The sequence below is a fragment of the Gossypium arboreum genome, chromosome 10, assembly GCF_025698485.1.
Source record: "Gossypium arboreum isolate Shixiya-1 chromosome 10, ASM2569848v2, whole genome shotgun sequence".
In the NCBI taxonomy this organism is placed as follows: Eukaryota; Viridiplantae; Streptophyta; class Magnoliopsida; order Malvales; family Malvaceae; genus Gossypium; species Gossypium arboreum.
The window spans coordinates 36,133,084-36,205,172 of record NC_069079.1 but is presented as its reverse complement, the minus strand read 5'-3'; the positions used below and the strand labels follow the sequence as shown (position 1 = coordinate 36,205,172).

Genomic DNA, 72,089 nt, shown 5'->3' with positions numbered 1-72,089 from the left:
ATGAGTCTATTTTCAGGAGAAATCATTGGAAATATTATCCGAGTTTTGTACTGTGCGATAATTAATTTTTAGTGAAGAAGGGTCGAAACTGTTAGACAGTAGAATAGAGGTGAATTTAAAGAATAAACTGTATTTAATGGCTAAACAAAAAATTCTGAAAATTTTATGGTAAGAATACTTGTGAGTCTAGTTTCAGGAGAAACTAGCGGATCTTAATTTAGAATTCTGTAACTTAAGATACAAATTAGTAATGTATTAATGATTATGAATTGTATTAATTTCGTAGTCAATGTGGTACTGGAAATCTTAGCTAAGAAAGGACAAGACAAAGTCAACAGGAGTTAGCTCGGAAATTACGGTTTGTATTTCTATAATCCGAACTTAATACTTAAATTTTTGGATTTATTATTTAATATATATATATGTAGTAGGTGTTTTGAGATGATTATATGAATTGGATTGAATATTGATTATATTGAATTGATTTATGAATATATGTGAATTGTTATTGAATTGAAATTGAAATTGAAATTAAAATGTAAATTGATTGGAAAAGTGAAACAAATAAAATACATGAGAAGTTAATATTGGATGATATGGAATTGAACCAAATTGAATTGAATGTGATTATTTGAAATGTATATTGATTGAAAAGAAATTAGTGATTTTAAATTTGATTGGACAATAAATAAATAAAAAATATGAATTGAATATAAATAAAATAAATTATGAATATGTGTAAATATGTGAATTGTGTATTGATTGAAAAGTGGTTAGAATTGAACCAAGTATGATTATATGTGAATATCTGAAATATGTATTAGTATTGAATTGTATCTTGATTAGAAAGTGGAAAAGTGAATTTGAATTAAATTGAATTGAATTGAATTGAATTGAATGGAATGAAATTATGATTAATTGAAATGTGTATTGGTTGGATATTGAAATATGAGAAATTGTGATTAAATTGAAAACGAATTTGAAATAGAAAATGATTTGAATACCCTATTAACTAGTCGGATGAGTCGGATATAGTTGGCATGCCATAGGATTTGAAGTGTTCAGAACCTTGAGTGCCATATTGGTGTGTTTGGTTGGAATCCGTATATCCGCCAAAGTCCGAGTCTTGTTAATAGGGGTAACTATGAAAATTAAGTAAAATTGGAATATGAATTAAATTTCCTATTAACTTGTCGGGCTAGTCGGATATAATTGGCATGCCATAGGATTAGAAGAGTACGGGATTTATCGACTTTACCGATCGGGCACTTTATGTGCCGTATTTTAGGCACTTATGTGCTAGTTACTGTTACCGATTCGGCACTTTGTGTGTCGAATATTGTTATTATATATCATCGATTCGGCACTTTGTGTGTCTAATATTATTCTTATTCACCGTTCGATTTGGCACTTTGTGTGTCGAATATTATTATTATATCATTCGATTCAGCACTTTGTGTGTTGAATATTGTTCTTTATTATTGTTTGAATTTGTTCCGATGAGGTACTCGTGTACCATCATCGCTCATCGTTATTCTATCGTTTCGGCTTTGGCCGATGAGGCACTATTTGCCGTACTAGTGTATTGGTTGGATCCGTATCCATCTCGAGTCCGAGTCATGTTAATAGGGTAAATAAAGGTATAAAATAATGATTATTCTTGAATAATTGATCGTCACCGGATAATTGATCATTCTTGGATATCGACTATTCTTGAATAATCGAATATTCTTGAATAATTGATATTCTTGAATAATCGATTGTCCTTGAATGAATGATCGCTCATGAATAACTTAATTGTTACTGAATATCTGATTTTACTGAATAATTGACTATTACTGGATAACCGATCAATTGATCGATATTGAATAACTGGTTATTATGGAATAATTGATTGTTACCGAATAACTGACTGTTACTGAATAAATAATTATTCTGAGTGTTAATGAACATTACTGATTGATTAATTGCTATTGAAAAATAATAAATGATTTGAAATTTAAAGTAGACCAAAACATTGGCTGGAAAGTGAATGTTTGAATTATCATTGAGTTTGAATAGTTCAATATATATAAATTAATATGTTTTATAATTGTTTAAGTGTCCAGATTATAGAAATACCACTGAGTGTATACTCAGCATACGGTTTATTTTCGTGCCAGGTTAAGTTAAGGCTAGACCGTTGAATCAGCATCCCAGGCCGATCCCGAATTCAATGAGGTAAAGTATGTTGAGTATTGGTAATGGCATGTACCTAGGATGTTTTATGAGAGTCATTTAGGTTGTAGAAGTATTGATGAAATGAGTAAATTATGATTGGCAACGGTATATAATATGAATTTTGAAATTTACTAAAAATTCGTAGTGATTCTAAATTAGTCCTGAATTGAATTTACTGTTCATATTGGACCGCGAGGGCCTATTAAAGGGACGACATCTCAAAACTAGGATGAGTGTGAATATTTATTTTAATTAATGACCAGTATTGGACTGTATTGACTGGTAATGTCTCGTAACCCTGTTTTGGCGACGGTATAGGGTTAGGAGACGTTACAAGCACTTTCAGACTTATCACGCTTCAACCTTTCTTCCTGTTGCACATAATGAGAAATGAGCTCATTTAGGGTCCATTTCTCCTTTTGACAGTTATAACTAATTTTAAATTGATTAAACTGTGCAGGAAGTGATACCAAAACCATAAGAACAAGCATTTCCTCAGAAAGCTCAATCTTAAGTACCTTGATTCTTGAAGCAATATAGAACATCTCCACAATGTACTCCCTTACGTTTTCTTGACCCTTATACTTCATAGACATCAAAGAAGTCAGAAGTGATGTCATATCAACCTTATCATTTTTAGCAAAAAAAAATTTCAATTTCATCAACGAAACCTTTGGCCTGAGTAATCTCTTCAGATTCTGTGCCCTTAAAGGCTTCTGGAATGTTGTGTTTCATGATCATTAGACTCATGCGAATTGAACGATCCCACCTCTCAAAATCCCTCTTAACATCAGGGGTGCTTTCTACAGTGAGAGGTGCAGGTTGTTCTTCCCTTAGTGCAAGATCTATGTCCATACAGTCAAGCACTATAAGTAAGTGCCTTTTCCATTCTTTAAAATTAGCCCCATTAAGCTTGGGTATAGAATTTATATTAGCAGATATTATGGTAGCAGAAGATGAATTAGCTGAATATAGAACAAAAACAAGCTTAAATCAATATTCATAAATAAACAGTAAATTCAAGATAATGGCTAATCTCATCTCACGATACCAAACACAACATTAATATCAAGTTTTTGGACAGTAATATTAACAGTAAGCAATACTCTTGTTGTAGCAATCAAGCATTGACAATAAATTATGTCAAACAATGAATTAATCTTTGGACTAACTTATTGCTCACATAAAATACCTTATAATTGTCACATATTTATCACCACAAAAGTCGTTGAAATTCTGCCAAATATTAACTTACCTTTGGGTCAATTAATAAACGCATGAATCACAAAAACATATAATCATCTTAATATTTCAAATAAGCAAATCTACATAAAAGAGGTCACTTTGGTGGCATTTTGTTTTAACTAATTTATTTAAAATATTAGACATCCTTAATTAAAAGCCAAAATTTGAATTTATTTGTTTCAAAATATTTACCTTAATTTCATCTTTCAATCAAATTAAAAGATAATCATATATATTTATATAATTTTCCAAAACTAACATGCATTAAACCAATCAAAGCATGTATATATTATATATTTATATATAATAAAATATATATTAAAGAATTAAGCTATGCGTATATGTTAAACTTTTTTAACATCAAAATAAATTTCTTATACCATTAAAAAAATAATGCTTTCAAAGAAAAGGCACAAAGTGACAGAAACATGATTTTGTAAATACAGTAGCACAAATCATGAAGAATGAAAACAATTGAATAGCAAGAAAAAGATTAAAATGCAAAAACTTTTGTAATTGAATTCATCAATTCGAAAATCACTCAAATTAAAAAATTAAAACAAAACCCTAAAATTTTAAGATGAATTCAAGATAATCAAGATCTTAAAAAAATTACTTTAATATAAACCTTCAAGGATTAATATATAAACCCATGAAATTTCATGAATCAATTATTCAAAAGAAGAACCTTAATCAATTCTCAATGATTCGATATGACGAGGCTCGGATGCCACTTGTTAGATTTGGAAAATAAATCTAAAATAAAATTGAATAAACCAGGATCTATCATGTCAAATCATGAAGAACAAAACTAGATACGGAAGCATACCTGAATCCATGAATTCCTTATAGTTTTACCGGATCTTGGGGATTTGATCTTCCAAATTAGCACACAAGAAATTCAAAGAATATCTGCACTCTCTTTCCTAATGATGGGATATTAGAAAAGATATCTTGTGTATAATTTGGGGACCATAACCCTAATATTTATAACCTTGGCATATAAGTTCTAATCAATTTCTAATTAGCCCGTCATTAATTAGAATTTGATTAGAACTCAATTACTAGAGTATCTACACATATTTGACCCATACTTTATTTAATAATTAAAGCCCAACAAAATTCTAACCAAATTTGATCACTTTTAATTTAGACTAACCTATCATGATAGTAAATAATAACATGTAATTACCCTTATTATTACAATTGTGATGTCCATATTTTCCAACAAAACAGACCCATTTCGAATGAAGCAACCTTGATAAAAAGAAGATAATTATATACTTTGATAAGACTGGAAAGCTAAATTTTTAGGGTTTTTTCAAAATGCAGACTTAGTAAGGACGACGATCGACCAACAAAGATGACGAGGCAGAGATGAGGAGGTGAGGCCAACGAACAGAGATGAAGAGGTGAGGCGGAGGTTGATGGGCAAAGAGGAAGGGAGAACCACTGTGATGAGAGTGAAGAGAATGGAAAATGTCTTACATGAATAAAATCGGTAAGACGTTTTCCTTAAGAAAGCATTTGGTTCACCCGTGTTTTGGAGAATTTTTTTCTATAAGAATTCATTTTCCACCAAACAAACACTGTAAAATAAGGAAAATATTTTACGAAAAATGTTTTATTGGCAAACAAACGGTGCCTTAATTTCGTGTTTTAATAAATGTTTAACATGCTTTTATCCGATTTTTTAGACCCAAGTTGGCCAATTGCACCATTGGGACTTTAAAGGTTGGTTGAGTGTTGTAGAGAGTCAAAAACAGTTAGAACATGGACGAAAAAATCACTGAGAATAGGGTATTGTGATATCGACGTGTGGAAGTCATGATATCCCTGAATGTGCTGAAATGAAGAGAATGGAGACCACTTATAATGGTATCGCGGTACATAACATCCAAAGGAACTCCCCATTATGAAACTACCATGGATATCGTGGTGCCAAATGTAACACCCCTAACCCAACCTAGGAGTTTCGGCTAAGTCGAAGGGATTACATTGATCATCGAAGTTATATTGTAAAGCCATTCTTTTTACTTTAGTTGATTTGTATGAAAATCTTTTTTTTTTTTAGGAAAAACATTCATTAATTAAATCGACTTTATTTAGCAATCCAATTACAATATTATTATTGTGAAGATTTGAAAAATGATTTAAGGTTTTTAAGAAAAGACTTATCAAAACTTTAACACTACGTTTGGTTGGGGTGAATGGAATAGGGTTGTAATGGAATAAAGTTGTAATTAGTAATTCAATTGTTTAGTTCAATGGAAAGGAATAAAGTTGTAATAGTATAATTGTGTTTGGTTGAATGGAATAATTGTTGTAATAGCATAAGGAAAAAATTTAAATGAACAAAGTACCATTAACAAAAAAATTTAGGTAGATGATTTTTCTTATTGTTATTAAATGTTAATAAGATTATTATGAAATGTTAGTGAGATTATTATGAAATATAATTTAATAAAAATAAAATAAATAATTTAATTATATTTTAACATAATTTTATTAAATACAATTTTATAAAATAATATACAATTTAATAACATTCTTAATATAATTATTATTAAAATATGAATTAATAAAATCATAATATATAATATTATAAAATAATATTTAACCTACTTTGTTATTTTTAAACTAAAATGCATATTTAATGTGCTAAAATATTATTAGCGAAACAAATAATTTAATTATATTTTAAACTAAAAAGTAAAATATTAGAACTAATAAATAGCTTAAGAATTACCTTTTACATCCAAACATAATGTTCATACATTAACAAAAACTTACATGATGTCATTAGCTTATATGTCATAATCTATAAGTTAAATTTTATAACACCAAAAAGTTACAACAGTTTGTGGCATTCTACTAATGGCATCTTACCATCCAAATATTACATATACAAAAAGTTACCAAAACTCACTAACATAACCATGGTTTTTAATGGTTAGAAAGAAATCTTCCCACCCATTCCAACCGCACTGAAGAAGGTAGACTGAAGAAAATGAGCATTTGCATTGGATGGTAAGGAATTTTGCTCAACACACGATAGCATTCATCCTCAGTTAATCCTTCTACTTTGTATAAAGTCAGATATAATTTTTTAGCACTTTCTTTTATCACTTTCTCGGAGGCAATGCTTTTACTTAGTTCAAGACCAACAGTCCGTATGTTTTCCCCCAATAGCATGGCAGCATCATTAATTGAAGTAGAAACTTGTTCACTTCCATCATAAACATTTTTTTTTCTTCTTTGAAGATATGAAACCATCTTGGTTTGACTTCCATGGTTTGAATTGTGTAGCTGAAACATCCATCTCATCCAAGGAAACATCCTCTTCACATCCATGGTAATTGTTTCCTTCTTCAAGATTATTTACAGTAGCTACATCCTCAGCATCTATTTCTTCAACAATATCTACAGTTGTTTGAGCATATTTCCTAGTGGCTCGATCTTTTACATATATAGAAGTAAGTTGGATATAATAAGGGAAACTGCGATGTCTAAATTGACTGGCTGCTTTATGACTTTAAAAAAAAGAAGAAATCCACATTAGATATAAGTTTGGTCAAAATAAGATAATAAAGACAAGAAATAATTCTTACACTTATATATGAGTTCCACACAGCATCTTCAACAACAATCATCTACCTATGCTCGTCCCAACCAAAGCCGCTATTTTCTTTTCCATTGAGCATGTTGTAAACGATTGCTCGATCCCTTTTCAATGTCCTAATTCTCAATTCAAGATTAGGTTTAGCCTTCAACATAGCATGAGGTAAAACTTTTTCTAACATTCTTTCTAGGTCATTCAAATAATCGGCCTTGAATCTCGTATCTGTGTTTAAGGTTCCAATATTGTACAGGTTGACCATACAAGCAACCAACACAAAGTCTTCTTTTGGAACCTATTTCCTTTTGGTTTCTCGAGAATTTTAGAAGAAACACTTGATTGTGAAAAGCCTAACAAAACTATCTTAAGAAAAAACGCAAAATAAAATTAAAAAGTTGACACTTTATAAAATTATAGCACATGACAAATCAAAAGAAAATAAATTAAAGTTGTAATTCAACAAGTCCAGTACAATAAATAAAGAAAATTCAAACAACACCAAAGTTTCGTAAACTAGATACATGAAATAACATAAACAAATTAACCTTCTACTATGTTTTAATAAACCTAACTAATTTATAGATGTTTGCCATTCATAGAACATTTGATTGGCTAGTTTCATCCTCCAAGTAACCCATGTATTCGATGGATGAATATTTACGATATTTGATTCATCGTCATCTATCACATTACTAGGTAAGCTTTCTCTCAACTCCGCTTTAATAGGATCAAGACTCATATAGGTTCGAATAAAATTATAGAACAAACAACATGCAATAATGATTCTATTATGCACCTTCACAAGATAGAATGATAGACTTCTAAGTATTCCCCATCTAAGTTTTAATAACCAAAGCATCTTTTAATAACATTACACATTGAAGCATATTTCATATTGAAAAATTCTTCTAGAATACTTGGCTGGTAACCTTGATGCCACTCATTCAAATGATATCTTTGTCCTCTAAAAGGTGCAAAAAATCCCTCACAGTTTTTGTAACCAGCATCAACTAAATAATAACAACCTATAAAAAAATAAAAAAAACTATTTATCATCATTAACTTTCTCAAAAAAGTTTGATCTTAAAAATTAATTCAAATTCCTCCAATTTTGCTTTTACCATGATGAACTTTTAGTTTATATCTCCTACTAATGACATCTCGAAGAACCATTCCATCAGCAATAGAACATTCCCAACCAAGAAGAACATAAAGAAAATGCATATCAGTTGTACAAACACCTAACATATTTGTTGTTATGTCACATTTTCTCATTCAATATCTAGGTTTATCAACTTTTAGAACCCTCATCTTGATGTGGGTTCCATCTAGAACACCTAAGCAATTCTACATCATATGTATAAAACCTTGAGTTAGGATACTATATTTAAATCTAAATCAACTAATTATGTACGAGCTATATATGGAACTTATTCTAATACCTTGAACCATTTCCACCTTGGGTCTATAGAATTAGTTGTAATTGGCTCTGCCTTTTTAAATAGCATATTTTGTAAGCATATGACAACTTTTAAAACATTATGAAATGATCTACTAACATTTTCCCCGAATCTATTAAAGTGATGCTTGATAACTCAGTTCTTAAGGTGATTAGAAATTATATGTAAAAACATTGTCACTTGCTCATCAACAAGTATGTTTTGTAATGCCCCCAAAAATTAAATTTTTGTTTTTACGAATGAGTGGCATAAATATCTGTTTGCTTCAGTGGTTATGTGTTCTGGGTGTGTGTGGGAGGTCCCAAGTTCAAGCCATGACTTGGGCAAATTTTAGTATATTTATGAATAAAGCCCAATCTTTGGTTGATAGGCTATTAATTAAAAGATGGTAAGTAATTATCAAAATGGGCCTACTGGTCTGGTGGTTAAGTGGAGTGTAAGTATGCTGAGGGTCTTGTGTTCAAATCCCTGCGTAAGCGAGGGAGTTTATTTTTTCTCATTTGGCCAAGAGAGTTTCGGTCAAACTAAAAGTCTAAGAAGTGGATTAGTGGGAGAAAAACATGGGATTTGGGAGTTATTTCAAATTAATTTTGATTTCTTTTCCCAAATTTTCTCTCTTTTCCAAAAAAAAATTGACGTTAGTTTCTCTGCTCCCTTTCTTTTAAATTTCATGCTATTCCCAATTTTACCGATTTTGCTGTGGAGTTCCTGTGTTCTTAAGTTTTCGTTATCCATCGTTTTAGTAAGTGAATTTTTGATACTCTGTAAGTTGGGATGTTTAAAATTTTGACTGGGGTTATATTGACGTTATTGATAGCAACACATTGCGAGGATTAAGGCTCTCTTCGTACTGTTTCGTAGCTAATCGATTCGAAGCTTTGCGGTAAGTGTTCATTGCTTTAGGGATGAGTATTTTGGTTTCAGGATTTTGATTAATCGTAAAGTAAGACTAATTGTGGTGTTGGATTGGTTAATATTTAGGTTCTGGAGTGCTCGGAGTTTGATTTAGCTTCAAACGAAACCAGGTGTGTACCCGAAAATGTAAAAAATAAGGTTTCGACAAAAGCCAAAAACCTCACTGTCGATGCCATACGAGCTTGTGGTCACCGTGTGGTAGGCCGTGTAATGGGACACGGGCGTGTGATGGGACACGGGCGTGTGATCGAAGAGGCTAGGTCGTGTGCATAAGACACGGTCGTGTGATGGCTAAGTAGGCCGTATGCGACACACGAGCAAAACTGATTTGGGCCGTGTGAGCCCACACGGGTAGTCCACACGGGCGTGTAAGATTCTGGGCCAGGCCGTGTGATCTACACGGCTAAGGCCATTTTGGGTCATGTGGGCCACATGGGCGCGTGAGCCTTTGCAGGCAGGCCACATGGGCATGTGAGCCCATTTTTTTGAAAAAGTTCTTTAAGGTCGCACGGGTCGCCTAAGTCGACTATGGACCTACTGTAGGGTCAGTAAGCACTACTTAGACCCTTATATGTGTAATCTGTCTGTCTGATTTCTGTACTGAGCATGAGTATTGATTTGAATGTATGGACTATTAATTGCATAATAGCATGACATTTATTGCATGTTGAATTGCATCGGGGTAGGCTGATGATATTTGGAGGAAGTGTTCTGAAAGGCTCCTAAGCCTATTATCTGGCAGCTCAGCTACAATATTTCGATTATGTGCCGCATTTCGATACAGCATAGTGTGTAGGGATGGGTGGGTGTTTTTAACCCCACATGGTGTGTAGGGATGGACGAAGCTAGTGTGTAGAGGCTGGTGGGTAGGATTCTGATTTCTGTTACTGCATACTGTATCTAAAATGGGCCAAGGCCCAAATTTGTATCCGAGACTGTATTTGAATAGGCTAGGGCCCATACTGGATCCATAATGGGCATAGGCCCAAACTGCTTTAACTGGGAACTGTTGTTGATTGTATGCATGTTTTTGTAGGGATTAAACACTGAGTTTGCGAAAACTCACCCTTTCTGTTTAAGCTTTACAGGTAATCCCTAGACTTGACAGATCGGTACAGCGGAGGACTTGACAGTGGCCACATGTAAATTTTAGACTATTTTCCGTTAACTTTCAGATTTTATTACTTATTTGGGGTTCTTTTTTATGTAACTTTTGGACCTTAGACTGTTAGGATTTTAAATTTTAGATTTTTAACTACTTTACGATTTTTAATACTGTTAGGCATGGTAAAACCCTGTTTTCAATAAAATCGAACGGTTTTCCTAAAATAAGAGCTTTCCAAAGCTTTCGCTAAAAAGATATGATTTTGGACATAACGAACAACTTGCTATTTATTTCGAACTAAGATAAAAGCTAATTAACTGGAACAATTTTAACTCAACAAACTCATTTTTGAATTCTATTCCATGCGACATCGCCAGGTTCGGCTATAGCGCCTAGGTCGGGTTTGAGGTGTTACATGTTCTATGATGACTTCAACCCTTCTAAAGTTTGTAACGTCTCACATAGTTTAAAAAAAAGTAATTCTTCTCATCATAACTTGTTCAAATCAAGTCTCATCACAAGCATATACTAGTCTTTTCACATAATCTCATTGTGCATAAAAATCTAAAATATATGATTTAACCCTTGGTAGAAAAGTATGTAGGCTAGGAACGTCACCTAATGTAACTAAGAAAACTAACTCACAACTATACACATTTGCAACCATATTGTCAATGCAAGACCAATTCTTTTACGCCTCTCATTTTGTACTATTAAAGGCAAACGAGCTATTATTGCAAGCTATTAAAGTGTTACATATCTTCAAATCATAGTAAAATGGTCACATTTCTTCAATACTAATCTCAATAACAATAAAACAAAATCAAATAATTTAATTTCAAAAGAACTTATAGTGATTTAGTGAATACAAGAGACTTAGTTGTGGGTGAAGGAAGTAATCAAGCAAGCCAAAGAAGAAGAGGAAACAATAACACACTACCAAAGAAAAATGAACAATACATATTAAGAATCTTTGTAAGGCACAAAATAGAAATTACAAATATCTTTGCAAGTAAAAAACCTAAAATTTATTTTTTTACCAGATTTCATTCAACAAAACCGACTCTTTGTTTGGCAAATAATAATTTCTAGAACAAAATTTTACATGTTATATTTACATGCGGCATTTTAAAATTTTAACAGGGCTATAGGCTCTTTAATCGTTTACTTACATTTATTGTTGTAGTTAAATGTATGGATTCTTTTCAGTTTAGTACTTGTATTATTGATCAAAGTGACTATATTATCAAATTTGAGGTAGTATATTGACTGAAATTATAATTTGACCAATTTAAAATGTATTAGATAAGCTTAATACATTCCACTGTTTAATCACCATACTTGTATTTCTAACAATTTATTCATTCTATCAATCTAATCTGTTATTATGTTAAAATTATTTTATTAAATTCAAATTCATTACATCATTATTTCTTTAATTAAATCTCTACTTTTCTTTATTAATTGATGAATAGTATATTATTAAATGATTGAAAATTACTGGATATTATATTTTCTTTTTATCTCATTATATAGCTGGAATTTTTTTTATACATGACATTGTTTTTTTTCTTCAAGAAAATGACTCCACAAATCTCTCCTAGTTCAGATTATATAGTTTTTCTTTTTAGCTGAAAATGACTTAAGCAGTACTGTTTTCCTGGGTCCAAAACCCAATTTACAATCCATAAACTTTTTCCTTTAAAATATAATAAAATAATGGATCAAACTTCTCATATATAACTTGTAATTCGATTAAAAATATCAAAAATTAATAAAAATATTTTTCATCGGAAAGTAAATCATATATCTTATAATTTTATACATCTCAATCATTAAAATTTGATTTTATTTTCTATATATAATTCAGATTAAAAATTTTAGAATACAAGAATAAAAATTGAAAATGAAAAGGAATAATTTCCTTTATTATGTAGTTGAAATTTGATGAAAATTAAGTAACTAGAGATTTTGGAGAAGAAGACTTGTCAACCAAATAAAATAATACGTAATGATTAGTCATAACTCAAATAGGTTATTTAAGTTGAAAAAGAAAAGATTAAATGGCTTAATTAGTCTCACTTTCATGAGTGTTTCTTGAATTTGCTCTATAAACTAACATGTTGCTTAAACTGCAAAAGTGTCTAAAGAGATAGTTGTCTAAGAATGCTAAAGGTAACCTTTGTGAGCATCCCATAGATGATTGATCCCTTTTTCTTTGTCCAAGCAGCAATTTCAAGCAGTAGAGTCAAAATTCAAGTAGCAAACTCAAGCAATAGAGCAAACGTGCAAACAAACAAATTCTCACAAGCAAAACAAAAATAAAAATTTTCATCCTAACATATGCTTAAATAGCAAACACATTGATAGAAATATCAAATTCTCACAAACAACAGAGTCAACATTCAAGCAACAAATTCAAGTAGTAGAGTCAATATGCAAACAAACAAATTACAAGCAAAAGAATGTTATTTATGGGATGTAATCTCTCTTCTTCTGTTTTTTCTGGATACAAAATCTTGTTCTAATTATAACATATTTTTGGTAGTTGATTAATCATAATGCTCAAGTGCTTCATGGGAGAATGAGTAAAGTGACTTTTTTACAAAGGCTGGACATGAAAAAAAGGAAGAATGAGCTCTCAAAAGATAACAAAATAGAAAAGAATATATTATTTTTCAACCATTTTGTCTGGAAAAATTAACCAAATAGAAATTTAAAAATATGGGATGATGATTTGTTGAAGAAAATGGCTCTAACAACTCTTGAAAATAACTTTAAAAATCCTCTTATTTTTAATTTGTTTAAATAATTTTATCTTTAATACCATGCTATTATTTATTTTATTGGTAGTTTATAAATTTATATACATTGAATATAAATCTAAAACAATAAAGCTTGGTAACAATAAATCTAAAATAATATAAATGGGAAACACGAGTTTAATAAAATGGCTTAAGTTATCTATACTCTACTTCCTTTACAAGTAATTCTTGATACAAGCAGTGGAATTATTAAAGAAGAAACACAATAATTTACAGAATTGTTCCTAAACCAATAACATGTTCAAATATACACTTCTTTCATATTTGTAATAAACATCATCAGCAAAATCAATGATAATTCTATCAATATGACATATAGAACAACGTGTAGTATACTAATTTGCTACATCACTTTTGATAGTGAGAAAGAAAAAGAACAAAAGCACAATAAAGGGCACACTTGGTGAGCAATAAAAGCACCTATAATTTACTTATGACCTTACTGTCAGAGTTTCAAGTTATTTCCTTATCTTAACATATTTCTGTACAAATCAGTCGGTATCTAAAAGTACAGGATATGTAACAAGCTTCATCAACGAAGACATGACGTATACAAGGCATATTTGCCTGTGAATAACAGCTTTGTACTACAAGCTAGGAGAATAAAAAGCACATGATATAAAGCTTATATACAACATCAATTCCATTGCAACAAGGCAAACTCTGGTTTAAATTATGACAGCCTAAAATTATTGTCAAAGTGAAACTGCCAATTATGACAGCCAAAAATCTTGCACAAGGGTAAATTGAAACCATGCACTAAGGCAAACTAAACTTGCACTTGAAGAGAAAAGTTGGGCAAGAAAAGGGAACGCAAAAAATATTATTTTAAGAGTATTTACTTAAATAGAACTCCACCCAAGAGTGCAATCTGCATCAAAATAGATATAAACTTGGTTTTACTAGTTTCTCACCAAATTAAATGCAAAACATTCCTGTCACATAAGGAAAAAAAGGAAAAATATGGATATGGATTACAATTTTCTCAGATATCTGAGATGTCGGCCTTTTTCCTCCAAATACAGCAGCAGTGGTGCATAGCACTTGTCCTCTGAGAAAAAGAAAAAGAAATTGAAGAAACCTTAATAATCACTAATCAGCATATACAAAGTAAAGATATATAAATATATGAAATGGAAACAACACTATATACATATAAAGTCATTTCAAAATATTGAGGAAATAGCAATGCTTCAATAAATATGTATAGATATCTAATGGTAGTAGAACTTACAAAATTCCAGTAAGAGTCACACCAAGTGGATTCTTATTTGCAGCCAAACCGGTAGCAAGCTAGAAAGACAGTATCCAACATGATAAACATGCAATAGTCTTGTTAAAGAAGAGGCAAAATATGAAATTGAAACAAAAAAGGTGGAACTAACAAAAAGCCTAAACAAACCCTAAATTGAAGAAATATTATGCCTAGTTTTATGAAAATGATACCTAATTCAACAAAAGAAAAAAATTTTAAAATCTATCAAATAAAAATGAAAAATAAATTGAAAAAAGAAAATATGTAATATCCTAAACCAAATCTAGTAGTTTTAGGTATATTTTTTGGTTTCAACAGTGAAATTAGGAATTTATAGGGTTTCTAGTAATTTTTAATTTAATTTAGGAGGTTAATTTCATCTAAAATCGATTAAACAATAATTGAAAAAATTTTAAAAATATTTTTGAAAAATTAATTTTAATATTTTAAATAATTATTAGTGAAAATAATCAATTTGGGTTGAAAAGAATTTTAAAATAAGTTTTATTGGGGATAATTTTAGTAAAATTTAAATATTAATTAAATAGGATTTAATTGTAAAATAAGGAAAAATTTAGAGTAGTTATATGGCAAATAAACCTTAAAATTTAGAATTTTAGAGGGAAATGATTAAATGGTAAAGTAAGCGAAATGCGGAAGTGGCCATTAGGCAAATTTCTCAATTTTTAAAATTTTTGGTGGGTGGTTTTAGTTTTAAAACTAATGTATCTAGCCCGCTTTTCACACATTTTACATCATATTAGAGAACTTTAAAATTCTTTTTTTTTTTGCATGATTTTAAAAATCTATCATTAAAGAATAGATCCAATCAATTTTCTTCTCAAAATACTCTGTCAATTTACCCAGAATTATTCTCAAAAGTAGCCAAAAATATTTTGAAATTTCTCAAGTTTTTTGAATCAAGATTTTCAATCAACGAATTTAGAGCGAATCAAATGTAATATTTAATCCTAAATTTGTTTTTATGATGATTAGAAACATTTTTACATTATTTGAGAGTTAATTAAAGGATTTTTGTCAATGTTATCTTTTTCTAAGAACACATAGTTCTTTAAAGGTGGATATTAAATTTTGGGAGGAAATCCACAAATCAATGGATGTTCCAACTCAAAATGGATCTATTAAAAGGTTTTTGATCTTATTTATCAAGATTAAACATTATTTTTGAGGCAATTTAAAGAAATCTAAATTTCATCATCTTCATAAACCGATTTTCTGAAATTTTTTGAAATTGATTTAAAGATGAAATTAATGTTTAGTATAAGTGTATTTGGTCTAGTACTGATGATTGGAAGTGTTTAGGAGGGCTGGAAAGATCAATTTTTTGAGGAATCGAGTTTTCGACTTGATGTTACAAATTCGGTAAGGTATCCTTGTGAGAGGATTTTGATTAGTATAGTTAATTAAAATTCGTGTTTATTATAGCATTGGAAAGGTGATAATGTCTACTTTATCTCTGTTGATTCCGAATCTTGAAAGGGACCGAGCTAACTAGAATTGAAGCTTGGATTTGCTTGGTTGATCACTTGTTTGTGGTGGAATAAATTGACCCTCATTTATGTTTAATTAGTAGCTTAATTGATGAATTCAATTGATTAATTATGGTTGAATGGCTGATTTTTTTGCAATATTGATATTATATGTACAAGAGTTGAATTTTTATTGAATAATGGTAAGTAAGCATTTAGGTGATTTTGTGCAATTTAATTAGGCTAATTATATGGTGATTAGAGATGGTTACTAGAGTTTTTTTTTTTTTTTATCATGATATATTGGCGTTACAATTGGTAATTAAACATTGGAAAATGGCAAATGAAATGCTTGATTTAATTGGATGTTAAATGACTATGTTACATTTTACACATAAGCATTTTGTCATATTAAATTAAGCACAATAATGATTAATTTATATATTATGTTTGATTGAATATATTGGAAACATGCATGGTGGATCCATTGGATATAGTTGGCATGCCATAGGATTCGTGAGTACTCACCTTTATTTGTGACATTGTGAACATATAGCTCTAGGTGGACTGATTTGTTTAGAGTAGATAGGGGTGTGTTGAGCATGAGTCTCCGCTCACTAGGTTATTTGAGGCGCTATAAGGGAGCGTGTGCTTCGACCCACTCAACTCGATGGACTGTATTTGGTATTTGTGGGAGTTTAGAGATTCATTTATTCGATGTATGATCACCTAATTAAGCCATGAGAAGTGTATGCCAATATATTTATGTGTGATTATTGTTATATCATTCAATGTTTGTAACCCATGAATAATTTATTCTTGATATTGACAAAGCATATGGAAATTAAATTGACATGTTTCATTATTATGGTTGATATTTGGTAATTAATTGGATGTAATTTAAACATGATTTGGATGTTGATTTACTAGTCCTTTTTATTAACATTCACTGAGCTTTTTAAAGCTCAAACCCTCACAATTCATGCAAAAGATCGTCAGGCTTGAGGAGATAAGAAGCCGAGCAAGAGAGTTCCAAGAGATTTAGGCTTGGTAGAGACTTTATTACATACTTTAGAGATTGTAACCGGCATTGTGGAACTCCCAAGAATTAGTTTAATTTTGGTTGTAATTGGAAATTAGACATTGGATATTGGACATTTTATTTTTGAGGGTTTATACTAATTTTGAGGCATGTTTGAGTTTAATTATTGAATGATTTACAGTGTATTGTTGCTTGATAACACGATGTGTGAGGCATGACATTTGTATTAACTATTGTTTAAATGAAGCTTCCATGGAGTGGTTTACTAGCGACTAAGGTATGTCACTTGTTTGATTTATTCAATGTTTGTTATGCATGAAATTGATTGCCTAATTCTATATAACTAAGGCTTGATTGATATCAATAAACTCAATTGAAAGTGTATGTGTATGTATATGTATATGTATGTTAATTAATCATAGTTAAATTGGGATTAATTGGACATTAAAATGTGCAAAATCGGGTTTTAAAATAACTTCTTTGCAAAAATAGTTGCAGTGGTTTTCACATGGGAGTGTGCCTATCCACATAGGCATGTGAGAGGTTGCACACGGGTGTGTGGGCAAGTGACACGGGCATGTGGAGATTGGAGCTATCACACATGGGCGTGTGAGATATCCACACGGGCATGTGCAATCGGTCTAAAAGTTTTTCACAATGCGAACACGGTTGTTTAATGACACAAGATCTAGGGGAAACGGCTGTGTGGGTTTGGGGGGTTTGAATTTTTGTCTCTTTAAATTGGTATTCTCGTTTGTTTAAGTTACATTTTAATCCTAAAAATTGATTAGTCTAATTAGAGCCTTAGATGATAAAGAAACTTGATAAATTTTTAAGATTAGTCTTGTAACAGGTAAAAAAATTCGATTGGAACACACTTAATTTATACTTTGGTATAGATCCTGATAGTTTGTATTTATTTCAATTTAGTCCCTAATAATAAAACTTGAATTAGACATAGTAAACGAACTCAAATTAGGCTGAAATTTTTAGGCTTGCATAATTTAACTAAAAGAATATTGGTAAACACTTAAAACTAAATTGGGTTAGTTTTACCATAGGTGGTAAAATGATTAAAATGCCCTTAGGTTAAATTACCTAGGAATAATTTAAAATTGGCTCATAATTTGCTTCTGCATTAATAAATAACTAATAATTAGATAAGATTGAGGTGTTATAAGGTCGAGGTGTGTCTTGGTGGTTGTTAGTCAGAGAGTCACTTAGGTGGTTAATGTAATGCTTCAAACTCAGGTCGGTCTGTCTTGGTTGGGTTTGGGATCTCACAAAAGAACTACAAAGGTTATGAGCAACGTTATTCTTGAACGGGGAAGGGAGTAATCCCACTTCGAAATGGAAAGTCCTAAAATTAATCAAATTTTATTATGAAAACTACTTTTGAAAATTTTTTACCCATCACCACTATACTTAATAGTTTATGAAAACAAATAATTGGGTGATGAAGAGGGAAGAGAAGAGGGTTGTAACAACCCATTTTCAGTGATGTCGAAAATTGTAGTTTCAAAACCACAATTCCAATGAGATAATAAATATTTTAATATTTATTTTAAGTCTATGGGATTATGTTAGGGTTGTATTAAAGTTTCATTAAAAAATTTTAAAGTTTAAATGGTTACTTAAGTAAAAGGACTAAATCATAAAAGGTGTAAAAGTTTAATTCTATTATTTAAAAGGGTTAAATGGCTATGGAAAGGTAAATTAATGGACTTAGATGGTAATTATAGTTTAATTCTATTAGTTAAAAGGCTTAAATGGCTATGGAAAGGTAAATTAATGGACTTAGATGGTAATTATACCACATATGTTAAAGTGGACAAATATGGACATGATTTTGTTATTTTATAAGTTAATAACTAATGGTAAAGTAGTAATTAAATAAATAAAACTCAAGCTAGAATAAAACAATATTAATATCATCTTCTTTAGTTGTCTTCTCCCCCGAAATTGAAGGAAATAAAACACCATTTCTAAAGCTTTTAGGTTCGGCCATTTCAAGAGCTTGCATAGTAAGATTTTGTGACATATTTTTAGTGATTTTTATGTATTCAAGCTCATTTTAGCTTAATCTAGTTAGCCCAAAGGTTAATTTGCAAAACTGTTAAAGGTTTAGGGACTTGTCATAGTTGAGTTTTAATGTGTTTTAATGTTAGTTGATAGATTATTGATCTTAGTTGTTAAACAAACTTGTTTTTTTAAGTGGTTTTTGATGAATATGTTTTGTTAAACAAACTTCTTCTTTAATAGTGACTTTGCATAATCCAAATAGCCTTCAAAACGATTCGATATCTCTTCTAGTACTATCTTTACTGTTGATTCATTCTCTTATCTGACCATAATATTAATCCTTCAATCACTGAACTCTGTAATTCCACACCTGTGAGCTTATTCAATCTAAATCTTATGGATTTCATTATAACACTATATTGATAAGGGGGAAGGTCGTAAAGCCTCAAATTTAACTCTCACATATACATGCACATATCATAACATTTATCAATGACATAATATTATGAACTTTTATTCATACTTTTATGAATTTCAACTTATCATAAACACATTTTCGCTCAAATATTTTGAGTACCACTTTCTGCACTATTGGAATTAGCTCCGTTGGAAAGCATATCTGTCTAATTAAAACAATTTTCGTCAGAGTTGGGAGATATCACACTATCACAATTTTATATGGCATGTATAGCTAGACTTACATATGCTACGTTAGTCCTAGACTCGACTAAACCGTAGCTCTGATACCAATAAATGTAACACCCATCACCCGTATTCAACACTGAAATAGGGTTACGGAGTATTATCAGACTTATAACACATATAACTGTACTTTTCTCATACATTCGATCAATTCATACAATTCTCATTCAATCTCAATCAATTTGTCCCTTATAATAGTCTGCGAAGCTTTAAACATGCTTTAGAAATGGTCCGGGACTAAACCGATAATTTAGAACAAGTTTGGGAAACTTAGAAAATTTTTCTTCAAACAGAGAACACACGCCCGTGTGGGCAGGCCGTGTAAGACATGCCCGTGTCACCGGCCGTGTGAAAACAGGGGGTACATACTAAATTGGTTCACACGGCCAACCACACACCCGTATGTCTAGCCCGTGTGCCCTTCGAAATGGCCACACACGCTCATGTGTTAGGCTGTGTCAAAATTGTAGGGTATACTGACTTATGCCACACGACCAAGTCACACGCCTGTGTGTGAGCCCGTGTAGAGCATACTGACTTGATTTTAGTTTCAATACCAGGGGATACACGACTATGTAACATGATCGTGTGTGACACATAGCTGAGACATATGCCCGTGTCTCTACCCGTGTGGAAAAAAAAATAGGCTATTTGTAAATCCATTTTGCCACCCTAATTTTACATACCTGCACAAGCATAATTTGCAACATTTTGTAACTCAATAGGCAACCAATCCGTAACATTTCATACACATATTATGCCAATTCAACAACAAAAATTTCTAAATTCAATATTTAATTAATATAACCAACCTAACATGGTATTCAAATACCTAAATTATAATCAAGCATTTTCCATTCATATGCCAATCACATATCAAAACAACATTTGCATATTTCCATTCCATGTACTACTTACCAAAATTCACTTTACAAAACTTGTACACCTAACAGCAATGATTTATTTTCCATCATCAACTAACAAAATACTCATGCATTCAAAAATGGCAACATTCAAATACTTTAACAGTTTTGAAATCGGAGATACAGGCCAGCTAGATTAAGCTACAACGATCTAAAAAACGTAGAAATTATTAAAAACCGAGTCAGAAAACACTTACATGCTTAAAGGAACTTGGTCGAACCTTAAAAGAACAAAAATGGTTTCCTTTCCTTCAGTATTCGGTTGGTGATGAATGAATAAAGATGATAGTTTGGCTTTGTTTTAATTATTTTATCATTTATTAACCATTTTACCATTTTAACCTTTAATAACATTTAAAATTTCCATTATCCCAAGCCATCACATTCCACTAACTCAATAATGGGATAATTTCTATATAAGGACCTCATCCTTTAAATTCTATAGCATTTAAACACTTTTAGCTAATAGAACTAAATTTTTACGCTTTATGCAATTTAGTCCTTTTTTACCGAATTAAGCATTTAAACGGTAAAATTTCTTTACGAAACTTCCACGTAATTAATCTATCATGTTGTAGACCTTATTAAAATAATAAATAAATATTTCTGACTTTGAATTTGTGGTATCAAAATTACTGTTTCGACATGACCCTAAAAAAAAGGACTGTTACAGGTTCCATGTTGGTGTTTTATGGTGTTATGGAAATGGTTAATTGAGATGGGTTTTGGTAAGAGTTTTGAATTAGATTATATACATGAACTAAAGTGTTTTTTGGCTTGTTTTGATATGTTATGTTTGGATGTTAATTATGGTGCCTTTGAATGGCATATTAGTTTAGGACTCTTGAAATGGTATTTTGATGTATGTTTGAGAGATGTTTAGGTCCCATTAAGTGTGCTTAAATATGTTGTGAGGTTATGCATGAAATGATATTAGAATGACTTGATTTTAGGTAAATTTTGGGTCCACATGGCCGTGTGTCATCTAATAGTATCCTTGGGTTGCAGGTCAGTGAGTTACACGGCCTAGCATACAACCTAGCACACGGGCGTATGACATGGCCATGTGATCCTATTTAGAGAGTTACACGAGTGAGTACATGGGCTGGGACACGACCATGTGTCCCTAGTTCAAAGACTACACAGCCTAAGACACGAGCGTGTGAGGCACACGGCCTGGCCACATGGGGCGTGTGATCCCTGTTTCCTAATTTTTGAGACTTTTTCCTAGACTTTTCAAGTTGTTTCAAATTGGTCCTGATTTACTTCTAAGATAATTTTAGGGCCTCGAAGGCTTAATTTTGGGACAGGATGTATGTATTTGATTGTTTTATAATGTATTTATATTGTTGATTGATATTTAGTTTAATTTTTTTTAGTTGTTCGGTAATTTTTCGTAACCCTAATTCGATGACAGATACGGGTTAGGGATGTTGTATGGCATGTATAGGACCTTTTATAATGATAGTCTTTGAATGTGTTAATGGTCAATTTGGTATGTGTATGCTTTTGGAGTTTATGTTTTGTTTGAAGGACTTTAATATCTTGACAAGTTAGGCCGTTTTGGCCACTTTTAAGTACTTGTATTATATGGTCTTTTTGGTATGTTTGTGATTATATGTAAATGGTTACATGTGATGTCATTTACTAGTTAAAAGGAACTAGATTTTGTGCTTGAAATGTGGATGTGTTGCTTTGTTTTGATCAATGATGTTTTGGTATAAATGTGGTGTCTTTGAATGGCATATTGGTTAGACGAATTAGAATGTTTAAAATGGTATGTTTATAAGTGTTTGAAAGGTGTTTAGGTCTTTTGAATGTATGCACAAATGGAGTGATTGAATAGGTAAGTTTTGACCTTGAAATGGCTTGATTTTAGGGTCAAATCATGGAGCACGCGGCCTAGGGCACGGGCTGTCACACTGTCGTGTGCCATTTGTTAAATTTTGGTGTATCAAGTTAGTGTATTACACGGCCTAGCACACGGCCTGTGACACAGCCCGTGTGTTACAAGTCAGAGAGTTATACGGTCTGGCACACGGCCTACAATACAACTATGTGACCCAACTCAATGAGTTACATGGTTTGAGACACGGGCTAAGACACAATCATGTGTCCCTTTGTTCGATTGTTAGACGGTCTGGGCTATGTCACACGACCGTGTGACACATATTTTCAAATTTTTTATCTTTTTCCCAAAATTTCTGATTTGTTTTGATTTAGTCCCGTATTGTTTCTAAACTGTTTTTAGGGCCTCAAAGGCCCGATTTAAAAGCTCAAATGCATATGTTTGATAGGTTTTTAATGAGTTTCATTTAATTAATGTTGAATGACATTATTGATATATTTTGAAATTAATTGTTCAAAATTGTATAGTAATGCTCCATAACCCTAATCTAGCAATGGAGACGAGTTAAAGGTGTTACAATGGTTGTCTATCTTAGGAGCAGTACTATACTCGAACAATAAAGAGCAAGAGCAAGAAAAGATTTTACTAATTTTTTACCAATTTTTTCTTGAGAAAGTGAGGAAAGAGTAAGAAAATCTAGGGCTTCTTCTTTGGGTAGAAAAAAGGGGGAAAGAGAAATGTAGTGATAATTAATAGACTTTTAACAACAATAAAAAGAAAAGCAAAATTTTCTAACAATAAAGAGAAAGAAACTATATAATAAACAAGTAAATTAAACAAAGAGAAAAGACATAGACAAACCTTTGAAGTTGAATGATAATTACAGCCTCCAAAATAAGAGAAGAGACTCGTTAGGGAAGAAGCTCGATGGGTTTGAAAGAAATCAAGATTGGAATTGTGAGGTTGGTAAATTTGAGATTTGCTGGTTAGGAAAGAAGCTCGTGAAAAATGAGGGCATAGATGGATTTCTTTATTCATTATAGCTACTGAATTGGGATTCTGAAGGGGGCTAAGGAATGGTTATTAGGTGCCTAGCAGTAATAGACAACTTAAATAACCCCACCCAGAATTGAATTCAAACCAACCAAACAACTGTTTTGGAGAGTTTGACTGTAGAAATTAGAATCGAGCCTAAATGGAATAGCCATTTAACCCAACAAAACATGCCATAAGTATTTTGTAAAGCAACGAAAAACACTATGGATATTAGCTTTCTAAACCACATAACATGCATTTATCAGAGTATTAATTAAGTATCATGCTTAACATAAATAAACTAAACAATTCCAAACCTAAGATGTAAAAGTGGGAAATAATTAATAATTATAACCCAGAAAGAATAAAACGATTATAGAGAAGTTTAATAGAAACTTTTAAATAAAAGCAAAATAGGCTACTTATCCCAAGGTTCCTCCGATGTCATTTCGAGTCTTAGTTCTCTGCAACCTAAGAGGTAAAGAAAAGGGGAGTGAGCTTTTGGTAGCTCAGTGTGAGTCTAATTTTTAAACCATTATATACAATAATTCAAACAATAAAGCATTTAATTTATAACATAATAACAAATTAACATAATATAAGAAACATATAGTAAATCAATGCATGTACAACCTTTATGTAATTTTATGCATAGTTATCTTAAATTTTTAATGTTTGTAATATAGTAGTAGTATATATTATTATATATTTGTTTTTATATGTTATAAATTACATAATATATAAAAATAACATAATATAATGATAAACCATAAAAGTAACACATTTTAATCCCATACTTAGTATATTTTTAGATGATTTATCATATAATTTAGTAAATTAGATGCTCCTAATCCTTTAATTTCATGTTTTATACTTAGGAGAGCATAGAAGAACAAAAGGAGCTGAAAACGGGCCAAAAACAGATTAAACAGGCTGATTTAAAGATCCACACGGCCAATACTACTTCCACACGGGCAGAGCACACGCCCGTGTGAGACACACGAGCTGGCCATACGCCCATGTTGCAGCCCGTGTCGATATCACTCCTTGTTTCCCAAATACGCGAAAAAAGCCAAATTTTAGGGTTTCTGAACATTCTAAAGTCTATATAAACATATTAGAAGTAGACCTAAAGGGAACACGCAGAGTAGAAAGCAGAAATTACTCGATGGAAGCAGTTGAAATCGTCTCAGAAGCTGATCCACATCAAGATTGAATATCTCCATTCAAATTTCTCTTGAAGTTTATTTGGGTTTTTCATGTCTTGTTGTTTTTCTAAATTTGAGATGTCTTCCTTTTATATTATAAACTAAATTCCCTAGATACCTAGGGAAGATAAAACCTAAGACGGATCTTATTGGTTAATGTTCTGAATTTAATGATAAATACTTGTTCTTGTTCTTAATTATGTGTTCTTAATTCTTGTTTTAATATTTTCAGGATATTATTCCAAGTTTGATGTGCTTAATCAGTGGAGAAAAAGTCCCTGTTTAAGAGTATATCTAACATAATTAAGTAGAGTTGCATGTAATCCTAGAGATAAGACGACATAAATCTGCCGGATTAGAGTCAAATCTAATAAGGGTATCCATAAATCGAGTTAATGCGACAATAAGAGTTTTAATTAGAAAGAGATTTCAATTAATCAACCTAAAGTCAGTTGTTCTTAGTCTCGAAAGAGATATTAACATAATTTAGGGATTTCTACAGATCAAGACAAGTGAATAAATCGTTTGATTCAGAGTCAGAATAAGAAGTGAAGTCTAGGTGGATTCTTCCTTGGGTATTGTCTTTATTATTGGTTTATTCGATTATTTTCTTCACTCTCTATCGCGTTTAGTAGTTAATTAGTTAGTTAATTTTAGATTAAAATAAATCCCTTATATTTTAGGCTAAATAATAGAAAAATAGTTAATACTAATACTTTTAGTCCTTGTGGATATGATATTCTGGACTCACCATAGCTTTACTACCATTCGATAGGTGCGCTTGCCTTTGTCGTGATCGTAGTCTAGTTTAGTGAACCATAAAACGATCATCATATAAAAATTACAAACTTAAAAACAAACCGAGCTAGACTTGAGCCTTGAATGTTCAAGCTTGAGTTAAGTCCATAATTTAAATGGGTCTACTTTTATTTGTCAAAGCCCATTTTTTGGGCCTAATATTTTTGTTTAAACCATCCCAAATTCGGGCAAGCCTTAGACCTAGATCAATAGCTTGGCCCATGAACGGACATATGTGTCATAATCTACTAAAGAGGCGTAAATACAAAATTGACCATCAAACTATATTGCTTTTCTTACTTAGATAATTCTTTTTTTTTTTTACTTGGGGGGAGGGGAAAAAGTAATGAATAAACTATTAGTTTTGTCTTATTTTATCAAAGAGAATAGGCACAATGGCTAGCTAAATCTTAGCTTGATTGAAATTGCCATTATTGCTAGTACAGGAGGGTATGGGTTCGAGCGTGTTGAATCGTATTTAGCCTTTATTTAAAAGAGAGTTGGGGGTATAGATAGTTTTAGGCATTACATTAAAAAAGAAAATAGACATAATGGTAAATTTACCCCTTAATGTTTATATCTTTTGTTAATTTGGCCCTTGTTTTTTTTATAGATAATTTTGGCCCTCGACCTTTAACAAATAGTTGAATTTGACCATTATCATTTAAAAAAGAGTCGAATAGAATTTCGCATGACAATTCACGTGTATTTCATGATATTTTTTTATAATTTTTATGAATTTTATATATACATAGATTAAAATTTGATTTTTTTTATTTTTTAATATTTTTATAATTTTTAAAATATTTATTAATGTGACATAAAATAAATAGTTTCATGTTAGCATAGAGTGCATATAAACTGTCACACAGGTTGCCACACCAACATGGGCGAAGCCACATTAAGGAATTGCCCCATAAAGAAAATGTAAAAAGAATTAGTTATATATATTTAAAAATTATATATTATTTTTATAAATAATAAGTTATGGTAAAAAGCAAACACATTTTTATGAATAAATATATTATTTTTATAATACATAGTATAGACACGTAAATAAGTTATTTTCATACTTTTTAAGCATAAGTTTTTATAAGTAAATATATTATAACACTTTTATACCGATTGAGTCTTAGCTCAATTGGCATGGGTATTGTTGTCAATGTAGGAGGACGTGAGTTCTAGTGTGCTGAAATGCATTGTCCTCCTACTTATGGGCTGGGGAGGGGTTATTGGTAGTTCTAGGTATTGTGTAAAAAAATAGATATGATCAGAACATGTAATGAATATGTGATATAAGCTAGCATAAGTCTTTCTCCAAATTAAATTTGTATAAGTTTCTATAATTAAAACTACATACTTTTTGAACAGTGAACCCAAATGTTATAAGGTTAATACTAATTACGTAAATAGAAAATGTTTTCTTCCATCATATTGTGGGGTATGATAACCATTTGATAGAATAATGCTAGACATAAGTGTTATAAATAACCAAGAAACTCTTTAATTTGAGATATATAATGCTTCGAAATGTGGTTCAGAAGACATTTATTGTTCTAAAAAACATCTTTTATATTAACTTCTCCTTAGTATAACATAAAAAAAAAGGTTAGATTGTGCTAACATATTGCATATTCCATAACTTCAATAAAAAGTAGAATTGAGATGATTTATACTTTGAAAAGTATATGGAAGAAATAGATCTTGATAATCTTAATTATGCAAATTCAAATTCGGATGATGGTAAACTCAAGCAAAGACCAACAAATAATGATAAGAAGCTTATGTTAAATATTAAATAGGAATAACTCAACAAATATGCACTAGAACAATTAGATAAAAATTGCATATGATGTTTATTTTTCTTTCTATTTTTATTAGTAATCGTATTATCAACCACTTTTTTAGACTAACATAATACATATGATGATTTGATTTTAATTTTTGTTAATTATTTAGAAATTATTTTTATCAAGATTCAAATAGGTTCTACTAAACCTTAAAAGCTTTTCTCTTTTTTCGCCAAGCCTTTTGCTTCTTATCTTGTGTTTTGCCTAACGGCTGTGCCAGCCTCCGAGATGGTTATCACTCACTTTTTTCTCCCTCCCACCAACTTTTTCTTTCTTTCTTCTTCACATTCACTCCACATGTCTTCTCTCTTTTTCAGTTTACAAATCTATTTTGTAGATATATTTGTTGTCTTCACAAGTATTGATGAATAGACGACGATGCGTGTCGTTCACCAAAACTCCACTAGCCACTAGTTGTAACACCCCAACCCAGGCCTAGATATTATGGCCGAATCGGAGATGGCACAAAGAATGGGTTTTGAAAATGAAGTTGTTTCGTCAAACCATTCCACTTTTATAACTCGTATTCATTCATAATTATTACTAAAAACGTCATTTGATTAGTCCATTTACCAAAGCATAATTTACAGCGGAAGTTTTAAAACCGTTATATTTTAGAAATCCAGTTCAAGTTTTTAAAAATGTTTGTTTTTGTAAAACCATGATTTCAGACAAACAGTGCAGTAAAAACGTCAAAACACATCCAAAACCAAAATAAAATCCAATAGTCCGGAGAGTCCCAAAAATTACAAACTCTCAAATAAACCAGAATTATAAATAAAAACCATAATTACTAAGTTTAAATAGTTTACGATCGAGTGGTCACTGCTGAATCTCCATCACACCGTTCCATCTAAGTCTAAGGATTACCTAAACAGAACAAACAAACAAACGTGAGTTTTCGTAAACTCAGTGTGTAACCTAATAGAAATAGACATGCCAAACATATAGAAAATCTCATATACAGTCAAATACAGATTCAGACTCATGTCCATTTCAGATACATATAACAGATACAGATAAGCATATCAAATATACAAAATCCTACCCCCATCCTCTACACACCATCTCCAACCATTCCATCACACCATATGGGGTTAAAAACACCCACATATCCCTACACACCATATAGAGTCGTTGCAACACATCACAAATAATATGTAGTTAAGCTGCCAGAATATAGGCGAAAAATCACCATACAGATCACTTCCTCCACATATAAAAATCCCACCCCAAATATAGATACAAAAATACAGATACAGTATACAAATACAAAAATAACAGATTTAACATGCTTAACATGCTTGTTTAACCAGTACAGTCAAAAATACATTTAGTTTCCTACTCAAATCAGTCTATCAGAATATCATAGCACGCAGAATAGGGTTTGGTTAGCCTTTACTGACCCTATGGTAGGCCTACAGTCGATTGGAACGACCCGTGTGACCCTAGGGAAAATTTTAGAATTATGGGCCCACATGCACAGATTGGCCTTGCCCATGTGGCCCACACGGCCTGGCCCAAAACCCACACACTCGTGTGGCCCCACAAGCCTATCTTGGCCTAGCTCGTGTGGCCCACACGGCTACACTCACACCATCACACGGCTGTATCTTGTGTACGACCATGCCCTCGTCAACCACACGACCGTGTTTCGCTCATGGCCAACCACATGGGTGACCACACACTCGTGTGGCGTCGACAGTCTGCACTTTCAGCTTTCACCGAAACTCGTTGTTCAAGCATAAGGGGTACACACCTGGTTCGTTTTCACAGTGAAACCACTCCCAAGACCATCAGCACCGTGAACTTAAATGCCCGCATGCACAATTTAGTCTGTTGAAGCAAAATCCGCTGCAACATCGCCTTCACCAATGCAACCACAACAAATGAGAAGCAAAAATGAATGCCAAACCCCCACGTTAGAACAACCAAACGTTGAATGAAAAACGAAAGAATCAACCCGAAAGAGAAAATTGCATGAAGAAAAAGAGACAAAAAGAACAAGGGGAAAAACGTTAAACGTGAAACAGGAAGGGAATTTCGGGAAAGAAAATAAAAATAAAAATAAAAATAATTAAATCAAAATAATAATATCTAACAATATCCCAACATCCCTACTAACCACACAACCTCAACTACCTTAGAATCCTAACCGAGGCAAAAAATTTAACACCCTCGTGCTCATAGGGATTCAAACATAAGACCACTAATACACTAACACCCTTACCACTCAAACTAGCATGCTCATTTTAATATAAATTAATGAACAATTTTATACAAGCCCACCCAACAAGGATATGGCTTGGACCTAAAATAACAAAAATTTGCCAACAATAGGAATTGAACCCAAGACCTCACAGACACACCTAAAACACTTAACCATAGAAGCAAATATACATTTGTGTTAGACATTTACAGAAATAGTAATAAATTTATCAAGGCGTTACACCAATAGTTTTTCATAGAAAATTGGTAGCTCTTCGTCATCTTTTTAATTTGTTTCTATTTTGAGAATATTTTAGAATAATAAATGATTTTACGAGTCGATTTGGACCCGTATTGTCTTAAGTTTTATATGGTTTTTTTTGTTTGTTTTTCCATTGTTTAATAATTTTTCCGTTTTAGAAGTTTTTGTCTGCTCTTGTAGCACGATTTTTAGTATTGCTTATGCATGTAATCTTAGTTTTATAAGTGATTTTAGGGATGATTTTGTTCTCATCTTTTATAGTTTGGTGAATGCTTGATTCTTATTTCGATTTTTGCTCATTACTTTAAACCATCCATGGTTGATTTCGTTATTGTGTTAAGTGATTGCAATCACTCCAGATATGCTGTGTTTGAGTTGTGACAAAGCCAATTATCAATGTGTTATAGTGTTATATTGATGTTGAGGCTAAAACCTTTGTTGTGTTGGAGTGTTTGCTATTTTTCTACTTGGATTGTATAGTTTCATTAATTGAATGAATTAAAATTTACCTTTAGAAAAAAAAGAAATTATTTTTATGATGCTAATAATTTTTATAGTAATTAATATTTTTAAAATTATAAATTATGTAACTTTATAATTATAATGTATACTACCAAACATGATATAAATAATTACAATATAATCACACTCTATTGGTTAAATATGTCTAAAAATTACAATTATTTAAAATTACAATTTTTATAATTACTATACTAATAATTACACTTTCATGTCAACTAATCACCTAACAATTGAAAAATATAATCCAATTTAGCGAAACAAACCAATTACAATAATTATCTAACATGTGACTTGATTAAATGAGGAAAGTGTTTTAGTTTTAACTTTGAGGCCAGCCTTAAAAAAAAAAATCCCTGCTTGTTTTAAAACCCTAGCTCAAGTCGCGCCGTTTCTTTAACATTTTTCGCTTCATCTTGACGCCACACTCTCTCATTGTTTCTTTGTCGAAATGGAAGGCTCAGTCGAAGAAACGGCGAAAGCAGTTTCCGATTTAGCATTGGATTCGTCTGCTGCCGGTGAAACTCAGAGCAAAAAGTACTTTTTCTTTCCTCTCTCCGTCTCTACTTGTTTGGTTGATGACAAAATCAACATAGAAATCCGAAGGGAATAAAAAGGATAGGATTCTTTGATTATTAATCTGAATTTTGTTTTATCCAATTACATTAACGTGTTGCCAGTGCTCGTAAAAGGAACTTAAAAATAAGCAGAGGGAAGAGGAGCGTCGCCGTAAGGAGGAGGAGAAAGCAGCCAAACAGGTACTGTATTGTATTTTTTAAATATTATTTTGTCTTATTCATTATGCAAACTGTGAATTCTGATACAAAAGCGAAGTAAAATTTTAAACTAGAATTTAAAATTTTTCTTCTTTTTGAATAAAAAAGTATGGTTTTAGTTTTATATGGAATGATCAAGCATTTAATTTCGTGTTACTTTTAGCTATTTGCTTTCGGGAATAATAATGTTCCATTCATATGTAGTAAAATAATGATAAGCAGAATCATTGTTTCTCCTCAAAACATATAGCAAGTTCATTTTTTATGGATGCGTACTATAGTTTTGTTTTCTTAATAATAGAAAAACTGTAAAAAAAATAAACATACATTCGTTAAAAAGCTGATTAGTTGTTCTCAAAAGTTATGTTTTAGGTTTTTACCTCTGAACTTTAGGAAGTAAAAGGTAAAAAGTTCAAAGTACAAACAGTAAAAGTAACAGCTGAATGAAGCCTTAACTTTTACTAATTTGTTCTATTATGGCTATAAAGCATAGCAAACACAAGTTGGGGTCAGTGAGAAATGAATATGCTCAGTGTAGAGTGTTAGATATATATGCTAATGCATTCGAATGCAGTGGTTTAGACACAAAGCTAACATCCATGGTCTTACTGATCATTAAATTGCTACATGTAGAACGGAACCGGTAATGAAATTTGGGTTTTAAACCGCTATTATCTTCTTCATTGTGTTATTTGTGATTGCTCCAACCTTTCAATTTCATTATGGTATCTTTGATAGCCAAAATATGTTTCTCTTCAGGCTGCAGCCAAGGCAAGCACACAAAGTCAGAAACATGCAGCCGCTGATGACGAAGATATGGATCCCACGGTATAGTTTACTGGTTGCTATAATGATGCTTTTTCACAATGCAAAATCCATAAAGATTTCAATGAGCTCTTGGATATAATCTTAAGATTAACCTTTTCTTGTCAGCAATTCCACGAGAACAGACTGAAATTTCTTGCAGCCCAAAAGGCAGAGGGAAAAATCCATATCCTCATAAATTCTTCACATCAATGTCTATTGTTGAATATATAGATAAATATGGAAGCCTAGGCAATGGGGAGCATATTGAGGATGCCACAGTATCTTTAGCTGGTATTCAAACGAGGCACTCCTACTCCCATCATATACCCTCGAATGTATCATGTTTTTCATTTATTAACTTTGGAATGGCTCTATCATGTTTATTTCATACTAGGGCGAATTATGAGCAAAAGAGCATCCAGTTCAAAGCTGTTCTTCTATGACTTGCATGGCAGTGGTGCCAAAGTACAGGTTATGGCTGATGCGAGGTACATAACCATTTTTATCATAAGACTTGTGTTTTCTTATTTATTCTCCAAATTTCCTATTGTTATGTGAAGGTTAATGGGAAATTCAAGGTAAAGCCAATTACTTTATCCTTGATGCTAGATCTTCTCTGCATTTCACACTCAAATGGCAACAGAAAACGCTGCACTTTTTGGTGCATCATCCAGCTAAATAATTGAGCATGCCATAGATATTTTATACATTTTTTTTCATAGCTACAAAAAGCTACGTTTTAAGGTTGGTATCCTTCTAACTAATTGAGTTTGTGGTGCATGCCTTTATTTTATCATGTCTGTTGTTGTTAACTGTTTTTGAGTCTTCTTGTGGTACTTTATACCCCCTTAAATGAAGGCTATTTTAGATTATTATTATATTTAACAGTAGGTTTGCTATATCTTTTGCTATCTACATCTTGTGAAGAAGATTTTCCTTGCTTTGTGGTGACTTTTTATTTTTGAGAATCCATGAAACAACTAGTAAAGCTTGGATATATATATTTAACTCCAAAAAAGCTATGGCTAGCGTTTGAAAAGCTTTCTTGCTAACCTGAAATAAACTTGTATTAATCACTGAAAGTGCTATACCTGATATTTTACCTGCCTCTCTTGCCAACCATAGGGACAATGGTTGAAATTTCATTATGATTCAATGTTTTATTTGCTCTTCTATATTAGCCGCATAATCTCCTTTTTCTAAATGTTCAGATTTATTTAATCTGTTGGAAAACTATATTTATTAATCGCATGTTTGTAAGTAGATAGACTAATTGAAAGTCATTAATACAAGTATTTTGGAGGCATTCCCTCGGCACCCTGTTTCCTTTCTTTCCACTGTGCAGCTTCATTCTCATCCCTCTTCCTTTGTACTTTTTGTTCTTCTGTTATTGCAGCAAGTCAGGCTTGGATGAAGCTGAATTTGCAAAATTCCATTCAACTGTGAAGCGTGGTGATATAGTTGGTGTCACTGGGTTTCCAGGTTGGGGAAATTATATACATTCATCATAAACAATCCTCTTTCCCCCTTTTTTGGGTTAAAATGAACTATTTTCTAGAATCCCCCACTTCTCATAGCTCTGTTTTTCTCGTTTAAAATTTTGTTCTTTGCTTCTTTTAGGCAAAACGAAGAGAGGAGAGTTGAGCATCTTTCCAAAGTCATTTTTAGTTTTATCCCATTGTCTCCATATGATGCCAAGGCAAAAAGCAGGCCCTGATGCCAGCGTGAAGGTAAACCAATGTGTGGTGTGATTGTTTAATTTTTGTTAAGATCTTTTAATGGTAACAACGTTTCCTCATTTCTTTGCAGAAAACTGATGTATGGATCCCAGGAAGTACTAGGAATCCTGAAACGTATATTTTGAAGGATCAGGTATTATTTACTTACTGACTTGTTCATGTTAAATAAAGGGTGGGATGGTTATTTAGGAACTGATCTTTTCATACATACCTGTTGTTATATTTTTTCTCCTGCCATTTTTTTTTTTGGTTCATCTTATTGGCTAATTTTACTCAAAAACTGTATGATGCAAGTGTGTGGTAGTCATTCTAAATGTTTTATATTGTCAATCCTTGATGCTCTGAATTGAATTCGTTCACATTGGCTTTTGTTTTCCACGTTAGGAAACTCGTTATCGCCAACGTTATCTTGATTTGATGTTAAACCTTGAGGTTCGTCAAATTTTCAAGACTCGGTCAAAGATCATTTCTTATGTGAGGAGCTTTCTTGACAATCTTGATTTCTTGGAGGTTAGTCATCTGTTCATTGTATCAAATCATCGGTTTTCTTTATATTTCTTCTTTTGCTGCAGTTTTATTAATGCGAGTATTTTATCGTTAGGTTGAAACTCCCATGATGAACATGATTGCTGGAGGTGCAGCTGCCCGTCCATTTGTCACCCATCACAATGAATTAAATATGAAGCTCTATATGCGTATTGCACCGAGTTATATCTTAAGGAGTTAGTAGTTGGTGGACTGGATCGTGTATGAGATTGGAAAACAGTTTAGAAATGAGGGCATTGATTTGACTCACAATCCTGAATTCACTACCTGTGAGTTCTATATGGCTTTTGCTGACTATAATGACTTGATGGAGCTTACTGAAAAAATGTTGAGTGGTAAGTAACAAAAAATGGCTTGACATTGGAAGATACCATCCAGTTTGTTGATTTTCTTCTCATTCTCATTTCCAAATTTGTGGAATTTTCTGACTTGATCAATCTCCAACAGGGATGGTCAAGGAACTTACAGGCAGCTATAAAATTAAATACCATGCAAATGGCCTTGACAGTGCTCCAATTGAGATTGATTTCACTCCGCCTTTCAGGTTTAGGAATCATATTTACTCATGAAACAAAACAGAAAACATCGTTGGAATTGTCTTTTGGTAATAAATTTTGAAACTAATTTTTACAGGAGGCTTGACATGGTAGAGGAGTTAGAGAAGATGGCTAACCTCAACATACCCAAGGACTTTTCCAGTGATGAAACCAACAAGTATTTGGCAGATGCATGTGCAAAGCTCGAGATTAAATGCCCTCCTCCTCAAACTACAGCACGTTTGTTGGATAAAGTATGTCTTCTGACTTTCCTTTCTTTGCATATTTGTGTGAATCAAGGTACCACTGGAACTTTTCATTTAGTAATAAACTTTATGCAATCTGGAGGGGTACACACCATCAAATACCCCTTTGAGGGAGTTCCATGGTCCAAGACTTTGTTCCCCGCCACTTCCCCCTTTTTTTTTTGGCATTATTATTGTATTCATTTATAATTTGATTCTTGTAAATGTGAACCTGTTTTTTGCTTCTTGTTTATATGCACTTGTAATGGGATTGTGTGGTGATGTTAGGAGATATGTTTATGAGGTTGTGAACCATCCCAACAGGGTAGAATGTGTCTTTGCTCACCATTGGCCGGGAACACATGGGGAGCGGGGCCTATGCATGAATGCATGTGTTTCTGATAACAGTTTTAATCATTTTTATTTTCTTAATTGCAGCTTGTTGGGCATTTTCTAGAAGAGACGTGTGTGAATCCTACTTTCATCATCAACCATCCTGAAATAATGAGTCCTTTGGCAAAATGGCATAGGTCAAAACCAGGGCTGACTGAACGATTTGAGCTGTTTATCAACAAACATGAAGTATGTTTACTCAACTTCATAAATCTAGTTTTTTCCTACTTTTTTAAAAAAAAAAAAAGTTGCTTCTCCAATTTATTTAGGCTTACAGTTTTTGTTATTTTCTAACTGTTCAGCTTTGCAATGCATACACTGAGTTGAATGATCCTGTCGTACAGCGTCAACGATTTGCTGAACAACTGAAGGTATGAAACACTGTTATGACTGTCGCGCAGTTGTGCTGTGGTTAATTTAGATTGTGTAGGGACTTTTTCTCATAGAGATGTTGGAATATCAGGATCGACAATCTGGTGATGATGAAGCGATGGCTTTAGATGAAACATTCTGTACTGCACTTGAGTATGGATTGCCTCCAACTGGTGGTTGGGGATTGGGCATCGATCGGCTAGCTATGCTATTAACAGATTCACAGAATATCAAGGTTCACTCTCTCTTTCTCTCCTCCTCTCTCTCTCATATGTTTGTGTATGTTTTTTTTGCATGTCATCCATGTGATTCTGTATTTTGACTCTGGTGACTCATAATCTTGTGTGCTCTTTGAACAGGAAGTTCTTCTCTTCCCAGCCATGAAACCTCAGGATGAACCATCCACTAAAGGTTAATTACTTCCATTTCACACCTTCCATTTCCCCTCATTTTTTGGTTCTTTTTGAAGCCCGAGTTTGAATCTTGAAATATTGTTTGAGTTTCATGTTTGGCTTGACCAGCGGCATACAGTAATCTACTAGTAGTGCACATGCAATATCTACAAAGCTGGCTCCTATATCTTTTGCTTTGTCTGAGTCTGATTATTTTTCATGTTTTATTGAATTTCTAGCATAACACGTGATAGTTTGATTGTTTTAGCAGCTCCAGCAACTTAAGGAGTTGAACCTGCCGAAATCTGACTCATCGCCTTGATCTAGTATGTTTACTGTAAACCAGTGGTGAGATCTGTCAAGTTTTTGGCGTCGATTTTGTCTTGAAAGAAATATTGCAGTTGACATTCAACCCTCTTATGTATTTGTTAGTATAGATAGGTGTTTTATCAAACACGCTAGAAGTCACGTCAGGTCACCTCCATCCATTGTTTATGATTACCTTAACTGAATATAATATAGTCATGTCTCATGTGGAATGGAACCAAAATTGAATTCAGAATTGTGTGGAGGTGTAGTCAGGCATTTTTCTTAGTTAAATCGCAGCAACTATTTTCTGCTATTGGGATGTGATTTAAAATGGAAATTTCTTTTTTAGAATTTTATTTGGCTATTATGCATGTTTTGCTGTCTAACGAGAAGGAAGAGAATGAGTATTTTAAAAGAACATTGAAAAGAACTTAATCTCCCCTATTTTATAACCATTTGCAATGTTTTAAAATTTGTTTTTAATATATCCCTGTAGTGACTTGGGGTTTATTATTATTTTGAAAATGAATTGAGGCTTATTCTTAGTATAGATTTTAATTACTTTTTTAATGGTAGCACGGCGTGTTATGGGGTGTTACAGATGTGATGTTAATAACATGATTTCCTACTTTTCGAGTATCGAATTTTATTTAGGTTTTTCGTATTCATAAATTAATTGTTTGGATCTATTTATTTATTATATAAAATTTAATTTTAATTAAACTTTAGTTATTTTAAAAGTTTTAGAATTAATTTACATATATCGGATCCCACAATTGATGCATTCATTTCAGGGCCATGACTTTAAACGAAATTTAAACTGCATATATTCCTCTTAGCATGGTTCGAAATAAGAAGGGTTGATCTGGCCGGCAATAAAATAGCAAAAATAATATCATCTCAGATAAACTAAAGATTTTCTTTCCCTCTGATTTTGCTTACATGGAGCTAAAGTTGGTGTAAAAATGAATGAAACGAACTGCTAGTCGCACAATGTTCTTTTTCTTTAACTTTTTGTCGGCGGCGGCTCAAGTTTTATATACTTTCAGCCATAGAAGAAACCTCAAATCCCAGCATTCATTCTCTCACAGCTTTCACCTAAAAAACACCGTGCAAAGAAAAGTCGGTTGGTTTTGCTTTGCAATACAAGCACGAGCAACTGTTGTTTTAACTGACATGTTAGAAAAACATCCATTGGAAAGGGTTCTTGCTGAGAACGCCATATATAACGTCAATCACATTTTCATGGCCGCTTACAAGAGAAGTTTTGAAGCCTCTCTTCTTGGTTCCTGCTCTTTTTTACTGCAGTTCTGCCCTACAAACTGGTTTTAGATGAAGCTTTTTCGAGGCGCAGCATCAGAAATCTTAAAATGGCATGTCAACCTTCTGTCACTTGTGGTTGAATGAAATTCTATCTCTTTGCAGGCTAAGAAAAATGAAATCCTTCATCAACATAAAATTATAAAAAAAATTATGCTTTATGAGACAAACCTGCTAGTAGCAGGATTCATTGATGTTTTTTTCAGAACAGAACCACCTCACTCTTCCACTTCCTTGAAGATGGCTTCAAAATCTGAGCCTATTGCACTTTCAATCTGCTTCAACTGAGGGTAGTCATAGACGGTAATGTATTCAAACAAGACCTTAGTCTGCGCACCTTCCACAATATGAACCAATTCAGGAAAACAACCAAGTGTTAAACTCTTAAGTGAAATGCAACAAGATTCGGTGATTTCCTCATCTGCAGCTTCGCAGTCATCAACCAGCAACTCTTCCAAGCTAGGAACGAACTGCAGCATTGAGCAAACATATGTCAACTTGGGGCATGCATGCAAAGAAAGTTCTTAGAGCTGCAAAGCTTCCTTCGGGGAGAACATCCTCCAAAATGCATGTCAAACACCGGAACCAGGCATGGAAATACAACCTCAATTCCCTCCTTGCTGTCGTCTATAATAGTTTGAAGGTATTGGCTTTCACTTATTATACAATATTTCAACTTGCTAAGGTTGCCAATCACCTACTCTGATAGCCTGATGATGTTGAGGTGATGATCTAAATAGAAAGCAGTACATCGAGTCAACACTTCAAGAACAGCATCTGGAATCTCCCCACTGTTGACAAATCTTAAGCTTTGACCCGATACTGAGCCATAATTCAGGTCTACGGACGGTGGGCTTGTGGCGTAATAAACTTAACGTCACGGCCAACAATAAGTTTTAACTCTGTTAATTTTCCTTTCTTCCATGATGCACTTTCTTGGAGGAACAGCTCAAGAAACTTCACTTGTGGAAAATCGAAGAGAAGTCAAGTTTTTCAAGTTGCTCACTTCCTTGATTAAAGACTCAACACTCTTGTGCCACCAAATATCTCCTGGGCACACACTGATGCCGAGTGTTTCCAATGCTTCAAGTGTGGAAAACAATTGGCTTGGCAGCTTAGCATGCTTACTATCGGTGCTAGATCCATAAAAGGATACTTCCAAGTGGCTTAGAGAGTCTAGCTCTGCAATCTTTGCAGGTAATTCAATGATCTCCGTGACTCCAACATCCAGTACTTGAAGAGAAGAGATTTAAGGGATCCAACTTTAGAGGGGAGCTTGACTAGGCGTTCGCAGTGACGAAGAATAAGTGTTTCTAGTCTTGGAAGTTTTGAAATAGACTCTGGCAAGTATTTGATTCAGATCTCGGTTAAGTTCAGACCTTCAAGGCAAGGCATATTGTGAAAGAAAAGTTGAGGTACCGCTCTAAGCTGAGAGTTCCTTTGGGTCAGGGCAATTTGGATTTTCAGGTAGAATGGACAGCTCATTATCCATCGAAAACATCATCTAAGCTGAGAGTTCCTGTGTAGGCTACTCAATTAGACCTGCAGCAAGTCCGGAAAAGAATTGATGACGATCATCAGTAAAATATCTACGGGATGATAATATATCTTCTTGCTTCGATTGCTTTGAATAAGGTGGCACCAGAAACTGACGGCAATGACATGGATACTAAGTAATTTCAAAACCTAATGATTAGAATAATATGATTCTAGGGACATAGAGAATGATGTAGTCAGGCATTGAATTTAAAGAAAAGAAGAATGTAAGGATGAATTTTTAATCATACTTAGGGTTAAAATATTTATCCAATTAGTTTTTGATTTATGTAATTGAGTTATCTTAACTAAATATAAAAATGTTTAGAGGTATAGCCTTAGCTTTTCTTTTCAATCAACTTTAACAACCCATACCAGTTTAAAGTGAAAAAAGAAAATATTTTTAAGTTCAGTAATTTTATAATTAAAAATTGGATTTCAGATTTAAGGTGGTATATAACAAAGATGGCATGGTGTGGGTACTGCACTTGCTAGCAATATGAAGGCATCTCTATTAATACAACTTCTTAATCCAAATCAAAACCAATCTTAGAAACAGAATATGAAGGCATTCGCTTAGTTGTAACCCCTTATTTCGCTGCTGTGCTGTCCAACGAGAATGGCTTTTGAAATTACCTTCATATCCCCTATTTTTACAATATTATAAAAAAATATTTACTTCTTTCTTGATTATTACTAGATTTTATCAATAAATGATTTTTATATGAATTTTTCGTCTTGTCTTTGTCTGTGATTTCTAAATGATGTTTTCAATTGTATTGTTTTGAAGATATATATATATATATATATATATATATATATATAAATTATGAAAAATAAAAATATTCTCGTAATAATATTAATTACCCTTTGATATAAGGGTATTTAAGTAATTTCACAATTGAATTGATATTAAGTTAACTAATGACACCAACTCAATCACCTACTTTTATATATATATATATATATATATATATATATATAAATTATTATTATTATGAAAACCAAAGTTGGTGTCACGAGTTGACTAAATATCAACTCTGTTAAAAATTATGAAAATATCATTTCGTAATTAAAATAAGTCATATTATGTGAGAGTATTTTAGACTTTTCATTTTAATAAAAATAGACTTTTCATTTTAACAAAAAGCAAGAAAAGTATAGATTTGGTGAGATTTGAATTCACACAAATTAGATTAGTAAGATCTTTAATTTATCACTCAATCAACCTCCATTTTGATATTTTTTATTTTAATATGCACAATTTACTATCCCACCAATTATATTAATAAAATTTTTAATTTACCAATCAACCTTTTAATATTTAATTTACCAATCAACCAAGAGTTATTCGTAGATAAGTCATATTAATTAAAAATTCAAAGGATTCATAGTGGAATTTGAACCCGTGCAAATTATATTAATAAAATTTTTAATTTATTACTCAACTAATATTTTTAATATTTTTATACAATTTTATTTTAATATGCACAATTTACTATCTCCTCCAATTGTATATATTAACAATGTTGTTAATTGAATTAGCGTCACAAATCAACTCTACACTAACTTAATTGATGACAAAACAATGATAAATAATTGTAGTGGTATTTTTCATCAACGGATTCTCTATCTTGTCTTTTGCCATCTAATTGATTTATGTTAGTCATAGGATAAGAAAACGATTAGAAATCCTTTACTTTTTCAACCCAATCAATTTTTGAAAAAAAAATCTTTTTTTTTTATCAATATACTACTACTACTACAGATTGGCTAACCCATAAAGGGAATGCCTGATAATAATAATTAGGACTCATAAAAAATCGATAATTTACTCATGAGAAAAACCTTTACCACATTAGACACTAATTTCTTTTTTACGTTTAATTAGATTAGGTAATCATTCAAATTGAGAGCAGAAGCTCGTTACTTTTTGTTTCCCTATAATTGGGGCCGTAGAGCGCTATCTATTTATTCACTTAACCCAACTTCGAATTCAATTTATTTTTTCTGTTCCACACCAAAAATTCAAAAACGGTTTTTTTGGAATGATTCGGAAAAAAAAAAAGGATTCTTAGAATTTTTCATTGCTACGACATGCTTTTTTTTCCATCTACTCTTTTCAGGATTAGTCGTGGTCTTACAAACTCCACCGATGATCTGAATGAATCCCTTTCTTCACACAAATGTGTAAAAGATATAGTCGCACTTAAAAGCTGAGTGCTCTACTGTTGAGTTAGCAACCTGAAAAAAATTAGAATATGTCGATCCTATTGATTGCACTAGCCAATCAAAACATGAAATTAGTAAAAATTGGAATAAAAAAAAAGTCACAAAATTCTCAGATAAAACCATAAAATAGAATAAGTGAAAATTTGCGGATAGCCTATTGTCTTATTCATTCCATTGTTATCCTTTTTTTTTTCCAATACAATTACAATAAAAAAAATTTATTGTATCACAACAAATTCAAAGAAAAAACCCATTATTTGAATGAAGTGAAGTGCTAAACTTGTGGGCGAGGATAAATATATCTATTTATCTATGATCGAATTATATTTTTTCGATACATTGATGTCAATATGATTGTAAATTTTGAATATAAATGTTGAGAGTTGAGAAAAGAATAAAGAATATAAAAGAGACTAAAAAATACAATGAAAAAAAATCATTTTTATTAATTATTATTAATATTTTCTTTTTTATGTTATATGTTATTTTCTTTTTTACTTTATCTTATTTTATGTTGTTTTGTAAATGTTTAAATGCAACTACTTCATTTATTCACTTGATCTTTTTTCTCTATTTTCTATCAATAAAATTGGCTCAATAAAATCAGGTTTTGTTGTTATAGAATACGGTATTCTATATTTTATAGTAGCAAAGCAATAAGAAATACAAATAATAAATTTATTTAAAATAAGACTCTGAATAGACCAAAAGAGGGGGAGAAAATAATAAAGAAAAATTTACACAAAGTTAGATATGAATCATCCACACCCTCTTTTTTGTAATTCATTAATTGAATTTTGTTTGATTAAGATTAAGTTCTGTAAAAGTCCCCCACCTTCTTTAAAATATCATGAACAATTGTTATGGGTTGAGCTCCTTTTTTAAGGAAATAGAGAATGACAGGAACATTTAAATAAGTTTGATTATTTTATTGAATCATAAAAATCCACTTTTCGAATATTTTTTCTCTCTCTTCGGGATCGAACATCAATTACAACGATTCGATAAATGGTTTATTGGGATAAATGTAGTTAAATAATGCCTCCTAGAAACATATAAGAAGTTTTCTCCTCGTATGGCTAGAGAGAAAAATATCAATTAAAAGATATGTCTATGTATGAAATTATAATGTATGGAATTAGAATGTCAAAAAGATCCATAAACTAGCAATTCAATTAGACATTTAACCCTCTTTTTTTTCAAAAAAAAAGAAGAAAAAAGCATTCTTACTGTCATAACTCAAGTCAAATAACTCTCAAAATGCTCGAAAAAAAATCCTTACGCATTGTTTTCTCTAACCCCTTTTTTGTTTGTCTCGCTTAAAATCTATTTCGATTCTTCATTTTAATCTAGTTGTTCAGAAAATTGAAAAAGGTATTTCTTTGTTCTAGGATCTTTTATCTCTGCCTTGAATCATTGGGTTTAGACATTACTTCGGCGATATTTAATCTTTTTAAAATAGTTTGAATTGGATCATTTCGATTCCTATATCACAAATAGACTTAGGAAGTTGTTCCAACTTATTGATTTTCATTAACTAACCCTAGATCCTTGCCCCTGGCTCCATCTTGTACTATTGCATTCAGTTAAAAACAACATTAACTAATCCTAGATCCTTGCTCCTGAAAAAGGGATGTTTCTCTTTGAGCTACATTACTCTTTATTTATTTAATTTTTTATTTTAATATCATGTTATTTTGATTAATTAATTTCAAATCATATGTTTCATATTTAGATTATATCATTTTAATTTGAGATAGATATCAAAACTATATATAAACTATTAAAACTATATATAAACTTTATTTCAATATGCAATTGGATATACAAACTTTGATTTGGTGCAATTCTAATTCTAATTCTTATTTAATATTTTGTTTCGGAAATCACAAGTACTAAGATAAAACGAAAAATTGATTTTAATGTTGTGGAATCCCGCAATGGATACTTCAAATTCAGGAAACGAAATTTTAGTAAATTGCAATCCTTTCTCATCCAATTAGTATGTTCCGAAATAAGTAGAGTTCGACGCGGACAGCAATGAAATAGCAAAATAAACATCATCACAGTTGATCATGAGAACTGACACAGACTTGTTCCCATTGATTTTGCTATAAAGTTTGGTGAAAATAATGGAAACTAACGGCTGGCTAGTGTCACATTGTTCCTTTTCTTATAACTTGTGGCCAACATGGACTGACCCAATGATGGTTTGGCACAACAGAACCAATCACTCTTTCCCTTCCTTGAAGACGGCTTCGAAATACGAGCCTACTGCAGGTTCTTCCCACTCTAATCCATTCCACCAATCCTTATCAGCTCTGATTTTTTTCAAAGTCTGTTTCAATTCCGAATCTTCAAAAATCTGCTTCAACTGAGGGCAATCATAGACCTCTATGTATTCAAACAAGACCTTAGCCTGAGGACCTTCCCCAATGTGAACCAATTCAGGAAGATAGTGAAGTTTTAAACTCTTGAGTGAAATGCAACGAGCTTCACTAATCTCATCATCATCAGAAATTATTTTTTCAATTGCTTCACAGTCATCAACCTTCAACTCTTCCAAGTTAGAAAAGAACAGCAGCATTGAGCTTTTGAAAACATATGTCAACTCTGGGCATGTACACAAGGACAGACTTCTTAGAGCTGCAAAGCTTCCTTTGGGGACAACAGCCTCCCAAATGCATGCCAATCTCCAGCAATAATGAATACTCAAGTGCTCCAGGCATGGAAATACAGCTTCAGTTCCCTCCTTGCTTTCTACAACAGTTCCAAGCCGTGGGCATTCACTTATTATACAATATTTCAACTTGTTAATCGTGCCATTCCCAAACTCTGATAGACTGGTGATGCTGAGTTGATGATCTAAATAGAAAGCAGTGCATCGAGCCAACACTTGAAGAACGGCGTCTGGTATCTCCTCACTGTTGACAAATCTCAAGCACTGACCCAATACTGAAATATAATTCAGCTTTACGGTTGGTGGGACTCGTGGTGCATTAAACTTGACATCATGGCCAACAATAAGTTTAAACTCTGTTAGTCTTTCTTCCTTCCATGATATGCTTTCTTGGAGGAACAGCTCAAGAAACTTCACTTGTGGGAAATAGAAGGAAAGAGAACTCAAGTTTTTCAATTTGCTCACTTCCTTGATGATAAACTCAACACTCTTTTGCCACCAAATATCTCCTGGGTACACACTTATGCGGAGTGTTTCCAATGCTTCAAGTCTAGAAAGGAATGGGGTTGGAAGCTTATCATGTTCACTATAGGTGCTAGATCCATACAAGGATACTTCCAAGTGGCTTAGAGAGTCTAGCTCCGCAATCTTTGCAGGTAATTCAATGATCTCTGTTCCCCTGAGATCTAGTACCTGAAGAGGTTTAAGGGATCCGACTTCAGAGGGGAGCTTGACTAGGTGTTCACAATCACGGAGAATAAGTGTTTCTAGCTTGGAAAGTCTTGAAATCGACTTTGGCAAGTATTTGATACTGGTCTTGGATAGGTTCAGAACTGCAAGGCAAGGCATGTTGTCAAAGAAAAGATCTGGTAACACTCTAAGCTGATTGTTCCTTTGTAGAAACAACATCTCGAGCGCAGGAAAATTTGGTTTTTCAGGTAGAATGGACAGCTCATTATCAATCAGAAACATCATCTTGGCTTTTTTCCATGCTTCCTCGGTCGGCAGCTCAGTTAGGTGTGCAGCAACTCTCCACAAGAATCGATGATGATCATCAATAAACAATTTAGTGGATAATGATCTTTCTTCTCGCTCCAATTGCTTTGAATAAGCTGGCAGCAGAAACTGGCGGCCACTGTTGTCTGATGACAAGATCCCCAATGCTAAGTCTCTCATCACATAAGGCATTCTGATGGAGAGACCATCTTCAGCTGTTTCCAACAATAAAGCATGTTGAAGAGCTTCAACAATATCATGCCCCCTAGCATATGGCTTTGACCAAGTTCCAGCAATTAAATCTTCTCTGATGCAGTATTCAATAAATTTTCTAGTATCGATCTCTTGATCTTCTGAGAACAAGGCACAATGAAGGAAGCAGCTCTTTAGGCTACGAGACTTGAGGCGGTCGAAACTGAATTTTAACAGCTGAATTAGGTCCTCCATACAAGATGTGACATCTCTACCAGGCACCGAAAATTCATTGAATGCATCCTCCCATACGGCAACATTTTCTTCATCAGAAAGGGCTCTCCCAGTAGCAATAATCAACAAAGGCAGACCGCAACAGCCTTCTACTATACCTCGAGCAAAGTGGTGGATATTTGGCAAGTCATCTATGCCTCCCACCTGATCATGGAACAGTTTCCAGGCCTCTTCTCTGGAGACAGGTTCAATCTCGACCACTTTAGTCACCTCCATATCATAACAAACCTTCAATTCTCTAGTTGCAAGTACCATCATGCCACCATTTTCCAGGCTAAGATTAGGAATGCCCAAGTTCGGTAGATCAATCATTTCCCAAACATCATCCAGTAAAAGCAAAAACCTTTTGCCTTCCAAAATTTGGAATGGTATAGCATCGGAAGAGGCAGGAAGCTGCTGCTTGATTTGATCTTGTATCTTGTTTGGGGTCCAGAACTTTGAGACTGTTACGGAAATGATGAAATCAAACTTCCCTTTGATTTTGGGATTACTGACCAATGCTCTCAGCACACTGGACTTGCCCGTCCCACAAACTCCATGAAGAGCAATTCTTGCGTGAGTGGCCATGCATTCCAAGATCTTCGACACCCTCTGCTCAATGGTTGTCATTGTGGCTTCGTTGGAAGATAATGCAGACGTTGAAGCAGCCTCTCTTGACAGATGGACATGGCCTGTTGATTTAATGGTTGTCATTGTGGCTGCAGCTACTCCTGTTTCATAATCTTCGGAGGAAGGAACTATAGCAACCGGTTCCACAGTATCTATATCACTTGGTGTGGATAATGCAGACATTGAAGTAGCCTCTCTTGACAGATGGACATGATCTGTCGATTCAATGGTTGTCATTGCGGCTGAGGCTACTCCTGTATCATTATCTTTGGCGAAAGGAATTATAGCAACTGGTTTCACATCTTCATCACTTGGCATTAATAATGCAGATGTTGAAGCAGCCTCTCTTGACAGACGGACATGGTCTGACAATTCAATGGTTGTCATTGTGGCTGCAGCTACTTCTGTTTCATCATGTTTGGAGGAAGGAATTATAGCAACCGGTTCCACTACATCTATATTACTAGGGGTGGATAATGCAGACGTGGAAGCAGCCTCTCTTGACAGACGAGCATGGTCTGTCAATTCAAGAACCTCAACTTCTTTTTGAGCAGTCTCATGTTCTATTTCATGACTTGACGATGTCCCTTGACTTTCAGCATCAGATATGGGATATGGCATGTCCAATTCTGACGTAACTCCCGAAATCACCTCAGTTTTTTCACTTGGTATTGCTTTCTCATCTACAGCGTCTTCTCGTTGTGTGCCTGATGCTCCGGCAGCTTCTACTTGTGGCTTACCTTTGCTTTCAGTTTCATCCGTCCAAATTGTGAACTTCAAAGTGAAAAAGAGAGGCACAATCAATATATATTTTTTAACAGATGACAGAAAGGACCAATGAGCTTATTCATTATGATTTGATTAATCTCTAATCAATTAACATTTAAAACACACACATTCTCTTTTTTTTTCTTTATAAATCATTGTTTTACTTACCTGTCCTTTGTGCAACTGTGAAACCGGGGCATTAAGATCTTGGCTCCATATCCTAGCAGTTGTACCTTGTTTGGATGTCTTTACATACTGCAATTTGGGAGCAGATACAAGGTGACTGAAGATCTCAAGTTTGGGGCATTGATTCACTATTACTTCTTCCAGATTTGGGAGATCAATAATGGTGTCACCAACGTAGAATCCTCGGAGCTGTGGAAGATTTTCCATCCTTAAGGAGCGTAATTGAGGGAATAAAATCTTTACGTGCTTTTTCTGTGCTTCCATAATTTCTGCCATGCTCTTACAATCAATTATTTCAAGACAAACAACCCCAGAGTGTGATTATAAAATCATTTAAACGATCACAACTTTCAATAATCAAGCTTCCCAAATTCTGACCGTACCAACATCAGGCTGCAAGTTGATGATAGTGCCATATATTTTCCTATATTATACAATTTCATGTCTTCCAAGCAGGGGAACATAACCTGCACGTACACAACCTGTTTTATAACCTAATCCTTACAAACATAAAACTAATAAAAAATCATAATCAATGATAAATATAAAAATAATACATAGTTTGATCAAAGCTTACGTATGAAATTGAGATTTATCATTAATAATAATAATAATAATAATAATAATAATAATAATAATAGCTTTTTATACTGGGGACTGGTGAGATAACCTTGTGAAAAACAAGTTTTTCTTTATAAGAAAAATGTTATGATTTAGAAAGACAACTCAAGTTAAAAAATAGATATCCAGTATGCAATTGTTTTAAAATCTAGTTTAAACTCACATGCATTGCATGGGAAGATATTATAATATATGATTTAATAATTAAAGAATCAATAGAAATATTAAAAAAATGTAATTAATGTTAATAATATTTAATAAAATAAAATAATTTATATAGTTTATAAAATTTTAATCTCCTCATGTTAAAACAATTTTATCTTTTAAGTAAGGCTTAAATGAAAAATTAGCACTAAGCTATAATATTTTTCCCACTTGAGTACCTAAACTTTTTTTTTTTTTTTTGTCAAAAGTGATGCCCAAACCATGAGTTCCTCACACAAAATTATCCAACCGTCACCTCCCATTAAAAAAATTCTAAATATTGAATAAAATTTTAATTGAAATATAATTTAATATTATCCTCCCTCTTTTTTTCTTTTCTTCTTCAACATCTCCCATTGTTCAACAAGAAGGGGATATCCATGAATCTCCAAAAATTAGAAAGGTAGTCCAGAGATCTTAGAAGAAAGAAAGTAAAATTTGACTCATCAAGATGCATATACAGTTGGTTTTTTTTTTTTTTTTAATTAGGATTGTGCATGAGAGAGAGCAATTTGCAGAGGAAGTTATTGTGCATGTTCAACAAGATAAAGGAATAATTTTCAGGACTAAGCATTTAAGCTTATACCGTTTACTAGTTGATCTTAGTATATATTGCTATATTGCGCCTTTATGGATGTATGAAGCACAAATCCAAGAACACCAATTGAATTGCTATTCATATTGTTTTGGGATTTGAGAGAAATGGGGTTAGTACAATTTGATATTTTTAGTTTCTTTTTTTTCTTAAATTTTTTTTGGGTGTCATCTATTTTCAAAACTCTATGAAATTTGATATAGCTTTTATGTGAAAGATTTCAAAGAAATGAACATTTTTTTTTGGATTATGGGTTTTCTCAGTTTAGTAAAAAAGTATTGGATTTATCAGTTTGGTCAATCTTTTGTTTTCATACTTGAATTTTGAGAACTGTTGAAACAAGCAAGGGATTTTGTTTAGGAACTTGATTTGTCTATTGAAGTCAAAAAATCATTTTGTCACAGGAAAAAATTGGTGTTTGGTTCTCAAAAAAACCTGAGAAATAGTAAGAAAATAAAAAAAAATGGCAAGAAAATAGAAAGCAGATGAAGAAAGAAATTAATAAAATAAATAAATAACAAAAATTTATCTTTATCATTTTGTTTTAGTTATAAATGTAATTATATATACTTTAATTTAATTTAAACTTTTTCTTTAAAAAAGTGCACATGTCATGATATAATTGGTTCAGAGTTTTCTTTAAACGGAAGTAACAGATTGGGTTAATAAGTGTAACAAAGTCATAGTTTAGAGTACCACTTTTGACAAAAGGAAAAAAGTTAGTACTTAAATGGGAAAATAATATAGTTTAGGGGCCAATTTTATTTATTTATTTAAGCCTTATGTAAAACAATAACAATGCTATCATTCCAAAGATTAAAAGATCTATATTCAAATAGTTAATTGAAATTTAAAAAATAGCTGATATATAATAATGATGCATGCAAATATAAAAATTAAATTAATGTTTATGATATATAAGATTTATTTATAATTTATTAACCAATTAAAATAATTAAGTCCAAATAAATAATGTGTAAATTACTTGATTATAAAATATATAATTTCATAATAAGTAAAAACACTTATTATTATTATTATTATTATTATAGATTATTATTACAATTTTCCTACAAAACCACTAAGTTAATTATAGATATAATTATAATGAATCATCATTCTCATATTGAAATATAAATAAATTATTAATATTTTTACAAAAAAAAAACTTAGATCAAGAATATAGAAAGCATTGCAAATGTTGGAATTCAAATATCATATCCACAAGATTCTACCTTTTAATGTAGATATATGAACCAAATAAATTAAGTTTCAATTTTATTACATATTAAATAATACTTTTAATTAGTATTATATTACTAATATACTATAACTAAATACTCTACTTTTAGCTATCACTTCTCGTTTATAAAATTTTATGTTTGGATTGATTATATAAACATTCTAATTTTTTATAGTTATTTCTAATCATCGTAACATAAATTTATATACCATGACAAACAACAATCTTTCATTAATAATTCACGAACTCTAATTCATAAATAAATTCATTAAAATTAGGATAAATTGCAGAGCCTCTACTAGATCTTTTTCTTTACATCTTCTATCAAACAACAATTAAAGCCTCTAATATCTCACCACATATTTTTCTGGTTACCAATCTCATACAATGCGGATGCATTGGCCATCACTGAAAAGGGTTTTTAATCCCTAATATCTCATCCAACAGTGATTTTGCTTACCAATCTCACAAAATGCATGCAAATAGGCCATCACAAGTTGGAATTTTCTTGCATCCACCGCCCTTTAATAGCAATCAACCATACTTAACAATATTAAATCAATTATAAACTTGTTTTTATCCCATTTGATTATAAATCCCCTATCTCTACAATTTCTCATAATAGAAAAAATGAACTCAAAATTCTCATCAACCCAAACCCTTGTATTTTTTTTCTTCTCATTCTCCATCAGGAATAGGTCAAGAGAAGAAAAAAACCACCTTAATGAAACATTTAACTTAATTTCACTAATTATACTTTTAATGTTGAATGAGAGTATTTCATGGTTTTTCTATCTAACATTAAAATATTAGCTTTGAAAAAATAAATATGCAGAGACCCACAAAATAGTCACTTCCTATACAGCCACTCTTAAACGTCCTCCTTGATCATTTCTCCATTCCTTTGAGCATAACCAACGGATCCTTGCACATCATTTCTTGCATCTATTAGCTCCTTAAGTTGAGCTTTAAGATTTTGCACCCGCTTCTCAAAGTTGAATGTACAACTAAATTGATGTTTAATGGTGCTAAGAACAGAAAAGTGGTATTATACACAAAGTCCTTACTTTATTCAAATTTCTTAAGAATTGGATTACTTTGATCATGGACTGCATTGCCTCTACAATGTCTATTGTGGTCAATGGTTAACGGTTACAAGGCTTTGAGCAGACTAGGGGAATCTGTCCAGGGAACCCATTGTTTTCCTACATCTTTAACCTTTGTATGCAATACCTCACTCTTAGTATTGAGGATGCTTGCGACAGGAAGCATTGGAATCCTATTATGGCCTCCAAAAATGGTTTGTGAATGACATTATCCTCTTCCCTAAAGTGGATAAGAAGTCCATTCAAGCCATTAAGAGTGTTTTGGAAAATTTCACCAAGGAATCTGGGCAGAGTGTCAATGACACTAAAGCTAGAGTTATTTTGTCTCCACTAACACTAGGGTTTCGAATTGTAGGATGGTGTCCCAAAAGTTAAATTTGCAATAAAGAAATGACTTGGGATGCTTTCTAGGTTTTACAATCCACAATAAAAGAGTCGCTAAAACAAGGCTATAGCTTCAGTGGCGAGAGAGTTCGCTCTAGACTTAGTTGGAAAGCTAGTTTTTTGTCCCCTACAAGTCAGTTAACCTTGATCCAAGTCACCACCTCTGTGGTCCTTACTTATTTCCTTTAATGCAACTTAGTTCTATTTACCATTTGCAAGGAATTGCATCCTATTAACAGAAACTTTGTTTGGTGAAGGGAGGGGATGAGAACAAGAGGAAGCTCCGTATAACGAAGTGGGAGATTGTCATTAAGAATAAGAGTGATGGTGGTTTGGGCATCAGGGTGACTTTTGAACAGAAAAAAGCTTGGATCATGAAGTTGGGATAGCAACTTATGATGGAGAGGACAAGCTTTGGTTGAGGGTACTCATGTCTAAACATGTTGATAATGTGGGTACTCCTAAACGTGCTTCCAATATTCCCACCACTTGGAGATCTCTGAGGAAGATTAGTAATTACCTTGAAAAAGGTATTAAGTGGAGACTGCATGTAGGACAATTAAATTTTGGTCTGAGGTTAGGAATAAGGGCTATTAGGAGCCTTGTTGAGGACCTTTTGGAGAGGGAACAACAATAATTGGATATAGGCCAACTCCTCTTTTCATCGCTCAATGTTACGTGGACCAATCTGTCTTCCATAGTAAACTCCTTCTCGTCAGAACCTTACTGCTCCAAGTCAACCACCTCAGGCTTTCATCACTTAAACTTATACTGCTTTCAGAGGAAATAGAAAAGGTTTTTCCTGGGCCAGATTGAGGTACATTGGAAGCTGCAACCCTTACAGAGTGATCTTAAATCTACAAGAAGGATGCGAGATCTACGTGACGGGTTCCAGGCATGCACTACATCAGTGACCCTATTGCAGGGCTTGCACTACGTCACGCATAGGACAATCCCAAGGGTGGTTTTAACGTTTAATGTATTAGTTAAGTTCTTATGCTTTTGCTATGTTACCCCCCCCCCCCCCCACACCAAAAAAAATAAAAATAAAAAGCAAAGGCGAAGAAGATCTTAACCATGCAGAGGTTAAAGATGAAAGGAACCAGTCCAATGGGAATTCTCTATCCATCTTTTAACCCTCGATATTGTTAACGCTTTCCTAAATACCTTAGTGTCCATGTCTCATCTTGGTATGGATACTATTATTTGGGGCCTACCTTGAATGGGCAATTTTCCTTTGCTAGCGATTATCATCTTGTGCTTGGACAAGATTAACTAAATAAAACACAATGTGCAATGCATAAAATAATGAGTTAATGGAAACTAGGTGTGTGAAGAGAATTATACAATAAATATATTTATAAAAAAATTGATATAAAAATTAAATTAGGATTTAGTTGAAATGGTCAATGTTTTTTAAGTTCAAATCCCATTTTGTGTAATTTTTTAAATATAAAAGATAAAAACAATCTAGAAAAGATATAATTTACTTTGTAAATCAGTGATATTTTAATCATTATCCAACTTAATTGATTTTTGACTGGCTCATTATACCAACTCAGGGTGAGTTTGGATGGACGGTACGTTTAGCTACGGTTAGTGTAAAAACAGCGATGTCGGTGAGATTAAATACTGTAGCGATACAGTAGCGTAAGACAAAAAGTAAACTAAACGCACCGCACCATAATCAATCGCCCATCCAAACGAAGCCTCAATTAAGGATTTAATATATAATATTGATTCATGCAATAAAAGTTACTTATATATAATCCAGTATAATCTATTATATACAATAATTCTGATTTTTATTCTGGAAAAAAACAATTCTTATTTTTATTCTGTAAAAAGAAATTCTTATTTTTACATTTAAATTTATAATACCTACTAATTATTTTCTTCAATTTAGTAACTAAAACTTAAAAACATCACATATTTTTTTCCTCATAAAAAGTGCATCAGAGATTTTTAATTATGATTAGGAAATCTTTTATTAGGCATTAGAATTACCAAACTAATTAGTATATTTTAATTACCCTTATTATTTTAGAATAAATACACAAACATGAACAATGAAACTTAGACTGAGTAAAAAATCATACTAAATAAATCAGGTAAAATTAAAATAAATAACTTCTAACATCTTAAAATAAAATATCAAGAAAATTAAAAAAGAAGAAGTTCTAAATCTTTTCTAAAAAATCAAAACCAAAACCCAAATCGAAGCTGGAAACCGAAACCAACCCAAAAATGCAAGTTATTTTTTTTTTTTCTCAGCAAAAAACAAGTTATCTTTTATGTATTTTCTAAAAAGAACAAGAAGAGCAAAGCAAAAGACCATAAGGAATCGACTTCAATCCTAATAATGATCCCGAACGACGTTCAGTATCTACAAATATGGTGACAAAATTCAAAATGGAGTGATAAATTTAGAGAGGACGGTCACCTATAACCTATAATTATTTCATTATAATTAACAAATTAAAATATAAAATTGGACAAAGATAAGTAAAATATGATGTAAAACTTACAGATGGATCTCTCTTAGGAGAGGAAGCAATTTCAATAGCCTGCCTTCATCGAAGTCCGATCTGAGCAATTTTTTTGGAGTTATCGAAATTAGAATAGAATTGTGGAACCAAATAAAAAACAAATTGGCTACACAATAATAGAAGAAATGGATGCAGTTGAAAACTCGAAAAGTGATAACAATGGCCTATTCTACTAAAGGGGGGAAAATGAATTGAAAGCCTAAGCTTCTAATTGACGGTACCTGATCCGACACGATAACGCTGCGGTGTGGAACTAGTTGGTAGTCAACTGAAACGGCGTAGCCTTTTGTATTTAGGAAGAGAGTGAAGAGGTAAGAATGGTGCAGAAAGCTAGCTAATCAGACTGCTTTCCTGGCTTGTAAGCAACAGATACTGGCAATATCGCTTTTTCAATAAATCTGTATTACCTATTTCATGACTAATTTACCAAGGCTCTAAGTAAATTTATGAAAATGGGCCGATTTTAATATTATTTATTAAAAAGGGTCCGTTTTAGTAAAATGTGTTTATATAGAAGTGTTTTAGGAAGAAATTTTTACCAAATCAAGCCTCTAGAGAGTGTTTTTACTATATCAACATAAAATGCGCTGACGTGGATACGCTTTGCTGATGTGACAAAAACGGTCTTCTAAGGTGCTTTTTACTCTTTTTTTTAGTGCAACGGTTAATTTTTTTTACCATTGGGAGGGTCTAACGGTAAAAAAGAGAGAGTATAAAACCCCCTCCTATTATTTCAAACAATATTTCTTCAAATTTTAGCAAAAAAACTCTAAAATTTCTCCCTAAAGCTTTCAAATTTCTCATTAAATTTCTTAAAACTCTCTTTAATTAGTTATTTACTTTAATTTTTTTCTAAATTAGTATTATGTTTTTTTTATAATTTCAAAAATATTTGATCATGTTAGTAATGATCGTAGAATTAATTCGTCTCAATCATAAACATATATCCGTTGAACAAATGAAAATGATAAGGGTTAATTTTAATTTTAATATTATTTAATTTTTTCATTTATGTAATTTTAATTAATTTTAATTTTTGAATATTATTTAATTTTTTTCATTTATGTAATTTTAATTAATTTGTATTTTATAATTTTTTATAATAGTCCTGTAGATCGGGTGTTACAATGTTATATTTGTAATATGTCTGGTCCTCTATCACCATTGATAGAAAATTACTTGAGGAAAGTGGGTTTTTGGCACGCAGCCACTATAGATTGGGGGTGCAAGTTGGACCCGAGACGCACACATTCCATCTTCTATGCGGTGAGTGTACTATCACTTTGGAGGACGTCCATTTACAATTAGGATTGTCAGTGGATGGGTCCGCACTCACCGGGTCCGTTCAATCTGCTGATTGGGGAGCCATATGCTACGATCTTTTAGGTGCTATTCCGGATAATTTTTACGAAGGTTGAATCGAGATGGTCTGGTTACGAGACACATTCCCGGAGCTGGGGAATGATTCGACTGAAGTAGAAAGAATACGATATGCTCGGGCATACATCCTTGAGATGATTGGAGGTTATTTGATGGCGGACTTGTCACGAAACCTTGTACATCTGAGGTGACTGCTTAAACTCGTTGATTTTAAAGCAGCTGACAAATTAAGTTGGGGGTCTGTCGTGTTGGCAACATTGTATCGGGAGATGTGCGGGGCGACGCCACCAAATAAAGTCAAAATCGGAGGTTGCCTATCAGTACTACAATCATGGGCTCGATTTCGCTTTCCATTTTTACGTCTTCAAGTGAACCACCCATATACATTCCCACTCATAACAAAGTAAAATTTTTATTTGATTTTACAATTATTCCATAAATTTAAAATAAAATTGTATGCTGAAAATTTATTTAATTAGGTGGAACCATCCAGCGAGTTATGTTGGAATACCTACCACTCTTGATGATATACGGCTTCTATTAGACCAAAAGTCGAAAGTGCAAGTAAGTATTAAATAAAATATGTAACAGCCCGATTTAGACCCTAATCAGAACGGTGGTTTCGGGACCACGAGTCCAAGTCAGAAAAGTATCTAAAAAATTATCTTCTGTGTTTATTTTGTGTGAATTTATATCTGTGAAATTTTCGTGCTTTAATTTTATCATTTGAGTGTCTGATTAAAATAAAAGGATTTAATCGCGTAAAATGAAAACTTGATAGTTTAATGTGTGAGGACTAAATTGTTGATGTCTTTATAATGTAAAGCCTTTATGTTGTAATTGGGCCATTATTAGTATTAGTGGACGGCAAAGGACATGTTATATATGTAGTATAAAATTTTAACTAAGGTTAATTTAGTAAATTAATAATATAAGTTATATAATATAAAACATATCATAAAAAAAACATTAGTGTTCATACTTTTGTTTCATTGCCAAAATAACAAAATAATAAGAAAAGAAAAAGAATCTAGGGTTCGACCATAGTCAAGCTTGATTAAGGTATGTGTTTAGCTTGGTTTTTGATAATTTTTACGTTTTTGAGATCGTTGCTAAGTTATCTTCAAGACCCATGCTTGAATTTTTTATTTTGATGAATATTTGAGTTATGTCATTGTTGAAAGCTTGTGATTTTTGTTGTTTGATGATGAAATATGAAAGATATGTTTTGGATTAACATGTTTTGTATTGGATGATTTTGAGTAATTAGGACTAAATTGCAAAAATAATAATTTGAGGGACTAATATGTGAAATAAATGAAATATATGAACTTGTATGAACACTAGGAACATTCGGCCTAACATGGGTATGTTGAGATTTTGCATATTTTGTGTTTTGCGCAATAGGGACTAAATTGTAAAAAGTGTAAAATATCAGGGTAAAATGGTAATTTGCCCATTTATGTGTTTTTGGACTAAATTGAATGAAAATATGTTTGAATGAGTTTAATTTGAATATGTTTAGATCAAGAACTAAAAAATCAAATTTGGATCGAGAGAAAACTAAAGTTGTCGACTAGTCGTCCCGTTCCGTTTTACATCGTCTAAGGTAAGTTTATAAGCAAATAGATATTGTTAATTCTAATTATTTATGAATTTATAAGCTGAAATTAAATTATATGAGATTTTATATGTGAATGCCGAATGTGATTATGCTTGGGAACAATGTTTATGAATTCGTTTCGACCGAGTTATGACGTCCGAAAGCCCCGTATGAACCTTAGAAATAGCTAGTATACATATGTCATGCCATATGATTTCGATATACGATGTGCGAGTAAGACCATGGCATCGATACATGACTTCGATATATGTGTGCGAATAAGACCCTGTCTAGGACAGTGGCATCGATATGTGATTACATGTAAGACCACGACTGAGACGTTGGCATTGTACAATATATGTGTGATTATCCGAGTGTCCTATCCAATTCTGAATGGTTCATCGGGCATCGATAGGTTGTGATTGAATGTACAAAATGAGTTAAAATGATCATGTATGAATTGGTTTATTACCTACTTGAAACAAGGTAAGTAAGTCATTAACGTGAAGATGTGTATCTTGAGATGTATATTCGGCCATAGCTATGTGTTTGCATGCAATATCATATTTGATTCAAGAGTATATGTATATGTGATCCTATAATGATAGTTAGCTTTGAAACCGAAAGATATTTTGTTAACATTTATATATGTGTATTCGGCCATGAGTAAACTTATATGCAAAAGTATATGTTTTATGTGGAATCTTAAAATTTTGGTTTAATATGATTATATTAGTATAATTAGATTTACTTTAAATGAATTGTTTATGTCAATGAATAGTTTATTTGCTTGTGACTTACTAAGTTATAAAAGCTTACTCTTTATGTATGTTGTTCTGTTTTATAGATTTTGTATCAAGTTACGAGCTTGGGGATCGTCAGCAAAGTTCATCACACTATCTACTGTTTCGGTACTTAATAAATTGAACTCGAATTATGGCATGTGTAGGCTAGCCTTGAAGTTAGTTTATTTTGAAAGTATATGTATATAAGCCATGCGAAAATGGCTTAATTTATTTTCTTGAAATCGGTTATGTTTGATTATGGTTTGAGTTTGTTTTGGTTATAATGTTATGTGCTATGGATGAATAGTTTTTGTGATATGTGTTTGTGTATTGAAGTTGGTTAATGATTTTGGATGTGATATGAATGAACTAGTCATAATATATACATAGGTATGTTTGATTGATTTGGATGTGGTTCTTACTAAGATAAAGTATATATGTGAATTAGGTTATTATGCTTAGTTAAGATGTTATAAATGATTTGGTAATGAAGGATATTTTGTAATAACCGAACATGGTGGAGTTATTTTGTTATGTTTTCCATATGATTTGTAAGATATGTGTCTTGGATATATATATCTATAGTTGATTAATGATTTATCTTTGAAAGGTAAATTTTATATCATGAATTGATACTAAAGAGTATTCGACTATATTATAATGTGTTTGAGATTTATTTTGGTATAGGTGTATTATATGATATGTATTGTAGTTGAGAATGGTTTACTAAATTTAGCTTAGTATTGAAGTGAAATAATTATGATATGTGTATATATATATATTTGAATGGGTATTAGTTGTTTTAATTGGTTGTAATAGCAATGTATGAGTATATATATGTGTGCATAAGTCATAGCTATTAATGTAATGCATTGGCCAAGTAGAAACATGTAGGATATGTAACATTCCAAAATAAGGCCTAAACGGAATAGTGGTTGCAAAACCACAAATACGGGGTAGAAAAAAATTTATTTTATTATTATTTTGAGGTTCAGGTATGATTACATGATTGTGCGAAAATTTCGTAATAAAATTCTATGCATAAAGTGCTTAAGTTGAGGTTAGGGACTAAATTGAATAATTTGCAAAACTTGCATTCTAGAAGTTTTTAGTATGAAATTATTTTGGAATATTAATTAGGAGATCTTAAATGGTAATTTGACCAATTTTAAGTTCATGGACAAAATTAGGACATGGAAGGAATTTTTGAAAGTTTAGTAAGGAGGGGCATTTTGGTCATTTGGTTATTAACATTAATAAAAAGGTAAAAAGATGATAAAATTGTATCATCTTCTTCAAGTTACCAGCCGAACCTTACCTCTCTCCATAGCTGGGGTTTTTTCCAACTTTCAAGCTTCATAGTAAGTGATTCCAAGCCCCGTTTTTAATGATCTTTACGTTTTTGAAGTCCCGGTAGCTCGATAAAGCTTATGCTAGCAATAATTTAAGTTAGGAATCAAATTTGGAAAAATACCCATAGGTAAAATTTGTGTATTTTGATGTTTTTATGATGGAATATGAGGTTTTAAATTATGTTAGACAACTTATGCTACTTGGTTTTAAGTGAAAACGAGTAAAAAGGCTTAATCGGTAAAAATACCTAATAGTCATAAGTACATGTTAGTGTGTGAATTTGATGTTGTCATAGAAGGGAAAAATGATCAGCATGTCATAAAACATAAGAAAATAGGATGAAGTTTAATTTACGAGCCTTGGGGCAAAAGTGCAAATATGTGAAAGTTTAGGGGCAAAATGTAATTTTTCCAAAGTTTGAGTAAAGGGTTGTTTTGATAAATGTTGATATTAAATAAGCTAAATTTGTTATTATAGATCAAGAAGAGCGAAATTGAGAGTAGATCGGGAAAAGAAAAAGTAAAGGACTAAATTGTAAAGTTTAGTCACATTTTGTATCGAGGTAAGTTTACAGTAAATAAATGCAATATTCTTTTATTTTACATTATTATTGTCAATTTCAGCATTTATATATTTATGTTATGAAAATATTTAAAGTCGAATTTAAGGTGAAGTGACAGAGGAAAAGTGTTAGAAAGCCCGATTGAACCCTAGGAATGTTAGGATATTAGGGTTGACAGACGTAATGAAATGAGCCATGTAAGTCCATATTAGAAATATGGCTTTGGAGACAGGATTGAGCCATGTAAGTCCATATTATATATGGCATTGGAGACAGGAATAATTCATGTAAGTCCATGTCAAAGACATGGCATTGGCAGGATTTGATAGACAGGAACGACCCTAGTATCCTTAGTATTCCGAGTGGTTCAACGGGTCAGGATACGAGTTAAATTACAGTGAATTAACAACAAAGGAAAAGTAGATTATACTTATGAAAAAGGAAAGGTCATGTAAGAAAGAAGGTAAGGGAATAAAGAAGAAGATAGAAATTGAGAAGTAAAGAAATTTATGATGTTAGATGATATTATGCATAATTATCCATTATGTTGAATGTTGTGATTTATTTTCTTGTAAGCTTACTAATCCTAGTGCTTAATATCTTTATTTTCTTCTTCTTATAGTACTTATCTAGCCACTCGGGGATCGAAGGAAACGTCGGAGGCCGATCACACTATCAAAGAAATAACTCGGTATAATTAGACGTTTTGTTTTGTGTATGGCATGTATAGAAACTTAGCCACTTTTGGTATAATATGAACAATGAATAGTATGTAAATACTTGCTAGTGATTAGCTAATAAAATGGCCGATGATATGCATGTTTATTAATATGTATGATTGAATGGTGATTATCACATGAAAATGATGAAAATGTGAAAGTAACCTAAAACAGATTCAAGTAATGAGAATGACGTAATTTTGAAAAATCACTAAAATTGTAGAAACATAGTTTGAAGATGAATAATATATGAAATTAAAGCTTATTATGTCTATTTTCGTATGGAATAAGAAAAACAGGTAAAGGTCTTATATTTTATGATATATCTAAGTTTTAGTGAAACAGGGTCAGAGTAATTTCTGGACCCCCTATTTCAACTCTGGAAATTCACCATAAATTGTACAAAACTAATTATAAGGTATACTTTATATGGTTATAATCGTTGTTGAGTCTAGTTTTAAGAGAAACAAACGTATTAGTGATATGAATTTTGTACAGGAAGAAACATGGTTCGTAGTAAGAAGAGGTTAGTGCAGTCAAGTTTTGAAACAGGGGAAACTTTAACTAATAAACTGTACTAATTGACCAAGTCAAAAATCTATGAAAAAAATTAGTAGATAGATATATGAGTCTAGTTTTAGGAAAAATTTACGTATCTTAATTTCGAGTTTTGAAACTCAAGATATGAATTTTTAGGCGACTACGACGCAGAATGGCAGCACATTCCGAAAAGCTTAAATAAACAATTTAAACCTATTTAAGTGATAGATTAAGTTTAGTAATGCCTCATGCTCGATTATGGAAACAGTCTCGGGTAAGGAGTGTTACATTTATTGGTATCAGAGCAGGTTTAGTCAGTTCTCGGAACAGTTAGTGTGAGAAAAAAGTCTAGCTATACATGCCATACTTGTATTTTGATAGTGTGACGACTCCTGACGATTTTTTTTAAAATATTTTGTTTTATAGTAATGGATCCCGGGCGAGCTGGTGATGATGATGTAGAAAGTAATGCGCCTGCTTCCACAGAAGGGGCAGTGCCATCTGAGAATAGGCTAGTAATAGTTGATCAGGGAGGAGTGACTCGAGAAGCTCTCTTCCGAGCTTTAAATGATTTGTTTGCCGAGTTCGTTAAATACGAATCCTGCAGTTAGACCTCTACCCCTCATGATTCTCGGGCTACCCATGTAGCTCAAGCTTCCCCGATCCACAGTGCAGTGGTAAGAGAAAAACCACCGTTGATAGAATCAGAAACAAGGGCGAAGAGTTAGAGCAACAAAAGATGATGATGCGAAAGAAGCGAATTTTGGTTAGAAAATACTATCGAGTCTTTGACGAATTATCTTGTACACCGAGGAATGTATGAAATGTGTAGTATCACTTCTTGAAGACTCAGCCTACTACTGGTGGAAGACACTTGTATCGGTTGTACCGAAAGAGAGGGTCACTTGGGATTTCTTTCGAAAGAATTTCGTAAAAGTACATCGATCAGAGGTTTATTGACCAGAAGAGAAAGGAATTCCTGGAATTGAAACAAGGCAATATGACGGTGACCGATTATGAGCGTGAATTTGTCAGGCTCAGTAAATATGCTCAAGAATGTGTGTCCACAGAGGCTATCTTGTGTAAAAGGTTTGAGGATGGGTTAAATGATGATATCCGACTGTCAGTGGGTGTCCTAGAAATAAAAGAGTTCGTTATTTTAGTTGAGAGAGCCTGTAAGGCAGAGGAGCTATTAAAAAGAAAATGCAAAGTTGAGACAGAGACACAAGATACAAAGAAGAGACAGAAGAGCAGATCATTTCAGGCTACATCCAAGAGGCCCAAAGAGTTTTCTACCAGATCTAGCTTTTCGGCAGGGCAATCTAGTCAGAATAGAGGTAGCAGATTTAAGGATCCGAAGGCTCAGACCACCTCGACTACAGTGTAGGTAATGTCAGACAGGGTAGATCAGGGTGTCCACAGTGTGGTAGACTTCATTATGGTCCTTGTCGGGCAGGCGAAAATGTTTGCTATAAATGTGGTGCTCCAGATCATTTTGTATGAGAATGTCCAGAAGTGGCTAGCCAAGAGGTAACACAGAGTGCTAGATCCGGAAATGCTCCTACTAGAGGCAGATCACCGAGGTAATCGGGAGTAGGAGCAAGTAACAAAGGTACCTCTAGAGATTCGGCTGTGAGACCAGATGTTAGAGCCCCTGCAATGGCTTATGCTATTCGTGTACGCGAAGAGGCATCCTCCCCCGATGTGATTACGGGTACATTTTCTCTACATGATATTAATGTCATTGCTCTGATTGATCCGGGTTCGACTCATTCTTATGTTTGTATGAAATTGATGCCTAGTATAAGTATGCCTATAGAATCTACAGAATTTGTGATTAAAGTATCGAATCTATTAGGCAAGCATGTATTAGTAGATAAAGTATGTAGAAATTGTCCTTTAATGATTAGAGGCTCTTGTTTTCCTACCGATCTCATGCTATTACCATTTGATGAGTTTGATGTGATTCTTGGTATGGATTGGTTGACTACACATGATGTGATAGTGAATTGTGGAAAGAAATTCATTGAGTTGAAGTGTGAAAATGGTGAAATTCTTGGGTTAATTCGGAAGAGTCGATAGTTCATTTCTCATAATTTCATTATATCCGCTCGTAAATACTTGAGAAAAGGGTATGAAGCTTATCTTGCTTTTGTGTTGAACACTAAAGATCCGAATTGAAAATTGAATCGAGTGCTCGTGGTATGTGAGTTTCCGATGTGTTTAGGAAGAACTACGGGTTTGCCTCTGTTAGGGAAGTTGAGTTTGGTATTGAGTTGATTCCGGTACCACGCCCATTTCTATTGCTCCTTATAGAATGGCTCTATTGGAATTGAAAGAATTGAAAGCTCGATTGCAGTGAATTAATGAGATAAAGGCTTTGTAAGACCCAGAGTTCACCATGGGTGCACCAGTGCTATTTGTGAAAAAAAAGACGGATCGATGAGATTGTGCATAGATTATCGGCAACTTAACAAGGTAACAGTAAAGAACAAGTATCCATTGCCTAGAATTGATGATTTGTTTGATCAATTGAAGGGAGCTACTGTGTTTTCGAAGATAGATTTGAGATCCGGATACTATCAGTTGCGAGTTAAAGAGTCAGATGTCCTGAAGACTGCTTTCCGGACTAGGTATGGTCATTATGAGTTCCTTGTGATGCCATTTGGCTTGACTAATGCTCCTGCCATTTTCATGGACTTAATGAACCGAATTTTTAGACCATACTTAGATAAGTTTGTAGTTGTGTTCATTGATGATATTTTGATTTATTATCATGATGAGACTGAGCATGCAGAGCATTTGAGAACAGTTTTACAAATTCTGAGAGATAATCAGTTGTATGCCAAGTTCAGCAAAAGTGAGTTCTGGTTACGAGAAGTTGGTTTTCTTGGACATATTGTCTCATGTGAAGGTATTAAGGTTGATACGAGTAAGATTTCAGCCATTGTTGATTGGAAGCCTCCTAGAAATGTATCGGTTAGAAGTTTTCTTGGTCTTCTTGGATATTATAGACGATTTGTAGAGGATTTTCCATGATAGCTACCCGATTGACGAGGCGCTACGGAAGGATGTTAAGTTTGAATGGATGAGAAGTGCCAACAAAGTTTTGACAAGTTAAAGGCATTGTTGATGAAGCTCCTATCTTAGTACAATAGGAACCGGGTAAAGAATTCGTGATTTCTGATGATGCATCCTTGAATGGGCTCGGTTGTGTACTCATGCAGGAAGGAAAGGTAATTACTTATGCCTCTAGACAATTGAAGCCACATGAGAAAAATTATCCGACACATGATTTAGAGCTAGCTGCTATTGTATTTGCATTGAAGATTTGGAGACATTATTTGTATGGTGAAAGGTGCGGATATTTACCGATCATAAAAGCTTGAAATACTTGATGACTCAAAAGATTTGAATTTGAGGCAAAGAAGATGGTTGGAATTGCTTGAAGATTATGAGTTAGTGATTGATTATCACCCAGGTAAGGCAAATGTAGTTGCTGACGCTTTAAGCAGGAAACTTTTATTTACATTGCGAGCTTTGAATACCAATTTAGCCATGTCAGATGATGGTTCTATTTTAGCTGAATTTAGAGCTAAACCGGTATTTCTTGAAGAGATTTGTGAAGCTCAGAAAGATGATAATGAGTTACAAGCTAAAAGAGTTCAATGTGAGTCAGGCATAGAATCAGATTTCTGGATTGGTTCTGATGGTTGTTTGATGTTTAGAGACAGAATTTGTGTACCAAAGAATGATGAGCTTATTCGGAAGATTTTACAAGAAGCACATAGCAGTTCTTTATCTATTCATCCAGGCAGTACAAAAATGTATAATGATTTGAAGAAATTGTATTGGTGGGTAGGAATGAAAGAGATATTTCAGAGTTTGTTTCTAGATGCTTGATTTGTCAACAGGTAAAGGCCGAACATCAGGTACCCTCAGGATTATTGCAACCTGTGCTAGTTCCGGAATGGAAATGGGACAGAGTTACTATGGATTTTGTGACAGGATTACCGTTAACACTGAAAAAGAAAGATGCAGTATGGGTTGTGATTGATAAGCTAACTAAGTCGGCTCATTTTATCCCAATCCGTATGGATTATTCACTTGACAAGTTGGCCGAGTTATACATTTCAGAGATAGTTAGACTACATGGAGTGCCATTATCGATCATTTCGATGAGATCCAAGATTTACTTCACGGTTCGGAAGAAGTTACAAGAGGCTTTAGGTACGAAGTTGAGTTTTAGTACGGCTTTTCACCCTCAGACCGATGGTCAGTCAGAGAGAGTTATTCAGGTACTTGAAGATATGCTTAGATGTTGTGTATTAGAATTTCAAGGTAGTTGGGAAAAATACTTACCATTGGTAGAGTTTGCCTACAATAATAGTTATCAGTCAAGTTTGAAGATGGCACCTTATGAAGCTTTGTATGGACGTAAATGCCGCACACCTTTATATTGGATGAGCTTAAAGAAAGCCGATTACGGGTTGATCTAGTTAAAGAAAAGGAAGAAAAGTGAAAGTTATCGAAATTGTTTAAAAGCGACTTGAGACGAGGCGGAAGTCGTATGCGATTTAAAAAAAGAGATCGAATATCAAGTTGGTGACAAAGTTTTTTTGAAAGTATCCCCGTGGAAGAAAGTTCTCAGATTTGGCAAGAAAGGCAAGCTAAGTCCACGCTTTATTGGACCGTTTGAAGTGATTGAGAGAGTCGGACCATTAGCATATCGGTTAGCTTTGCCGATTGAGTTAGAGAAGATTCATAATGTATTTCATGTGTCTATGCTACGTCGTTATCGTTCAGATCCATCACATGTGATTTCTCGACGAAGTTGAGATTGACCGGACATGACTTACGGTGAAGAACCGGTAAAGATTCTAGCTCGAGAGGTAAAGCAATTAAGGAACAAAAGTATTGTACTTGTGAAAGTACTATAGAATAGACATGGGGTAGACGAGGCTACATGGGAACCCGAAGAGGCTATCAAAACAGTACCCATATCTCTTCACGGTAAGATTTTCGGGACGAAAATCCCTAAAGGGGGGAGAAATGTAACATTCCGAAATAGGGCCTAAACGGAATAGTGGTTGCGAAACCACAAATCTGGGGTAGAAAAAAATTTATTTTATTATTATTTTGAGGTTCATGGTATGATTACATGATTGTGCGAAAATTTAGTAATAAAATTCTATGCATAAAGTGCTTAAGTTGAGGTTAGGGACTAAATCGAATAATTTGCAAAACTTGCATTCTAGAAGTTTTTAGTATGAAATTATTTTGGAATATTAATTAGGAGATCTTAAATGGTAATTTGACCAATTTTAAGTTCATGGACAAAATTAGGACATGGAAGGAATTTTAAAAGTTTAGTAAGGAGGGCATTTTGGTCATTTGGTTATTAACATTAATAAAAGGTAAAAGATGATAAAATTGTATCATCTTCTTCAAGTTACCAGCCGAACCTTACCTCTCTCCATAGCTGGGGTTTTTCCAACTTTCAAGCTTCATAGTAAGTGATTCCAAGCCCGCTTTTAATGATCTTTACGTTTTGAAGTCCCGGTAGCTCGATAAAGCTTATGCTAGCAATAATTTAAGTTAGGAATCAAATTTGGAAAAATACCCATAGGTGAAATTTGTGTATTTTGATGTTTTTATGATGGAATATGAGGTTTTAAATTATGTTAGACAACTTGTGCTACTTGGTTTTAAGTGAAAACGAGTAAAAAGGCTTAATCGGTAAAAATACCTAATAGTCATAAGTACATGTTAGTGTGTGAATTTGATGTTGTCATAGAAGGGAAAAATGATCAGCATGTCATAAAACATAAGAAAATAGGATGAAGTTTAATTTACGAGCCTTGGGGCAAAAGTGCAAATATGTGAAAGTTTAGGGGCAAAAATGTAATTTTTCCAAAGTTTGAGTAAAGGGTTGTTTTGATAAATGTTGATATTAAATAAGCTAAATTTACTATTATAGATCAAGAAGAGCGAAATTCGAGAGTAGATCGGGGAAAAGAAAAAGTAAAGGACTAAATTGTAAAGTTTAGTCACATTTTGTATCGAGGTAAGTTTACATGAAATAAATGCAATATTCTTTTATTTTACATTATTATTGTCAATTTCAGCATTTATATATTTATGTTATGAAAATATTTAAAGTCGAATTTAAGGTGAAGTGACAGAAGAAAAGTGTTAGAAAGCCCCGGTTGAACCCTAGGAATGTTAGGATATTAGGGTTGATAAGACAGAACAGAAATGAGCCATGTATGTCCATATTAGAAATATGGCTTTGGAGACAGGATTGAGCCATGTAATTCCATATTATATATGGCATTGGAGACAGGAATAATTCATGTAAGTCCATGTCAAAGACATTGCATTGGCAGGATATTGATAGACAGGAACGACCCTAGTATCCTTAGTATTCCGAGTGGTTCAACGGGTCAGGATACGAGTTAAATTACAGTGAATTAACAGCAAAGGAAAAGTAGATTATACTTATGAAAAAGGAAAGGTCAGGTAAGAAAGAAGGTAAGAGAATAAAGAAGAAGATAAAAATTGAGAAGTAAAGAAATTTATGATGTTAGATGATATTATGCATAATTATCCATTATGTTGAATGTTGTGATTAATTTGCTTGTAAGCTTACTAATCCTAGTGCTTAATCTCTTTATTTTCTTCTTCTTATAGTACTTATCTAGCCACTCGGGGATCGAAGGAAACGTCGGAGGCCGATCACACTATCAAAGAAATAACTCGGTATAATTAGACATTTTGTTTTGTGTATGGCATGTATAGAAACTTAGCCACTTTTGGTATTATATGAACAATGAATAGTGTGTAAATACTTGCTAGTGATTAGCTAATAAAAATGGCCGATGATATGCATGTTTATTAATATGTATGATTGAATGGTGATTATCACATGAAAATTATGAAAAATGTGAAAGTAACCTAAAAATAGATTCAAGAAACAGCAATGATGTAACTTTGAAAAATCACTAAAAATTGTAGAAACATAGTTTGAAGATGAATAATATATGAAATTAAAACTTATTATGTCTATTTTCTTATGGAATAAGAAAAACAGGTAAAGGTATTATATTTTATGATATATCTAAGTTTTAGTGAAACAGGGTCAAAGCGATTTCTGGATCCCCTGTTTCAACTTTGGAAATTCACTATAAATTGTAAAAAACTAATTATAAGGTATACTTTATGTGGTTATAATCCTTGTTGAGTCTAGTTTTAATAAAAACAAACGTCTTAGTGATATGAATTTTGTACAGGAAGAAACATGGTTAGTAGTAAGAAGAGGTTAGTGCAGTCGAGTTTTGAAACAGGGGAAACTTTAACTAATAAACTGTACTAATTGGCCAAGTCAAAAATCTATGAAAAAAATTAGTAGATAGATATATGAGTCTAGTTTCAGAAAAAATTTACGGATCTTAATTTCGAGTTTCAGAACTCAAGATATGAATTTTTAGGCGACTACGACGCAGAATGACAGCACATTCCGAAAAGCTTAAATAAACAATTTAAACCTATTTAAGTGATAGATTAAGTTTAGTAATGCCTCGTGCTCGATTCTGGAAACAGTCTCGGGTAAGGAGTGTTACAGGATATGTTATTTAGATTTATTAATATACTACATTTGTGGTTTGGCAATATGATTAAAATAGGTCATTATATGTTTACTTGTATGCTCGTGCTATAATTGTGAAATGGAATATTTGTGGTTAAGCAATATATATTATAAGGTTTGGTAATATTTGATAAATGAAGATGATATTGTGATATATGTTATTTATATGAAATATAATGATGTATGAATTTATTAATTAAAGTTGGTGCATGTGAATTGTAAGTTGATAGATTAATTCATATATTAACCATACGTATGCTTTAAAGGTTAGGTTTGCATATATGATTTGAATATGAAATGAATTGTATTGGGTTATAAGTTAAGCATTTGATTTCTATGATTATTTGTTTGTATTGAGTTAACTGGAGTTTGATTAATTAGATAAATGGTATATCGAAACATGTTAGTTTGGTTTAAAAAAAAAAGTTAGATGATCCGACAATACGGGCAATAATTTCGAAAGAATTCTTTCAAAATCCAAACATTTGGCATGTTAAATTCTTTCAAAATCCAAACATTTGGCATGTTAAGGTCCCATTGGTCAGCTATACTACTATCGAGATGCACCAAACGCATAGAGTGTTGCGGCAATTTGGATTCTGACAATCGATTCCTGAGGAACCTGAGGTGTTCGATGACCAGCACAAAAACGGCAAACGAATATGAATTGGCCAGTATTGTTCTCGAAAAATATCAAAATTTGGGAAAGCCGGTATGATTATATACCTGATCGCGAACTAATCATCGTCCTAGAGTTAGCGTGTGCGTCGAATTACATGCCATGGTTTAGGATCTATGGAAAACCATATTTGTTGTCAGAAGAGTAGAGGCGTCGACAAATCCTTGTCGAAAGGGAATGACGGGGCCCTTTAAATCTAAGGAGAAAGGATAAGGACACGGGCCCATCAACAGTGCCCACACAATCACCGGGCCCAATGCCTCAACCGACGACACCCACAGCGCAGCCCCTTCAGATTATGCCAGGTGCGTATCATATCCCTTATATGTATCCTAACCCTTATATGTTTCATTTTCCCAGTCCTATGCCAGGTTGGAATGCATGGCCCGGTGCATCTCCTTTCCCGATGACTCCGACTCAACCAATGATATGTATGCTATCGTCGCTGAAGGGATCGCACGAGGCACCGTCGACGAGCTCATCTCATTACCAATCTTCATTGCCTTATGGGATTCAAACACCTCCACCGTGGGTGATGCAAACACCTCCACATTCTTTATTCTACCAAGGTGGGTCATTCTCCCAACACCCACAACCGGAGCAATCACAACCCTCGCCAGAGCAACCACAACACGCATTGGAAGTGCAACCAAAGAGGAATCCAGCACGTATTCGCCAACCACCCCCATGTGGCACTGGTACAAACTGTTTCTATATTGTTTATTTAATAAAATAAAAGTTGTTTTAATATTTTAATAGTAAATTAATTTTATTTTTTTAATAAAATAGAAGTTCTTTTGAATAAGGCGGAATAGAAATAATGCAACATAGTTTCATTACAATAATTATCAACTATTTCAGTTTAGACATGATCAAATTGTATGACCTGGGTTCCTACACCATCCACAGAATTTCTGTTAGTTCGTTCTTTCCCGGATATCCATATTATTACATATTCTACTAGATCAAGGTTGACCTTTTGGTTTGCGATGTAATTCTCTATCCGATAACAACTTAAACGGAGTAAGCGATACAGATGGCCACTTACATTCATCTGGGACCAGTGGGAATACGTGTCTTCACAAATTGTACATGCATTCTACTTTGTACACTTCATTGACATATCTCATGGAATCTAAACGGAGATTCTGACAAGCTGCAATTGCCTGAGCTCATGGATAATGAAGTGCGTCAAATTACAGTCGCAAGTCCTATTTATTAGGTGTACACAATATTGCTCGCCTATAATACATTGGCTCGATCTATCAAACTCTGTCACACGAAACCATAGTTTGTCGCGATCGTGACACACTTTGTGCATCGTGTTGGCTCGTGCCTTCGCCTTGTTAATTTCTTGCAATATATTCAGGAACTCTACATGGCCTCCCTGCATTTGGCCTTTATAACTCACTACTCGCTTTTGAAATAGTGCCACCAAATGAAAATATATCTCTCGCACAACTGAGGTTATCGGCAAACGACGCGTTCCTTTTAGAACATAATTTATATATTCAGCCAGGTTTATGGTCATATGACCATATCGTAGACCACCATCGTATGCATGTGTCCACTATTCGAAAGGTATGTTATAGAGGTAGTTTGCGCCTTAATTGTTAATTGAACGTAAAATCTCCAACATCTCATGAAAACAGTCCTTATTGATCTCGTACTCTGCCAATATAAGTTGATAGTGAAAATTACATACCAATATTCCATTCAGAATAATTGAATATTACAGACGAAAGTATATTAATAGAGATTAAATATCCATGTTGGTCACTTGCCGTCATTCAGTCGTAGACCAATATTGCCCGTAGTCGTTGGACGCAATGTGCTTTACATAATACCAATAGTATGTGCGATCCCATAGGCTTCCCTATCGCTCAATTGCAGCTAGTATTCCAGTACCCCAATCCGATATAACACAGATATCAGGTTGGAGGCATACATGCCTCCTTAACCTAGAAAGAAAGAAATCTTAGTAATCACCTGACTCCCCCGGTGTTATTGCAAATGCAATTGGAAGGATTCTCCCACCTCCATTCTATGCTACAGCTAGCAATAGCCGATGGGTATATCTACCATACATAAAGGTACTGTCAATTTGTACCAATGGCTTACAGTACACAAATGCATCTCGACATTGCTTAAAGCTCCAGAATAGACACTTGAACATTTGGCATCCACGGAGCAATCAGTTGTTGTAGTACACATGGATCGTTTCAAGGTCTGTTATGCAACCTGGGACGTACTTCTGCAGCATCTGACACCACTGTCAAACCTCATTATTTAAAACGTCCTACCCACTATGCATCTTTTCTAACACCTTCTGCTTAGCTATCCAAGCCTTGCTGTAAGAAGGCGTGTACCTCAATTGGCTACAAATACTGGCAATTATGTATGACACAAAAGTCTTGGGATTCGCCTTTAACATCAGTAGTATTAAGCTAGCTATCATACCTTAATCCATCTTGGAATGATCATGTGAAACACCTGTCAATGAAGTACGTTAAAAAATGCAACATTAAGTAATAACATTATTATTCAAAAACCCTAAACACCCAGTGATACTGTACCAGTAACTCAGGTATGTGGACCTTTGTACTTTTGTGTCTCCTATAAGCCTATTTTTTCCTAA

The 72,089-nt window shown here is 32.9% G+C and overlaps 2 protein-coding genes, 1 long non-coding RNA gene and 1 pseudogene across 3 annotated transcripts; 2 read left to right on the top strand and 2 right to left on the bottom strand.

Annotated features, from left to right (window-relative positions):
* Positions 1–30,823: 30,823 nt before the first annotated feature.
* Positions 30,824–37,018, top strand: LOC108489425 (lysine--tRNA ligase, cytoplasmic-like; annotated as a pseudogene).
* Positions 37,019–38,205: 1,187 nt separating this feature from the next.
* Positions 38,206–39,472, bottom strand: LOC108487979 (uncharacterized). Its single transcript, XM_017792303.1, has 3 exons — positions 39,367–39,472; positions 38,994–39,220; positions 38,206–38,457 (listed from the first exon to the last, which is right to left on the bottom strand). Exons 1-3 carry the CDS (start codon positions 39,470–39,472, stop codon positions 38,206–38,208), a joined length of 585 nt encoding a protein of 194 aa, XP_017647792.1.
* A 4,251-nt stretch (positions 39,473–43,723) lies between these two features.
* LOC108489312 (disease resistance protein At4g27190-like) lies at positions 43,724–54,618 on the bottom strand. The gene is made up of 4 exons (XM_017793760.2): positions 54,404–54,618; positions 54,162–54,221; positions 47,463–47,947; positions 43,724–47,300 (listed from the first exon to the last, which is right to left on the bottom strand). The coding sequence occupies exons 3-4, from the start codon at positions 47,754–47,756 to the stop codon at positions 43,986–43,988; spliced, it is 3,609 nt and encodes a 1,202-aa protein (XP_017649249.1). The 5' UTR covers positions 47,757–47,947; positions 54,162–54,221; positions 54,404–54,618; the 3' UTR covers positions 43,724–43,985.
* A 4,612-nt stretch (positions 54,619–59,230) lies between these two features.
* LOC128281596 (uncharacterized) lies at positions 59,231–68,017 on the top strand. Its single transcript, XR_008271845.1, has 3 exons — positions 59,231–59,311; positions 67,105–67,191; positions 67,818–68,017. It is a non-coding gene; the product is annotated as an uncharacterized LOC128281596 (long non-coding RNA).
* The last annotated feature ends 4,072 nt before the right edge of the window (positions 68,018–72,089 follow it).

Coding starts and splice junctions, on each gene's coding strand:
- LOC108487979 (XM_017792303.1), bottom strand. CDS start 39,472: ATGAGCTGTCCATTCTACCTGAAAATCCAAATTGCCCTGACCCAAAGG. Junction 39,221..39,366: donor CAATATGCCTTGCCTTGAAG/GTCTGAACTTAA, acceptor CTTCTCTTCAAG/TACTGGATGTTGGAGTCACG. Junction 38,458..38,993: donor TTGAGTCTTTAATCAAGGAA/GTGAGCAACTTG, acceptor TCAATGCTGCAG/TTCGTTCCTAGCTTGGAAGA.
- LOC108489312 (XM_017793760.2), bottom strand. CDS start 47,756: ATGGCAGAAATTATGGAAGCACAGAAAAAGCACGTAAAGATTTTATTC. Junction 47,301..47,462: donor CACAGTTGCACAAAGGACAG/GTAAGTAAAACA, acceptor TTCACTTTGAAG/TTCACAATTTGGACGGATGA.